This window comes from Notamacropus eugenii, chromosome 1 (genome assembly GCF_028372415.1).
Source record: "Notamacropus eugenii isolate mMacEug1 chromosome 1, mMacEug1.pri_v2, whole genome shotgun sequence".
Lineage (NCBI taxonomy): Eukaryota > Metazoa > Chordata > Mammalia > Diprotodontia > Macropodidae > Notamacropus > Notamacropus eugenii.
The window spans coordinates 171045385-171117473 of record NC_092872.1 but is presented as its reverse complement, the minus strand read 5'-3'; the positions used below and the strand labels follow the sequence as shown (position 1 = coordinate 171117473).

The window sequence follows — 72089 nt, the reverse complement described above, 5'->3', positions numbered from 1 at the left end:
TCCTAGTAGCAAGAACAGTACTCGACATCTGTTCCTAATACTTTGAGTTCCAACTTCTCTTCATCCCTCTCTCCCCACCTATTCCCTTTGGAAGGCAAGCAATTCAATATGGGACATATCTGTGTAGTTTTGCAAATGACTTTCATAATAGTTGTGTTGTGTAAGACTAACTATATTTCCCTTCATCCTATCCTGCCCCCCCATTGCTTCTATTCTCTCTTTTGATCCTGTCCCTCCCCAAGAGGGTTGACTTCAAATTGCTCCCTCCTCCCATTGCCCTCCCTTCCATTGTCCCCCCCCACCCTGTTTATCCCTTTATCCCCCACTTTCCTGTATTGTAAGATAGGTTTTCATACCAAAATGACTGTGCATTTTATTCTTTCCTTTAGTGGAATGTGATGAGAGTAAACTTCATGTTTTTCTCTCACCTCCCTTCTTTTTCCCTCCACTAAAAAGTCTTTTGCTTGCCTCTTTTATGAGAGATAATTTACCCCATTCCAGTTCTCCCTTTCTCCTCCCGATATATTTCTCTCTCACCACTTAATTTCATTTTTTTAAGATATGATCCCATCCTATTCAATTCACTCTGTGCTCTCTGTCTCTATGTGTGTGTGCGTGTGTGTGTGTGTAATCCCACCAACTACCCAGATACTGAAAAGTTTCAAGAGTTACAAATATTGTCTTTCCATGTAGGAATGTAAATAGTTCAACTTTAGTAAGTCCCTTATGACTTCTCTTTGCTGTTTACCTTTTCATGCTTCTCTTCATTCTTGTGTTTGAAAGTCAAATTTTCTTTTCAGCTCTGGTCTTTCCATCAAGAATGCTTGAAAGTCCCCAATTTCATTGAAAGACCATTTTTTTCTCCTGAAGTATTATACTCAGTTTTGCTGGGTAGGTGATTCTTGGTTTTACTCCTAATTCCTTTGACTTCTGAAATATCCTATTCCATGCCCTTTGATCCCTTAATGTAGAAGCTGCTAGATCTTGTGTTATCCTGATTGTATTTCCACAATACTTGAATTGTTTCTTTCTAGCTGCTTGCAATATTTTCTCCTTGACCAGGCAACTCTGGAATTTGGCCACAATGTTCCTAGGAGTTTCTCTTTTTGGATCTCTTTCAGGAGGTGACTGGTGGATTTCTTGAATACTTATTTTGCCCTCTGGTTCTAGAATCTCAAGGCAGTTTTCCTTGATAATTTCATGAAAGATGATGTCTAGGCTCTTTTTTTGATCATGGCTTTCAGGTAGGCCCATAATTTTTAAATTGTCTCTCCTGGATCTATTTTCCAGGTCAGTTGTTTTTCCAATAAGATATTTCACATTATCTTCCATTTTTTCATTCTTTTGGTTTTGTTTTGTGATTTCTTGGTTTCTCATAAAGTCATTAGTCTCCATCTCTTCCATTCTAATTTTGAAAGAACTATTTTCTTCAGTGAGCTTTTGAACCTCCTTTTCCATTTGGCTAATTCTGCTTTTGAAAGCATTCTTCTCTTCATTGGCTTTTTGAACCTCTTTTGCCAATTGAGTTAGCCTATTTTTTCAAGGTGTTATTTTCTTCAGCATTTTTTTGGGTCTCCTTCAGCAAGGTGTGGACCAGCTTTTCATGCTTTTCTTTCATCTCTCTCATTTCTCTTCCCAGTTTTTCCTCTACCTCTCTAACTTGATTTTCAAAATCCTTTTTGAGCTCTTCCATGGCCTGAACCCATGGTATATTTATTTTGGATGTGTGGGATACAGAAGCCTTGACTTCTGTGTCTTTCCCTGATGGTAAGCATTGTTCTTCTTCATCAGAAAGGAAGGGAGGAGATGTCTGTTCACCAAGATAGTAGCCTTCTATAGTCTTATTTTTTTTCCCTTTTCTGGGCATTTTCCCAGCCAGTGACTTGACTTCTGAGTTTTCTTTCCACCCCCACCTCACCTCCAGATCTGCCCAGCCAGTGCTTGGGGTCTGAGATTCAAATGCAGCTCCCCAGCCTCAGGGCTTTGGGTGGGGGCAGGGCTGCTATTCAGTGTGAGATTAAGTTCAGGTGCTCAGGTGAGGGCAGAGTGGCCTCACGGGGCTCAGTTCCCTCAGGAGGTTTATGGGGAGACCTTCAACAATGGATCTGGGCTCCTGCATGCTTGGGGAGCTCCTGTCCACCACCCCCCCCCCCCCACTGCTGCCTCCCGAGGGAGCCCGAGCCACGGGGACACTCCACTCCCCTGTCGGCCACCCAAAAAGACTCTCTCACCGACCCCCGCCACCTGTGGGTGGAGGGACCTGCACGGCTGCCAGAGATTCTGTCCCTGAAGCCTGCTTGGATCTGCTCCCCTCAGCGCCGGCCAAGGCTGGGCTGGGCTCCGCTCTGGGTCCAGGGCACGACGGAAATTTCGTGTCAGGTTTTCAGGGCTCTCTGGAACAGAAATCTCATCCGCTCTGTTGTTCTGTGGCTTCTGCTGCTCCAGAATTTGTTGGGAGTTCTTCTTTACAGATATTTTATGGGCTGTGGGTTCGGAGCTAGCATATGTGTGCCTTTCTACTCCGCCATCTTGGCTCCTCCCCCCACAAAGATTAAATTTTGAAAAAACAGTTCAACAATACTTTGAATTTTCTGAATTCTCAGTATTTGTTATTTCTTATAGCTCAACAACATTTTATTACATTCATATACTAGAGTTTATAGGGCCTTTTCACTACCAGTTCTTTACTATCATAAGAAGTGAATATATTGGTATGCATGGGACCTTTCCATCTCCTTTGACCTCCTTTGAGTGTACACCTAGCAATGGAATCTCTGGTTCAAAGAACATAAATTTCTTTCCTTCTTTTTCTTTTTTTTTAAGCATAATTTCAAATTGCTTTATGGAATGGTTAGACTAATTCAAAGTTCCACCATATGTATACTACCATAAGCCCTCCCATACTGATATCTCTATCTTTCACAGTCTTCACCAGTTTTCTGAGTGTGACATTCAAGATTTGTTTTCATTGCTCTTATTATTAGTGATTTGGAGAAATCTTTCACATGATTTTCAATGGCTTGAAATTCTTTTAAGAATTATTGATTCATATCCTTTGATCATATGTCCAATGGAGAATGACTTAAGTTTTGTATATCTGTGCTAATTTCCTATATATGAATATCACACTCTTATCATAGACATTCAATGAAATGTTGGCTTGACTCTAATTTTTAAGGATGATCCTTTCAGACCAAAGAGTGGTGAACTAAGTGCATACTTACTCTATTCTGATTTCAGAGCAACAAATGTCTTGTGTCTACTGAACATGGATTTCCATGTACCTTACCAATAAACACTTGCATGCCTTCCTGAACCAGTGGACTCATAGCTTGAGTCCTTATCACTCACTTATCAACATATTGTCTATACTAGGAATCCTGCTGGTATCATCCATGTCGCTAAGTTGATTCGGGGATAAATTAGTCAGGAAATTCAATTCCAACCTGGATGGACTACTGCCATCTGAAGAATATATTTAAGCAAATGTTTTAAAATATACCCAGCTGAGGTCCTCCTCTCCCTGCCTATACCTAGGTCAATAGTCCTGACCCTGAAAAACAGTCTGACAAAGCACATAGAATCTTGCCCATTTGTTACTGCTTTTTCCTACAGAAAAACTTACTCTAAAAGCAGAGTAATATTAATGCCTTAGCACAGATTCATTTATTAGCTGTCATCTGAGCCCAGGCTGAGCATTCCAGGGGTACCACAAATCCAAATTCCCATCTTCCTGCTTGCAGTAACTCCCAGTTTCCCATTTGCAATAATGGCAGAATCATAGCCCTTCAGAAATGAAGATACCTTTGAGTTCAACCCCAGATGGCTACATTAACTTTAAAAAACTTGGGAGGAGGGAAGTGGGGGAAGAACTAAAAACATACCAGGTTTTCTGGGAAGCATAGGTTTTACTTGAAATGTTAACACAGCAGGCTTTGGGAGCATATTCGCTCCCTGTTGTTGGCAACTCACTTCACACCTGGCTGAGCCACAGCTGCTGTTCATTTGTCAGCCTTCGATGGGAAGAAGTTGGTCTGAGGTCTTATTTTGACTGGGGTGTGTGGGGGTGGAAGGATCAGCTCATATGCCAAGAGTAGTTTTAAACTCCCATGTTTACGAAAAATTTCTGATTAACTTAACCAGTTTATATTTATGATACTGAATATAACTTATGCATTAACTTGACCGTTGCTTTAGGATAAGTTACAGGGCTGAACTATTTTTCTATCAAAGCCTACTGATACACAGCAGGCTTAAGGAGGATGTGACAGAGGAGGAAATAAATTATGCACTGCTTCAATACTTTAATACCTCATAAAAGTTTTAAAAAATTATTTTCTGAGGAAAGAATGTACAGAAGAATCAAGTTCTGAAATTTGAAATTCAAAGCAAGGAACATACAAAAACAAATCAAAAGTATAATTCAGTTCCATTGTGCATATGTGAGAGAGAGACTGACAGAGAGACAGAGAGACAAAGACAGAGGCACGGGGATAAGATAGAGACAGAGAGGGAGAGACAGAGACAGAGAAAGCTAAGAACTCCAATCATACTCAAAGTCTGTGAAAAGCATTTGAGAAGTATTTAATCTGGTTCTCTCCTAAATGGCTTTATAATGTGACCTTGAATGACTTCTTTTGGTTGATGTGCACTGTGATATAAATTCTGTACCTTCCTCAGCCCAGACATTTATTTAAGATCAATATTTCTTGTTTCCTTTTATGAACACACACGCACACACACACATACACACACACACACACTGAATCTCCCAGCAGAGATTCTTCTGCTAAAGGTCTCCATCTCTTTTGATTTCATCACCTCTTTTTAGGACTTTTTTCTGCTGTCACTAATTTGGTGATAAAAGCTTTGGCTATTTTCTTGTAGGTATACTATACCAGTCTAAAGCTGCCTACTATTACTTATAGAGGAGGAGAATGATTGTGAGGAAGGAAGGAAGGAAGGAAGGAAGGAAGGAAGGAAGGAAGGAAGGAAGGAAGGAAGGAAGGAAGGAAGGAAGGAAGAAAGGAAGGAAGGAAGGAAAGCAGGCTTTGGCATATCAAAGGCATTTTCTAATTAAAAATTTTGTCCTCGTTTAGCTTGCTTTGATTAACCTAAAACATATGTGATTAACCAGCTTGCTTTTTCCTTCCCTTTTGGAGTTCTTTCACAAAGTAGCCTCAGTATAATGTCAATAACCTAAGCCATTTGCCCCAGAGGAGGATGGGGAAAACTAATACACGTAGGGAGACATTGGAGATGCCCATCTACATACCAAGACATATAGGGAGGTTCACTGCCCAAGGGCTGAGATAGACAGGGGGAATCTAACTTATCATAATCTGGCATGGAGTTGAAAATAAAGACCCACTTGCCTTTGGAATAAATGCCTAGTGGTCTTTTTGTACATATGAGAGAGACTCAGGAGCTAGTGCCTTGGAAAAAGTGATGAATGTTTTCTGCAAAGGAACCAAATTATAGGACATGTAGATACAATCAGACCAGAGCTACCAGTGCAGAGGGCAATGAGCAGTGCCTATGAAGAGTAACTACTACCTGCACAGAGGTGACAGGAATTAGAGGAGACATTGAGCAAAGGGTGATAATTTAGCAACAACCAACACCTGGCCAAATCTTCTGGGGGAAAAGCAACAGTTAGCAAAAATGAGTGGGAGCAATGATAGGAAGAACATGCTGTGACTTTGATTTTTTTGTAACAACCTGTAAAACTTAGTTGGGTTTCCCCCCCAGGGCAGGGGATTTTTCTTTATGAGATCGGATTTTATTACGTTAGGTATCCACTGATGTGTAAATTTAATTGATCTATGTTTGGAGCCTTGTGTACCTGAGTGTTTAAAATGGAAAATGGTGGCTATTCATGGAGTAGTGGCACAGTTCAGATTCCATATTGGTCAGGCAATAAGCCAGAGAATTGAGAGTTTCCTAAAATATGCCCTCATCTTTTATTTTCCCAAGACAGACCCCCTAAGACATGTTTGCACACATATTCATGTGTTTATGTACTTTGGAGTCATTTACAAGGCATAATGTAGTGGAAAGAGAGAGGTCTGCCCTTTAGTTAGAACAAGTAGGTTTGAATCCTCAATACCACTAAATTTATGGCCTTAGACAAGTCTCTGAATCTTGATTTTCTTTATATACACATATATAATATATATACATATATACATATATTATATATTATATATGTGTGTGTGTGCAAAAATATTTACACTACAGAATCACAGAATTTTAGAATTGCAAGGGACTTCAGTGACCTATATTTGAATAGTAAATCTCAATTTTTCTCTGTGAAATTTCCAACCATCGCTACCAGTTCTGCCCTCTGATGCCAAGTAGAACAAACTTCAGCCCACACTCATAGGATTACTTACCTTACAGAATTGCTGTGAAGATTAAATATGATAATATGTGCAAAGTCTTGTCAGGAGCTTGGAATATTATGAGGCTGAAAGTGAAAAATGGAGACAGCCCTCCCATGAAAGATTACCTCCCCATCTCCTACCATTGCAGATATGGCTCCTATGGGCACGTGGTATTTGTAATTCCAAGGGTAATATTTAATAATAGCTAGCATTTATACAGTACTTCAAGTTTGCAAAGTGCTTCATAAATATGATCTCATTCTACCCTCGTAACAACACTGGGAGGTAGGCATGATTATTATCCCTATTTTACAAATGAGGAAAGTGAGGTAGACTTAGCTTAAGTGACTACCCAGGGTCACACAGCTATTGGGTTTCCAAGGCTGAATTTCAAGGCTCATTGTTTTTCCAATGTTCAGTCCAAAATATCACCTAGATGTAGCTAACTGTATTTAGGAGAGTCAAGAAGTAGTCTCAGGGCTTATGTGTAGCAATCATCTCAACAGTTTCCTAAGCCCCTGACAAGTTTCTTGTAGCTGAAATTTATACAGCTGTAATTATGAAATTAAGCCATGATCATGACCATGGGTTTCCCACCTCTCATTCAGAACATTTATTCTTCATTATTTTTTTGAAAATTACTGGTTCATTTTCACTGCTTACTTTGTGCTCCGTTTCCTAATGAGCTGTGTTCTGAAGTTCATGTAGAATGTGATCACCCACTCACAGACTCTCCATCTTTGTAACACCTGAAATATTATGGGCAATGCTGAGAAAATTGGCCTTTGGGCACTGAATGTTCTGTTGTTAGGCTGAACTTGTTTTCAGTAATACTATAATAAACCTCACATGTAGAAATGCTGAGGCATTATTGTTCACCTAGCACAGGAACATGAGTCTGCACAATCATTCCAAGTGGGCCCCCCTGCAGAGAGCCTTTCATCACAAGGTGAGGCCAGGTCAAGTGAACTTCAATTGATTGCCAAGGAAGTATAATCAACGGATCCACATAACCATGAGCCAGGAAGGTTTTCTGTAGTACAATATTTCACCAGTTCATTTTAAAAAGAGATATCTAACAGGGGGAGGAGAGGAACATTGGAGCCCTAATAATTGAAGTTTTCTTAACTTTCACCAAGCATCATCTGCTGTCTTACAAAGCCCCATGCTAAGTGGATCTTGAGAGTGTGTTAGAGAGATTCTTTTCAGGAGAAAAATAATCCTAGCTTTCATGGCTTAAAAATATTCAACTCTCCTAACATCATTTTATTTTCTTGCTGTTCTTTTCCTCCTCCCTCTTCTTCCATCAGCATTAACAATGTTCTTCTCAGCTGTGTATATGCATCAACATTTGCCCTCAAATACATGTACAAGGTTTTTAATTGACCCAAGCAAATTTGAAGTATATTTGAAGTTAGCTCTTATCAGCAAAATCTAGGAAAAAGTGTGATATGAAGTGACATGATATGATGTGAAGCTTATCTTTGACATGCTGAAGTGTTTCTGTGATATTTACTTTTTTGGCCCATTTTTTGAAGAAGTAAAAATAGGTGAAAATAGGCTGGTACCCAATATCTGAAAGGAAAAAGCCAAAGCTTTCAACACCAAGTTCTACCACCAAAGAAGTAAATTCCAGAAAGAGACGATAAAACCAGAAAATAAGAAGACTTTAGAATAGAAGGATCTCCAGTGGAAGACCTCAGGTTTGGGGGAGGGGGAGAGAGAAGGGAGTTATTCATTCTTGTTAAAAAAGAGGATTGAGAAGTTTTATTTTTCTTTCATTGAGTTTTCAATCAGGGAATATCTTCCAGTATGCTTCAGAGGTTAATTAGAGTCCTCAACAATTATAGGGCATTTTGTGTCATAGTTCTAGGCAGCTCTATCTACTTCCTGTACCATATGAGGGATTTCTGGTTAGAGGGTATAGCACCAACACAACATTCACAGCACCTAAGGTGGCCATGAATATCCCAACGTGATCCTGAATCACAAAATACAACAGACTCTCCACATGGAAGACAGAACCAAAACATTTATTCAGATACCAGACAGCCAAGTCCCAATACCAGAAAGTCAAATCCATCATAGTAATAAAAATCTATACACAATAACAAGGCAGAGGACAACACTATCCCCCAGTCTTCCCCCTACTAGGCTTCCCACAAACCAGTTCCATTAAACAAATCACAAATAAGCTCTTTCACTCATGCTAGCCAGCTGCCAGCATCCTTTCTAGCTCTGACTGCTCTCATGACTAACTTCCTCTCAGCTCTGCTCCAGCTCCATCTCTTCCTGTTCCACCCTTCAGCAAACTCTTCTCACCACAGGCTTCATGTGACTCAAACTCATGTGACCTAGGCTTCCTGGTGACTTAAGCAGGTCACATGGGCCTATTAATGATTGGGAAAGATCTTCCCATTTAAATTACCATTACAGAGGGACATGTGGCATAGTAGAACCAGAAGATCTGGGTTCAGGTTTTGGCACTCATTAATGGTATAAAGAGACAAGACTATAATGTGTTGCTAGGAATTGCAAGATAAAGATAGAGTCTTATCATTCTTGTGCCATTAGCCCAGCCCTTGTGATTAACATAGAACAAAATAACACAATGAGAGCGTTAGAGATGAGGAGAGTTGAAAGCAATTTTTTCACCATGTTTTCTTTTACCTTCTTTTCCATTTAAGGAAGTTAAGTTCTGATCATGCTTCCCCCCAACCCCAAGCTAGAGTATATGATTTTTTTAAAAAAAGAAGTAAAATGGATTTTTGACCAATTGTCATGTGAAACTTGAATAGAGAAAGAAAAAATAGTAGAAGAGAGAAGAGTTTGTAGGGCAGATGTGATCTTTTCCTGGGTATTTGCCAATTTCTGGTACATACTAGATGAGAAAGGGAAATAGTTCATTATCACTGACTGAAGGAGATGTCTTCCCCTGCCAAGTGAAGGCTTATTAACTACAAAAACCATTGAAGAGTAGAAAAAGTATTAGGTAGCCCTGAAGATGGTTAGATATCTGAAGAACAACTAGAATAAAGGGCAATGTCCAGTGGAACAAGTCTAGCAGAAAGTGGGGTCATAAGTAGAAAACATCAGAGTCTCTGAAGCATTGTGCAAGAGCCATAGAAACATGATCTCTGCATACGTAACCTGCTACAGAGGTGTGCAGGCCATGAACATTCTCCCCATGTTTATGTCCCATTTATGGTACCTATGTAGGTTCACTCTTCTCACTAAGTATGTATGTATTTTTTGGTAAGTAAACTCCAGGTGTGAAACAGGAAGAAGTTCTGATTTTTTTTTTTGTTTTTATCATTTTTATTTTACCAGACCATGATTTAATCAATGTGGGGAGCTCTTAAGTAGGATCTTCCTCTACCAATACAGATTATCTGAAACTTTTAGTCTTGGAGATTTGCTATGTGCCCTGAAAGGGCAAGGAACTTGCCTGTTGTCACAGTGTCCATATGTGCCAGAGGCAGGACTTGGACCTAGTTTCTCTCTTAGGTCTACTCTCTATCAACTACATCACACAGCCCCTCTATGCTCCTTTCATTATTCTGCTCTTTTATTAGTTCCCTTTGCTTTGACTGTTGTCTTCTGGCTCACTCTTAAAAGCAAATAGATTGGGTGGGGCTACTGAGAGAAGATTTGGAAAGGGTTATAACCCACAAAGTACCTTGAACCTGAACTAGGGTTCTGGGGACCTGGAGGGCTGTGATTGTATGATCACATCACTACATCTCTCTGGTCCTCTATTTTTCATCTTTCAAAGAAGGGAGCTAGACTAGATGATCTAAGGCCTGTTACAGTTCTCATATTTTCTGACTGTAGGATTTTAGGAATCTAGGAGTAGGATGTATGATTCTCTAACTCATTTTAGAAACAGTTGATGGCGCAGTTGATAGAGAATTGGGCTTAAGGTGAGGAAGACCTGAGTTCAAATTCAGCCTTAGGCACTTCCTAGCTGTGTGACTGGACAATTCACTTAGCCTCTGTTTGACTTAGTTTCTTCAAATGACAATTTAAAAGGCATCCACTTCACAAAGTTGTTGTGAGGCTCAAATGAGATAAAACTTATGAAACAAGACAAAAACAAACTCAGCAGAGTGCTAGAACACAGAGTAGGCACTACCTAAATTCCTATTCCCTTCCCCATTTTAAAATTATGTTCTTATTGATTTCTTTTCTTTTTGCATTGTCTGATTTTCCCTTGTATCCCAAACTCTGTTCACCCCAGAGCCAACCCTTATAATAAAGGTGTTTTTAAAGGAAAAAAGAAAAAGAGGGGAGGAAATCTATGTCAACACGTTGAAAAAAATCAGATATAATATGCCATGTTCCACATCCATGGAATTTAATATCCATAAAGAAGTGGGTGTTTAAACCATTTTAAAATAAAAGTGAGACTTTGGTGGAGGGACATGGGGCGTGTCGGGGAGAAAAGAGACTCTGTCCAAGTTGTAGGGATTGTGTCCCAGAAAACTCAGACATGTATGATCTAATTAACATCCTTTCCTTTCATCTTTGTCTCCTTTTACCCATTTGCACTATATAGCTTAGGTTAGGAGGGAGCTAGATGGCTCAGTGGAAAGAGCACTGGGCCTGGAGTTAGGAAAATCTGAGTTCAAATCCAGCCTCAGATACTTATCAGCTGTATGACCCTAGGCAAGTCACTTAATCTGTCTACCTTAATCTACTAAAGAAGAAAATAGCAAACCACTCCAGTATCTCTGCCAAGAAAACCCCAAATGGGGTCGGACATGCCTGAAACAACTATATAGTAGCAACTAATGGAAGAGGAAAAGAGTCATGTAACAGACAATATCAATAACAAAGTACAATTGGAAAATAGTTTTAAATATTAACAGAGTTGGCGTAGAGCTCATTGATATAACTCCTCTTTCTACCTCATGTATTTTGGGGGAAGGAGGAACAGATCTGTGATTTCATTGATATAGGGAGAGGAAACTCCCTCTCCCCACACAAATTAGCCACTGTTCTACATAGTTACCCGGGACACTGGGAAATGAAGAATTTCCCATTGTATATGGTAAAGGCAGGATTTGAACTAAGATATTCCTAGGATAAAGGCCTCTCCTTACTATCTCATGGTGCCTCTCACACATCTTAAGCCCTCCTGTATTTTTTCATGGTCCAGGTAGATCTTTCATTTGTGGAAAATTGTCCTTTATTCTACTTTGCTAAACTCCAAATAAATTAATATTTGTTATGATTTCTGACCTGTATATTTTCTCTTTTTCTGTTTATCACATCTTTTCCTCAGACTATACTGAAAGGAGGGGACTTGTTTTCTCCATACAGACATCAATTTCTTTATCTAAACCAATTTAATAATGTGTGGGGTTGGGAGACAAGAGGGCCAAATGCAAGAGAAATAATGCTTCCCTCCGTTAACATGTACATCAGGTCAACACAAACAGAAAATATTTGCTTCCTTATTTTGATCATATTTTTCATTTGACCATGTAATGAAAATGAATTTGACATTCAGATCTTTGAAATTTATGAAGTGTCAGTAGCATGCCCTCTCCCTCTCTGCATTCTAAAGTGGAGGTGAATAACCTTGAATTCGTTAGGTAAAGATAATGCTTGATGGAGTAAGTCTAATCTTGCAAGACCCTTATAAAACCAGAGTTATTGGATTTCTGAGTTAGAAGAGACCTCAAAGGTGGTCTGATCCAACGTGCAACTGATACAAGATTCCTTTCTGTGGTAGCCCTGATAGGTAACCATTGGCTTCTCCTTGAGGTCCTCCAGGTAAGGGGAGCTCACTGTCTCCTGTAGGTTTGTTTTCCACTTTCATATATCTATAATAAGTGGGAAGTTTTTCTTCTCTTCCCCTTGGGAACTTGCCTCTCTGGAACTTTAATCCAGCAATCATTTATTACATCCCTACTCCATATCAGAAACTGAGCTAGATGCTGGAGATACAAAGGCAAAAATGAAATGGGCTCTGTCCTCAAGGAACTCACATGCTATCAGGGGTAACATCAGGTATAACATAAGTATATCCAAGGTGGTGGTAGTAATAGTAGTAGTAGTGATGGTGGTGGTGATGGTGGTAGTAATAGTATGAATAGTAGTAGCAGTAGTGGTGGTAGTGCTGTTAGTAGTGGTATTAGTAGCAGTAGTAGTAGTGATAGGACAAATACTAGTATTAGTGGTGGTGGTGGTCATGGTGGTAGTAGTGAACTAATGGTGGTGGTAGTAGTAATAGTAGTAGTATTATAATGATAATGATGAGCGCATTTCTGTAGCACTTTAACTTTTGCAAAGTACTTTATAAATATTCTATCATTTGATACTTATAGCAACTCTTAGAGACAGGTGCTACAATCATCCTCATGTTACAAATGAGGAAAATGAGGCTGAGAGAGGTCAAATGACTTTTACGAGGTCATACAGCCAGTAATTATCTGAGGCCAAAAACGAATTCAGGCCTTTCCGACTCCAAGTCCAGAGGTATATATACTGTGTCATCTAACTGCAGAGGAGAAAGGGAAATTCAGGAGGAGAAGGAGGAAGAGGAGAATCAGTAAAGTCTTCATATGGAAGATGAAATTGAATATGAATCTGAAGGAAACAAGGGACTCTCATAGGTGCAAATGAGTGGGAGGAGAACTCTTTAGTAATAGGGGACAGATGATGCAAAGGTGTCTAGCTTTACCCCTTGAGGAAAAAGCAGAAGAAATTTAATTCTAACACATATATTTTTTCTTGTTCAGGCTAAACATCATCCATTCCTTCAGTCTTTCTACATAAAACACACTTTTAAATTCCTTTATCTCTGCTAACTATTCTCTGGATATCCTCCAGTTCATCAATATCTTTTACACAATTTAATGGCACAAAGTGAAAAAAAGACAAACCTAAAAACCACCATACTCCAGATGTAATCTAATCTACATGCAGGACAATAAGGCTGTCACCTGCTTCTTCTGTCCAACAGTCATTAAGGTAACCTCTGGGGGCATGATTCCCCCAGGAGGAATTCTGAAGGATATGTACTTCCTTCTCATAGTGATCTATAACGCACTATCACTGTCCCTTTTAATTCATGTTCTGTCATAGATCTGTTCCACTTTTTCCCTTGTCTGGACCCAAGCTACCACCTCCAGGGTCCCATCAGTATAGCAACCTCCACGGAAGATCATCCTTCCTCTCCAAACCTCACAGAGAATCAGACCAGTCTCTCTGGGGGACTCTTAGATGTAGAAAACAGAATGTAATATTCAGGAAATAGCTAGTCATCTAGTTTGCGAAAAATAAAAACATCAATAAAACATTTTTAAATGAACAGAAGAAGACAGCTTAGAAGGGCATTCAAAACAGAGAATTTTTGTTACTAGCTTTGAAAAATCTTATACTAATATATTTTTTAAAAGACAAACTAACAAAATGTCACAGTTTTTTTATACAATCCTCTTTCCTGTACTTTGTTGAAATGTGTTTGGTGATGGTTAGGATCACAAGGAAAAGACAAATTTTTAAAATATATAGAGTATATCAATGAAAAAAATGTGAAACAGGTCTGGAAAGCAAGATTGGAGCTAAATTTCAGAGACCTAAATGCCAGGCTAAGGGGTTTGTGTTTTATCCTAGTGGCAATAGGGAGTCATTGAAGATTTTTGATGATGGGAGTGTCATGATCAGATGAGTTCCTTAAGATTATTTTGAAAACTATGTGACTGCTTATCCATTCGGATTATGCATTCCTTATTAACTTTTCTCAATTAGAGTCACTAGGCAGGGAAAACAATAAGAAACAGAATGACCTCTGAATTACATGGTAAGATTAAAATGTAATACTAGATCTTAAAACTGCATTGAGTTTTGAAACACTCTGTACATAATTGTTTGTGAGTGTATGTGAGTACACACACACATATACATATACATATTCATATGTTGCATATGTATATATGGCAGTATGTGTCTATTATTTTACCTAATGGTGATTTTAATGTAATTTATGTGTCTATGTGCACATAGATACGTATACAAATATGTGCATGTGAATATGCATATGTGTATAAATACATAGATACAGATATATGAATTCAGGGCAATCATAAGAGTTTTGTTTCTGATTTTGCTTACTGACGATGGACTATAAGTTCCTTAATTAATTTGTTCAGTATTTACAAATGAATCAACATACTATACAAGGCACCATGGAAGATACCTATGAGACATGCTTCTCAGGGAGAGTAATAAATATTAGATTAGAGAGGGTGCAGTATAGTTAACTGGCAAGATATTGACATACATCAGTGGAGGGAATTTATGCATTGATGGAGGGGATTAATGTACAGGAATTCCTTTACGATAATGAAATCACATAAGCATAAGTCCTGATATATTTGTCTAAAGTTTTTAAAGCCTCACCAGAAGCAATTAGTCTTAGAAGTGGGTGGAATCAGCTACCCTGCTAATCAGTGCCAAAGTGAGTTGCCCAAAATTGTTTCATGGGATGGGTAGAAGACCTCCCAAACATTCTGATTCAATATCACCTGTTAACGGGTCACCATCCTTAGAGACTCCACATATTATCAGGTCAAAGTGGTCTTTGTACCTTTCTTAAGGAGGCAGCGGACAGAGCACAGACTACAGAATGAGTCTCTGGGTTAAAATCCTGCCTCTGATACTTCCTCTGTGACCTTGGGTAAGCTTAATCTCCAGGGTCTCAAGTTTCCTCATAAGCAAAATGAGACCAGATAGCCTCTGAGGTTCTTTCCAGTTCAAAATCAATGTTACTCTCTGGTGAGATTGGCTGACCACTGGGAATATCCTAGTTCCTAGAAGATAAACCCCTAATAGATAATGTAAAGGATGAGGCCAAAGAAACTCCTGACTGACTCTTTTAATCTTAAGTGACTAACTACTAGATTAGCCAGTTTAGGCAAGATATTGTGGTAAAAAATGCCATCTCCTTCAGGATCCTATGTTATAATTCAGTGCGGTCCATCACTAACCTGCTTTAATCGGTTTAGTGGTTTATAACAAAATAGCCCTCCCTAGTTGAGTTAGCTATCAAACTACTTCAGCCGACCCCAAAATGCACCTGCCCTGAGTGAGTCCTATCTGGTTACAGACAAAGGTTGCCATAATCACTTTAGCCTTCAACAATTAAAAAAATAAAAACAACTGCTAGGGACTATAGATCCAAGTTTTTAGTACTTTGACTTCAAATCTGGTACTCTTTACTATAAAGGGCTGACTCCTGTAGGTCTGTGGGAACTGATCTCTGTGGTCATGGGTCTGTATAGATGGAGACAATTGTCATGCTTAGTTTTGAATATCACTGTTGAAGTTCCATGTATTGGGTGGTTTTAGCACAGTCCTTGGCACATAGTAATGAATATTGATTATTGATTGAAAGCCAGGTCATACCATTCAGTTTTTATGATGGCCCAAATGTTTCCAGAGGTTTACGTATGCTGTACTTGAAGACCTGCTGGATTAGGAGGATAGTAATTTGTCTTGTTGATATTCTCATATACTCCTGGGACCCCTGCCAGCATGTTGAATTGGACTGGGCCATCATCCAGCATCTGTGCCAACACCAACTATTTGGCAAGTTGGGGAAGTAACAAAGCAAGGAAGAAATTGAATTTCTGGTGTGAATAATAGGCCACCAGGGAGTCTGGAGAGATCCATACAAAATTCTGGAAAATTGTGAAGGAACCCCATATCTGTGAAAAGCGTGAAGCGGTTTCACAGATTTGCAAAATAACACTGGCACTAGGAACTAAAATGTTCTGCTCCTGCAATGCCCTTCATAGACTTCCTGAAGTCTCAAGGCATCCCACCGAATACATGAGGAAGAAATTTTCAAAAAGTTCAAGCACTGCTTCACTTTAGCCTCCATCTCCATCTCACTTGATCATAAACAATTTTTCATATGGACTATTGCATACAATATCACCCTGGCTGTCTCCAAACAGACTACATAGTACAGGCTACCATGCAATATGGTCTTGTGCTATTTCTCCAACTATTCAGCATTCTCTTGTATCATGTAACTCTTTTCTTCTTGACCCTGTCTTAAAGGCCACCTTTAAGACATGAGGGCATCATCTTGATTATATGTTGCATCCCGTCATCATCTAGAAGGTAGGTGGAAGAATGGACAGTATTAGAAGTCAAAAAGATCTGAATTTCAATCCTGTCTCAGACATTTAATAACTGTGTGACGCTGGGAAAATCACTTAACCTCTTTCAGCCTCAGTTTCCTCATCTGTAAAATGGGAATATTAATATCATCTATCACAGAGTTGTTGAGGGGGAACTATCAAAGAATGCTATATGCAAAGCACTTTGTAAACCTTGAAACATGAAATCCTACCTAGTATTATCCATACTAACGAAATAACTTAAATCATTTTCAGACTATCAGCTCAAACAAACTCAAATCAAGAAAGAATTTCCGTTTAATATTTTAAACTTCACCATCATCTATGTTCTGTGGTACTGCAGCCATTGATCAGATTTTATACTTTTTAAAAAATCCTTTACCATGACCAGTCCTCTTAGATCTGTTCCACTATCGTAAGGCACACAGCAATTATACCTAAGTTTAGACATCAATACTTGAAGTTAGCATGGCTCTCTCTTCTAAAGGAAAGGTCAGTCCCTGATAGGTCAGTACCTGAACTTATGTCTGTTTGTTCAATGGGCAGGAGTATACTTCTATACTTCAGTTCTATAACTGAACATTAGTTCAGGTGCAAGTTCAAAATCAGATATATGATTTTTCTGGGACTTTGGTCGTCTATGTCTGTTGATATATCCAGTTCTATCAAATGTGTACCTGGGCCAAGAACAGTGTAGGAAGCCTGGCAAGATTATTGTGACCCTTACTAATGTTCCTCTGGACCCGAAAGAGAGATAAAAATAGACACAGACATGTCCCCATCCTATGAGTATGACACCACTTTGGGGCAGGTTACCTTATGATAATTCACTTACTCCACTGAGCCGGACCTTCTATTTCTGTTGGACTTACTTCCCTATTGCTGAAAGACATTCTCAAGGTTTATACCCCTTCTCCCCAAAATCACCCCTCTTCTGTTTTCCCAGTTTACCTTTCAGTTCCAGATCTTCAGGAAAAGATTCAACTTGCAGATCAACCTCAATTAAATGGACAAGCAGATTGTATGAACTGGTCCCACAAATAATAATATTTTGGGCTTTTACCTCTCACTTCCAAAAACCATCCTCTTATGTTGCTTCACTGTGTCATAGAAGAGGCCCTCAGTTTATCTTGTACTATTCAAGTTAATTTTACACATTTTTAAAGAACTTTATATTCTGCCCTATTAAACTTTGTCCCATTAAATTCACTTTAGTGTTCAAAGTGTCAAGATTTTTGAAGACTTGACACTGTCCTTCAGTATGTTAGCTGCCTTTCTCAGCCTTATGCCATCTGAAAATTTGATAAGGATGTCATCTATACCTTTATCAAGCAATGGATTAAAATGTTAAATAGTTAGATAGCCTGTTGAATTTGTCCCTAAGTATATATATGTGGGATAGCCCCCTGAAGCACTCTAGTAGATACCTCCCTTCTGAAATGGCATCAATTAAATCCAACTATTTCTGAATCCTTCTATTATACTCTTATCTAGCCCAATAGTTCTTGAGCTTTTTGGTCTCAGGATGCTTTACAATTTTAAAAATGATTGATGACCCTCTCCTAAAGAACTTTTGCCTATGTTCACTATTTCCATCTATTTTTATCATATTAGAAATGTAAAAGTCTTAACATTGTTATGAAAATAGTTTTGACCATGCAGACCCCCTAGAAAGGTTTTATTTAGAGAACTGCTAATCTAGCCCATAACTCTCCATGTTTTCCACAAGAATAGTATAGAGGAATATGTCAAATATTTTGATAAATCTAGGTAAATTATGTCTATAATATTCCCCTGATATATTAGTTTGCAACTCTATTAACAAAAAGGAGCTAAGCAATCTGGCAGGGCTCATTTTTGAAGAAGCTATGCTGGCACTTTGTGATCACAGGTTTTCCTAGATGTTTATTAACCATCTCTTTTATAACACATCCTGGGATTTAGCCAGAAATGGAAGGGAAGCTCTATTGCCTATAATTTACAGATTTTATCCTCTTGGCTTTTTTTGAGAACAAGTGTAGTATTTACTCTGCTAGTTATTTAGTGCTTTCCCCATATTTATGTAACATCTATGACATTCACCTGATTGACTAGTCTCATTAGCCTGTCATAAAAAAAATTAGTCTGCGTAAGTTGTTCTTTTTAAGAGCCATATTGTTTTTGTAATCACTGCTTCCCTTTCCAAATGCTCACAAATAATCCCTTTACTAGCATAAGCTAGAATTCTTTTAGGTATCAGAATTTAACTCATTGACTTTTAGCTCTCATACTCCATTTCCATTTTTTTTTTTAGTGAGGATAACATTTGACCTTTTCTAGCACTGCAGCACCAGTCCCATTCTCCAAAGCCTTCTAAAGATCACCCAGAGTGACCCAGCAATCTCCTCCCTGAGTTCTCTTGGTATACTAGATTTCAGTTCAACTGTATCAATTGACTTGAAGCATCGAGGGCAGCTAGAAGCTGTCTTCATATTTTTTCGCTTAACTCAAGTTTTTGTTCCCAGCTAACCATTTTCTTCTATCCTTTTCTGTTCAAAGATCATTCTCTTTAAAAGAGAAAAGCAGAAGCAAAATGAAAGTCAAGATGTTTAGCCTTCTCAACCTTGGTCATTATCACTATCCCATCCATCCACACAAGTAGTTCTAGCCCTTTTTGTATTCTCCTCTTGTCTGCTATTATAGCTAACATCTTAACAATAATTGTCAGCCTTAGTGTATATGGAACTGGCACTATCTGAATAGAGCTGCATTCTATATTTGTAGTCATCCTGTCAATTTTCTATTGCTTCAATATTCTATAGATATTTTTTAAAGAAAAAAAGCTGTTGATCATTTCCCTATAGAAAACACATGCTTGTCAAATGAAATATCAAAGAGGTATTCAATACAAAGTCCAAATGGGAAATGGATTCCCTGTACATAGAGGAGTCCTCTGCATTTATGTATAGTGTTGTGCTGATTATGTCAAGCCCTGCAATGCTGTAGGTTTCCCCAAATGAGATCCACATCCCTTAGGGATTGATTTAGCAACCCACATGGGATAAACAAAGATGCACAATACTTTTTTTGCAGATTGTGACATGTAGTTAATTAGGTAACCTATTAAATTTCTCCCTCAGTGCCTGGGCAGCTATTAAAGGTGGACAAAGAGCCAAGACAAGAGATGAACTGGAGGAGATTGGGCTAGATTGTTTTGAAGAAATTTTGTGTCACTTTTGATAATCCTAACTGTTCCACTAACACAAAACTAGATTTTCGTTTTTTTAACCATTAGTGTTTATCTTATTTTTCTCAATTATACATAAACAAAACTTTTGGCATGCATTTTTAAAATTTTGAGTTTCAAATTCTCTTCCTCTGTCCTTCCCCTCACCCTGCCTTCAGAAGGCAAGCAATTTGATATAGATTATGCTTGTACAGCCATGCAAAACAGTTCCAAATTAACCATGTTGCCAAAGAAAATACAGATTAAAAAAGAATAATAAAGTTTAAAAAGTATACTTCAGCCCGAATTCAGAATCCAATTCTTTCTCTGGAGGTGGGTAGTACTTTTCATCCTAAGTCCTTCAAAATAGTTTTAGATCATTGTACTGCTGAGAATAACTAAGTCAATTGATCATCATACAATATTGCTGTTACTGTGTACTATGTTCTCCTAGTTCTACTTATTCCACTTTGCATCAGTTCATGTAAGTCTTCCTAGGTTTTTCTGAAAACATCTTGCCCATCATTCCTTATAGCACAATAGTATTCCATCACAATCATATACCACAATTTGTTCAGCCATTCCCCAATTAATGAGTGTCCCTTCAACTTCAGATTAAAAGTTTTCTTAATATGAATGAGTGATTCTATATGGCTGTAAATCATAGAACATAGTAATCTCTTCAAGATAAAAATTTTCAGTGATCCAAATGGCAGTCTATAGTACATTCATAACTATAACTTATACTCCCATTGAGCAGCTAAGTACAGTAGGACTGGGATTGAATCAGGGAAATCTGAGTCCAAATCCAGTTTCAAAAGCTTAGCTGTGTGACCTTGGGCAAATCACTTAACCTCTGTCTGCTTCAGTTTTTTCAGCTGTAAAATGGAGGGAAACAATAGCGCCTACCTCCCAGGACTACTGTGAGGATCAAAGGAGATAATATTTGTAAAAGTGTTTGGCATAGTGCCTGGCACATAATAAGTACCATATAAATTCTTCTTCCCTTCCTTTCTTTCAGGAATTGTTGTACAGTCATTTATTCATGTCCAGGGCTCTTCATGATCCCATGGACCACAGCACACCAATGCTGTCCATGGAGTTTTCTTACCAAGATACTAAAGTGGCTCACCATATCTTTTCCCAACTCATTTTACAGATGAGGAAACCAAGGGAAACAAAAGTTAATTGCCCAGGGTCACACAGTTAGTAAGTGTCTGAGGCTGGATATGAACTCAGGTTTTCCTGACTCCAGGAGCTCTATTCACTGAGCCACCTAGCTGTTTCTCTTTCAGGAATAGTATATGTCCTGTGTCACCTCCTTGGTGGGATCACTACTCATCTAAATCCTCTTCTAGGCCTCTCTGCTCTCCCATTGGCAGAAGCTATTTTTTTTCTCCTCTTGGAACACAGGAGCAGTGCTTAACACACACACACACACACACACATATATATATATATATGAAAGAAATAGGAGGAAAAATATCATAAAGATTTACATGACCAGACAAGGAAATGGATTTTTTTTAATGGGAGTGAGTGCTTGCAGATAGCCTAAAAGTTATACTAGTATATACAAATATATCATATATAAATATATAAGGTATAATATATTCTGCATGACTGTATGACTATATGTATTCTATATGATTATAAATTTTGTATAACTATAAATCATGGAACATTATGATCCTGAATGATCAAAACTGCCAGTGGTCCAAATGGCAGAAACACTGAAGGTATGTTGAGGCCTTGAGGAAGGTTTTAATCATGTTGCATATCCTTTAGAAGATTTACAGAAGGAAAAAAATAAATATTGCATAGAATAAGGTGTGAGTGGATTGCAATATGTAGCAGTGGATGGAGTATCCACATGAGGGAGATCATAATTTTATCAAAAGTAAGATTGTATGCCTCTTGCCTTCAAACTTACTGTTTTGCCCTATTGCCTACTACAGAATCCATTTACAATAAGAGTCCATTTATGACTTAATCAATCATCATTTATCTATTAAATGCGTACTACGTACCAGGCACTATACTAGGTCCGTGGGATAAAAGAAGGGCTGCAGAGGGGCAGTCATAATGGCACAGCAAGAGGTCAGATGAGGTGGTTTTCCCCCTTCTCCTCATAACATTGCTTCTCAAGTCCCGTATTATATGAAGATATTGAGGCTCACTCTGACTCTCAGTAGTCAAACACAGCTTAATCAGTTCATCTCTCTGAGGTTCAGTTTTTCATCTGTGAAATGGGGATAAGGATACCTGTTTGTTATAAGGAAATTGTTTTATAAACTACAAAGTGCTAAACAAACATGGATGTTCATCATCATCATTATTACTACTATTATAAGGGCAGCTGGGTGGTGCAGTGGATAGAGTGCTGGGCCTGGAGTCAGGAAGACCTGAGTTCAAATTACTAGATATATGATCCTGAGCAAGTCACTCAACCCTATTTGCCTCAGTTTCTTCTTCTGTAAAAAATGAGCTGGAGAAGGAAATGGCAAATCACTCCAATATCTTTGCTATGAAAACCCCAGATGGAATCATCAAGACTCAGACTTGACTGAAATGACTGAGCAACAACTGAAATCTTTATTGTGCTGTTTGTATTGTTGTTAGACCCACAAGAGGAATGAGTGCTCAATCTCTGATTGTTATCACTCTGGGGTAGGGTTGAGCCATCAAGGGGTATGATAGAGGGAATAACTGGTAAAATATTAGATGTACAAAGAGAGGTTGTGGGTAATTACATCAGAGTTGGTCAATGTATGGAGGTAGTTTGAAACAAAAAAGATAAAAGGGGTGGATTAGAGGGTAGGGTGGATTTTAATAGTTATCTTTTCCAACCTTGTGTGTTTTCCTATTCCTGCTATTTCCATCTTTTACAAAATGAAGAGTGCAGCCTCCCTCCAATCTATGGCCCAGTGGGTGAAGGAGAAAGGAATTCACTCAAGGTCAGTCAAAGTCTCATCTGTTTCCATAAAAAAAAAAGAAGAATTAGTATTGTGATCAAGTATTGTGAGCGATAAGGATGGAAGCATGCTGGCTTCCCCAGACTGAAGTGTGGCAAAATAATGAAAGATCAACATTAAAGGCCTCACTGGCATAGTTCAGGGACTTGTGTTCTAATTATTCTCTTTATGCAACAACCTCGCTGCCCAGCCTGAGAAAATGCAAATGATCATCTGATTGTTTTTTATAACTCATCCAAAAAGAGAACCTTTAAAGCAGCTTTGGTGTTGTGGAAAGAGTGCTTCTCTTAAAGTCAAAGAAACTGAATTCAAATCGTGGTTCAAGTACTTCCAGTATTAGCTCTTTGACCTTGGCTGAGTCACTTTATTTCTCTGAGTCTCAGTTTCCTAATCTGTAAAAAGTAAAATAATATATTCAGTATCAGCATGACAAGGCTTTAGTGAGGATCAAATGGGATAGTACACGTAAAATGTTGGGAATGTGTAATATTATAATATTTCCATCAAAATACATCCATTTCAGCCTTCACTTATGAAACCTACCCATTTTCTGATAGGAACACCAATCCACAAAGGAACATATGGGCTCTGCTTGAATTCAGAGGGCTTCTCATCAGAGCCATTTGAAATCAATTTAAGTGGCAGTAACATTTAAAAAGGTATTATAGTGATGCAAACATAAAATTTCCTTTTAAGATGTGCCTAGAATGCAACATTGAAAGAGAAACTCTCTTCTGGGAGAGTAAGTCATGCTTATAGAGGACATTCAGTGTAAACATTGGAGACCCACCTTTGAAACCTTAGAAATTTTAATTAAAATATGTAGCTTGACAGGAAGAAAAAAAAAGCAAACATTTTAGAAAGTACTTGGGAAGCTATTAAGCTTTGAGAATTTTCTTCCATAACTTTGAAAGGCAAAGAAGGGCAACTGGAGTTGACTCCACAAAAGGTTTATTTATAATGCTTGGCTTCAATTCAAGTTAATGGATCAGAATGGCCCTAAATTGTTTTTCAAACTTCAGTAAGGTCCATGGGGCCATTCCCAGATATGTGCATTTATCTGTTAATGGGTGAATTTCACAATTTTAAGCCTAAGTCCAGAAAGCAAACCTCAAAACTCTGTCAACTCTTAACTAAACAGTGTTATTCTATCTCCCCCCTGTGGTTTTTTATGATATTGTTTTAGTTCTAATTCCCAGCAGTAAATTCAATTCAACAAATATTTACTGAGAGCCTAATATTATGTGCCTTACAGCAAAGCAAAAGAAGCTCAAGACAGTGCTTATCCTTGAGGAGCTTATGTTCTAATTGGACAGACAAGCTCCATGTGTTCAAAAAAATTGAATAGTAAGATAAGACAATGTGGCAATGAAATTTACTGGAGAAAACATTGGATTTCGAAACAGGAAATGATTACAAGCATTAATGCTGCCATTTACCAGCTGTGTGATCTTGGGCAAGTCTTTAAGCATCTTTAAACCTCAGTTTCCTTCTCCGTAAAATGAAGTTTATAACACTTCTTGTACTGAAATTTAAGAAGATGGAATGAGAGACTGAAACTTTGTAAACTGTAAAGAACTGTGTAGATATGTGAACAAAGGACTGGGATTATAGAGAAACATGGAATGGAAAGAGAATTTGATTGGGATCCTCAGTATTAGAATATGACCACAGAGGATATCCAATCCAGTAAATCATAATCAATAAATATTTATTAAGTACTTTCTATGAACCAGGAACTATGCTGTTCACTGAGAAAAAAAAAAAAATGAAACTGCTCTTCTTCTTGAGGAGTTTGTACCCTATAGAATGATACAACATGTAAGTAAATGATTCAGGTTATTTGAATCATTCAATTAATCTACCCCAGTTAAAATTCCTAAAAAATGTTCTAACCTTAATACTTATTTTTCTGATAAGAACATATCTGTTAAATCAATAAATCAAGAACATTGAACCAAGAGCATAGTTAATCAAGTCAGAAAGAAGTAGAGTGCTCCCTGCTATTGGATAAAATATTATAAAGCAAACGTATCAGGATTAGCTGGAGATACCTATCATGTGTGGTCAGTAGATCATTTAAATACCAGGCCTTTTCAGAACTGGAATATCTGGCTAGTTCAGTATTAGAAGTCATTCCTGCCAGGCCCCTAAGGAGGAATTACTTGGAGGAGAGAATACCTCTTTCTCCTCTTACCCTTCCCATTCTTTGACCAGAAAAAGAACTTGCAAACATTGAAAGGTCTGTAAGAGTTGGAGTTTTCATTAACATCTAAACAGTGTCCCTAGAACAATAGACCTTGACAACAAAGTCGGTGTCTGGAGTTAAGGACAAATTAACCACACCCACACCAAGGAAAAACAACTCAGGATTCTACAAGAGGCCAAGTAGACAGTTACACGGTACCTATGAAGAATTTCTTGGAAGTACTGAAAAGGAAAAAGAGAAAAAACTTACAGCAAAAGTACCTATTAGAGCTGTGAGTTACCCCTTTTGATTTCTCATGTGTACTAAGCATGAACTCACTTTGCCCTAGATTCTGTATGTTCTTGTGAGAGAATGTCACAGTATTTTGGTAGGACTGTATTTTTTAATCAGCTATTCATACTTTACCACCTTAGTAATTATTCCTTACTAAAAGCTAATTGTCTGGCTGACTGATATGAAGTGGTATTCATTAGGAAAGCACATTAGTGGGGGCCTATGAGAATAATTCAAAAATCTGTCCTACCCTGTAACATCTCAGGGCATATCCCTGAAGCCCTAAGAAAAAAAGGTATCCAGCTGTCATCTGAGGACCTGATGGTGCAAATGAGAGTTGAAATTGTAGCTCCCAAGCCTGTACAACATAAATATATACAAAATTTTATAAAATGAGTACAGTGTGATTTGGAGAAGGGAATTCCTGAATATTCCTGAAGAATATTTTCCTACACAATAATTGGTAATTGATTGCTCAATATCTGCTTGACTGCCTCCAAGAAACTTACTAATTCCCCAAATAGTCCATTCTACTTTCAGAAAACAATGATTGGAGTTTTTTTTATAGGAAGCCTGAAATATGCCTCTCTGTTGCTTCTATCTTTGTTTTCTAGGCTTCCCTTTAAGGGGACAGTCTTCCTACCCTTCCTACCCTTCCTACCCTTGTTCCTCCCCCAACTTCTTCCTTACCAATAAAGCTGTTCCTACATGGTCTACAGGCCTCTTGTTTTCTTCTTTTGACTTGAAAAAGTCCGAGTTCAAGATATGGTTATACAACTTTCTTTACTGTATGACTTTGGGTAATCCACTTCTCTCAATCTTCTCACTTGTATGACACCTGTATGTCAGTAATTTCCTTTCAAATTAATGGATTCAGGGGGTGGAGGAGCCAAGATGGCAAAGAAGAAGCATTCATCTACTTGAGTTTTCCCCCCAAAGTTCTTAAAATACCTGTAAAAAAGGATTCTAAACAAATTCTAGAGCAACAGAAGATACAAAATATCTGAGTGAAACAGATTTCCAGGCCAAGAGAACTTGGAAAGCTGACAGAAAGGGTCTATTGCACCATGCTCAGTGTGGAGTGCAGCTCAGTATGGGCCATGTAGGCACAGTCAGGACTGGAGCAGACCCCAGGGCTTTGAATCACTCTCAGCTGTTCTGGTTTCCAAATTTCTCAACCCACAAATGCCAAAGACAATTTCAAAGGTCAGTGGGAAACCTCTTTCACTTGGGTAAGAGAGGAACTTGGTCTGGACCAGCCTCAGCCCCAGTCCAGCCCCAAGGTGGCTGCAGCCATTGCCCAGGTGGTGGCTGCTTCTGGAGCTCTTGACCTATGAACAGTAGGGGAATCATGTGGCTGATCTGTTGCAGATCAGCCTAGGTGGTCATCCTGGAGCAAGGAAGAGTGTGGAATGGCAGAGCTGGTGGCATCTGTGGAGAGGGAATCCTACTTGCAGTTCAGGGCCGTATTTGGTCTGTGGTTGCTCACAGACTGCAAACAGGAGAGGAGTAAATACCTCTCCTTTAATCATACCACTTTGGAGGAACTAAGAATTTACAGGTCCTTAGAAATGTTTCTGAAAATAGATGCACGAAACCCCTGAAACCTGGGGAAGTACACCCTCCACTTAACAAAGAGCTCAAAAGTCAAGTAATTGGCTGAGAAAATGAGCAGGGGGAGCAGGATAAGACTATAGAAGATTACTTTCTGGGTGAAAAGATATTTTCTTACCATGAGGAAGATCAAAGCATAAAACCACAGGAAGATCAAAGCATACAACTGGAAGAAGACAGCAAGGTCGAGACTCCTACATGCAAAGCCACCAAGAAAAATATGAAATGTTCTCAGGCCACAGAAGAGCTCAAAAAGGATTATGAAAATCAAATAAGAGAAGTAGAGTAAATTGGGAAGAAAAATGGGAGCAATGCAAGAAAATCATGAAAAGCGAGTGAACAGCTTGCTAAAGGAGACCCAAAAAACTGCTGAAGAAAATAGCACTGTTAAAAATAGACTAACTCAAAGGGCAAAAGAAAACAAAATTGGCCAAATGGAAAAGAAGGTCCAAAATATCATTGAAGAAAATCACTCCTTTTTTATTATATAATTTATTTGTTTTTCAGTTTTCAACATTCCCTTCCACAAGAATTTGAATTCCAAATTTTCTCCCCATCTCTCCCCACCCCCCACCTGAGAATAGCATGCACTCCATCCACATGTTCTCCCTTCTATTACCCCCACTTCTTACATTCCCCTCCCCTCTATTTTCCTGTAGGACAAAATAGATTTCTATACCCCATTGCCTGGGCATCTTATTTCCCAGTTGCAGGCAAAAACAATTTTCAACATTCATTTTTAAAGTTTTGAGTTCCACATTCTCTCCCTTCCTCCCTTCTCCCACCCACCCTCACTGAGAAAGCAAGCAATTCAATTTATGTCATACATGTGTAGCCATACAAAACACTTCTGGAACAGTTATGTTGTGAAAGACTAACTGCATTTCCCTCTGTCCTGTCCTGCCCTCCATTTATTCCATTCTCTCCCTTGACTTGACCCCCACAATAGTATTTGCTTCTGATTATCCCTTTCCCAAATTTGCTGTCCCTTCTATTATCTTCCCTCTCTGATCCGCTTCTCCCCACCATCCTGCAGGGTAAGATAGATTTCCATACACAGTTGAGTGTGTGTTATTCCCTCCTTAAGACAAATTCTATGACTGTAAGGCTCACTTATTCCTTTCTGTCTCCCCCTTCTTCCCCTACATTATAAAAGCTCTTTCTTGCCTCTTTTATGTAGGTTTGTTACATTCCACTTATCCCTTTCTCTTACTCCTACTACATTCTACAGAAAAGTAAATTTTATTTTTTAGGTATCTTCCCGTCATATTCAACTCACCCTGTGCCCTCTGTTTATGTATATATATATATATATATATATATATATATATATATATATATATATATATATATATATATATATATATATATATATATACATGTATATATGTATATATATACACACATATATGTATATATACACACGTATATATGTACATATGTACATGTATATATGCATGCATATGTATACATATATACATATATGTATATACACACACATATATACATATATATACACATGCATACACACACATATATCCATACCTACACATATACATGCACATGCATAATATGCACATAGATACACACCTCCATATATATATATATATATATATATATATATATATATATATATATATATATATACATATATATATACATATACTTGTGTGTGTGTGTGTGTGTGTGTGTGTGTGTGTGTGTGTGTGTGTATGAACTCTAACTACCCTAATACTGAAAAAGGTTTCACGAGTTACAGATATCATCTTTCCATGTAGGAATGTAAACAGTTCAACTTTAATGAGTCCTTTATGACTTCTCTTTCCTGTTTACCTTTTCATGTTTCTCTTGATTCTTGTATTTGAAAGTCAAAATTTCTGTTCAGCTCTGGTCTTTTCAAAGTCCTCCCATTGAAATTCCACTTTTGCCCCTAAAGTATTGTACTCAGTTTTGCTAGGTAGGTGATTATTGGTTTTAATCCTACCTCCTTTGACCTCTGGAATATCATATTCCAAGTCTTTTCATCCCTTAGTATAGAAACTGCTAAATCCTGTGTTATCCTGATAGTATTTCCACAATACTTGAATTGTTTCTTTCTGGCTGCTTGTAATATTTTCAACTTGGCCTAGGAACTCTGGAACTTGGGTATAATAGTCCTAAGAGTTTTTCTTTTGGGGTCTCTTTCAAGAGGTGATAACTGGATTCTTTCCATTTCTATTTTACCTTCTGGTTCTAGAATATCAGGGCAATTTTCCTTGATAATTTCTTGGAAGATGATGTCTACACTTTTTTTTATCATGGTTTTCATATAGACCAATAATTTTTGAATTATCTTCCCTGGATCTATTTTCCAGGTGAGTTGTTTTTCCAATGAGATATTTCACATTGTCTTCTATCTTTTCACTCTTTTGGTTTTGTTTTATAATGTCTTGATTTCTTTTAAAGTTATTAGCTTCCATCTGTTCCATTCTAATTTTTAAAGAACTATTTTCTTCAGTGAGATTTTGAACCTTCTTTTCCATTTGGCCAATTCTGCTTTTTAAAGCATTCTTCTCCTCATTGGGTTTTTGGATCTCTTTTGCCATTTGGATTAGTCTATTTTTAAAGGTGTTATTTTCTTCAACATTTTTGGGTCTCCTTTAGCAAGCTGTTGACTCACTTTTCATGATTTCCTTGCATCACTCTCATTTCTCTTCTCAATTTTTCCTTCACCTCTTTTACTTGATTTTCAAAATCCTTTTTGAGCTCTTCTATGACCTGAGACCATTCCATATTATTTTATGGAGGTTTTGGACATAGGAGCCTTGACCTTAATTTCTTTCTCCAATTGTATGCTTTGGTCTTCCTCTGATTGTATGCTTTGATCTTCCTTTTCACCTTTTCACCTAGAAAGTAACCTTCTACAGTCTAATTTTTCCCCTTTTTTGGTCATTTTCCCAATAAATTTATTGATTTTTGAGTCCTTTGTCAAGTGAAGGTTATACTACCTTAGGATTTAGAGATTTTGTGCAGCTGTTTTCAGAGATATCTTTAGGGACCTGTAAGTTTTCAATTCCTCCAAAGTGGCATAGTAAAATGGGCCTGTGCTCTAGTAGGTGAGCAACCACAAGCACTGTTTTCTGCCCTTGAATTGCATGTAAGATTCTCTCTCCATAGCTGCCACTAACTCCATCACAGCAGCTCCTCCTCACCCCAGGAACACTAATCACGACTGAGACACAAATCAGCTGCTCAGTTCCCCCATGGTCTGTATGCCGAGAACTCCAGAAGTGACTGCTGCTCCGTCAGTGACTGCAGCCACCCTGGGGCTGGGGCTGGACCATGTTCCCCTTTCACCCAGGTGAAAGAGCTTCCTCACTGACTTTTGAAGCTATCTTTGGTGTTTGTGGGTTGAGAAATCTGGAAATTGCAGCTACTGCCAGTTATTCAGTGCACTGAAGTCTGCTCCAGTCCTGTCTTTGTTGGGCTGCACTCTGCTCTGAGCCCAGTGCAATAGATCCTTCCTGTTGGTCTTCCAGGTAGTTTGGGGCTGGAAATCTGTTTCACTCTGTCATTTTGTGGTTTCTGCTGTTCTAGAATTTGTTTAGAACCATTTTTGCAGGTATTTTAAGGGCTTTGGTGGATGAGTTCAAGCAGTTGAATGCTTCTATTCCACGATCTTGGCTCCCCATTTCAAAAATAACTCCTTAAAAATTAGAATAGAGCAAATGGAAGCTAATGGCTTTATGGGAAATCAAGAAATTATAAAACAAAATGAAGAGAATGAAAAGATAGAAGATAATATGAAATATCTCATTGGAAAAACAACTCACCTGGAAAATAAATCCAGGAGAGAAAATTTAAAAATTATTGGTCTACATTCTCAAAAAAAGAACCTAAACATCATCTTCCAAGAAATTATCAAGGAAAATTGCCCTGATATTCTAGAGCCAGAGGGTAAAATAGAAATGGAAAGAATCCAGTGATCAACTCATGAAAGAAACCTCAAAAAGAAAACTCTTAGGAATATTGTAGCCAAATTCCAGAGTTCCTAGGCCAACTTGAAAATATTACAAGCAGCCAGAAAGAAACAATTCAAGTATTGTGGAAACACAATCAGGATAACACAGGATTTAGCAACTTCTACACTAAGGGAAGAAAGGAATTGAAATATGATATTCCAAAGATCAGAGGTACTAGGATTGAAACCAAAAATCACCTACTCACTAAAACTAAATATAATACTTCAGGGAAGGTAATAAAATTTTAATGAAATAAAGGAATTCCAAGTATTCTTGTTGAAGAGACCAGAGGTGAATAGAAATTTTGATTTTCTTTTTTATTAATTGAATTATTTTGTTTGTTTTCAGTATTCAACAATCACTTCCATATATCTTAGATTTTTTCCCACTCCCTCCCTATCAATACCCCTTCCCTCCCCACTTTCTCCCTGAGACAGTGTACAATCTTATATAGGTTCTACACATACATTCCTATGAAATGCATGTCTCATAGAAGAATTAAAATGAATGGGAGAAACCATAAAACAAACCAAAACATAATACAAAAGAAAATGATCTGTTTCTATCTGTGATCCTATCACATAGAAAATGGGTATAACATTGTTTTTACTATCAATCTAATATTTTTATGAGGAAAGCACTTTCAATACTTCTAGGTGCTATATAAGTGGGATCTATGATTATTTCCCATTTCAGGACCCAGAGAACCATTTGAAATAGTTTCATCATTAAATTCAGGGATGTTCTTACAAAAAGGGAGATTTAGGGGCAAATTTCCCAGGTAGAGGGGAGATTTTGAATGCAGTAAAAAGAGCTAGAGATTGATGGTCCAGATTGGAGGTGGGTAGAGAAAACAGGGGGTGAGTCTTAGTACTTGGTTAATGGAGGATTTGTTGGCTGAGAGGCAGTATGGTCTTGGGGACAAGGCACTGGACTTGGAGTTAGGATGACTTGAGTTCATGTGACACCTCAGACACATTTAAAAATAGTTCAATGATCTTGGGCAAGTCGTTCAACCTCTTTATTCCTCAGTTTTTATTGATCTGTAAAAGAATGGGGTTATAGCTACAAATCTATGTTCTTAATTGGCAAGGAATTTACCCATTAAAAGGTAGAGAGATACAGATAAAGAACTGATGGACTCAATGAAGATTGAAGCATATTTTCTTCATTTACTTTATTCTTTTTTGTGTTTTTTTCTGTTTTGATCTATTTTTCCTTTCACAATTATGATTAATATGGAAATGTGTTATACATGATAGCACCATCTATAACCTATATCAACTTACCTACTATTTTAGGAAGAGGGAAGGGAGAAAAATTTGGAACTCAAAATCTTGTAAAAATGAATGCTAAAAATTATTTTGACATGTAATTGGGGAAAAATAAATACTATTTTTTAAAAAGTAGGAAAAATAGTATCAGTGGTAGCCTTCTTTCATCTCCATGGTAATTGCACACACCACCAAGCAGAATTATACAGCTTCCTAGGTTCTTTCATGGTCTCCTGCCTCAGGCCTTCAATTTTTCACAGTTGACCCTACTCAAAATGATTCTCTATACATATAATGGCTCAGACAGGGTAATGAAGTGCAGGGAGGACTATTTAGCTGTCAGAGGCAGAGTCCCTCTATTGAACACCATTGGCATTTCCAACCAACTCTACTCAACTGGTCCCAGGTCACTGGAGTCATGTGGTTTTTACCTCTGACTTACAGACATTAGAATCTCAATGACAAAAATAGCATGGGGAAGAGTTTGACAGCCACAATTTTTCTGCCATGGATTTTGTGAGACTTCTAGGTTACTCTTTTCAACCTTTTGTGGACTCCAAAAGCTGAACATTATTCAGACAATTTCTCTAACCTTGTAACTCCTTAGAAGAGCAACTCTGCCTGTAACTCAGCTTTTAACTGTTTTATGCAGTAGCAGGGGCTCCAGAAGAGTTTTGTTCATTAAAGACTAAGATAAGGTGATTGGTAATAAAGACATCCCTGCATAAGTATTCTCCTTGTACTTAAAAGTGAGGTTTCTTAAAGTTGTTTTCTTAATTTTCTCAATTTATTTTTAAGCTCCAGGGCCACTTCATAAAATCTTTTTAAACTTAATTATAATTATAGCCTACCCCTCAGGGAGAATATTTAGTAAAAATCCACAATACTAAAATGAATGGAGGGTTAAGATTTTTAACTGCCTACTACCTGTTTATTTCTTTGCATATATCCTGTTTCCTGAGGTAAGTCTATCCAGGTTGAGATAAAATAAGCTTACAAATTATAAATAACTACAAATGTTCAGGAATAAAAGCTGAAAAAATGAATCCAGTGGGAAATAAAGTGCATGTTCAGAATCCATGGTCAAAAAATCCAAATTTGTTAACATTTTGATCAATGAAGAAAGGGTGGTTAAGCTCTGTTTTTACACTTCTAGCTGAAAGACTTAACAGTAAACCCTCTCTGCCCTTCCAAAATCTAAGAGACAGACAGAGAAACAGAGACAGAGAGGAACAAAGAGAGGAAGAATTAGAAAGAGACTGAGAGCAAATATGTCTTACTGATCAGAGACAGAAACAAAAAATTGTTAGATCTAGAAGAGATATTAGAAGTTATTTACCCCAACCTCTTTCTTTATAAATAGCCTTCCTGAGAAGAAAACAACCCTGGAGACCCTGCCTACAATGATCTGAAACCTAGAAGATATCAAGAAAAGCTGAATGTGTGAGAATTTTAAAAGACCTGAACTGATCATGAGAGAGAGGCCTAAGGAAAATATATCTAGCTAAGTGTGTTCTTTGGCTCCAGTCACTGGATAGGACTAAAGGACCTAGGGGAGGACTAGAATAATTTCCTTCCTATCTCACTAGTATGAAACAAAATTAAAACAGTGGTAGATAAAAGAACTGGAGGATGAGAGGTATAGATAGATTCACCCTAAAAGAGAATCCAGGCATGATCCATCCTGCCAGCAGAGCCTGAGAGAGCCAATGTCCCCATGCTAGAGAGACAGAAACTGACAGAAGAACCCTGAGTTCATAAAGCACTTCCAGACATAGAAAATGAATCATTCAGGATGTTTTTATTTCATTAATATACCCTTACAAGCTCCCCATTGTAAGAGCTGGAAGAAGGAACTGAGATCTTTGGAGTTTGGCTTGCCTACTCAAAATGGAGTTGAGACTGCCTAGCAAGATATTGCTATGTTGGGTACAGTGATGTATTTGGCTAGGTTTTTTTCAACCAGGAAAGTAGTAAAGTCTTATTATGCAGGTGTCACACTTAGCCTCAAAGAAAACAGTCCAGAATGGCAAGAGCCCCATGGCACACAATCAAGAGGCAGTTAGGTAGAATTTGCATTAAAAGATAGTGTACCCTTCTGTCAGGAAGGTGTCAAATATGGTAAGAGTTCTTTATCAGATGGTAAAGGTAGCACAGTCATTCATAGAGTGTTTTCCTGAAGGTTTCTCCCTTCCTGAAAAAAACATCTTCAAAAGTTATTCCATCCCTGCTCCTGTGGCCTCTGTGGTCAGCACAGTGTAGTTACTTGGACCTCTGCCACATTTTTCTGCTCTTACATTTCAGCCTACCCATTAGTTTCTTCCTCCAGTTGAATCTCATGGGGCAATGGAAGTTGACAAGATGGCACTAAGAACAAGAACTATTTGACTAGTTTTTTTTAAAAAAAAAATTTGAATTACAGTTAAAAAGCAGTAAAGAGTTTTGTCTTTGTAAGAACCTCATTTGAAACATAAGAGAGACGACAAGTAGGGAGAAGGATAGAAACTAAGCCACAATCTCAATGTGTGTATCTACACTAAACTCTTACATAAAAATTGCTAATCCTGAAAGGTTTCAAACTAATGGAAAAATTACAATCAGTTTTCTAAGTGTTAGAATCCATTTCTATGATGTTTGACACCAATAATCTGGACCTAATTTAAGAAAGTGGAGAAAATGCTAATACAGATTAAGTTTTAGTATGCCCTGAATCCTTTTTTTTAAGAAAGCAGATTGTTAAATATTTACCACTATACCTCTGCATTCATTAAAGCAGGAGGAGCTAAGCTGACTGTGGGGAATTAAGCAACAGAGTGTACTCATCTCTACCCTCACTCTTCTTTTGCTTATACTCCTAGCAGGCTCTGCTTCTGGAGAGTAATTGCCCCAATTACCTCTTAATATGGTATTATGGGAGAAAAAAAAATATTCAGGAATTCTCCCAAACCAGACATTCTACTCTTTCTTCTATATTATTTAAAACTTCAAATAGAAAAACCTAAATGTGGAGATCGAACAAAAATGACAAAAGCCATCACTTGTTATCATAATTACTATTTCCACAAGGTTCTAGGAAATAGGACATACATTATTATCTTCAACAATGTCCTTTTTAAAAAGTAATATTTACTTTTTCCTAATTACATATGAAAATAATTTTTAACATTTTTAAAAACTTTGAGCTTCTAAATTCTTTTCCTCTCTTTCTTCTTCCCTTCCCAATTCCCCAATACAATAAGCAATTTGACATAGGTTATTCATGTGCAATCATGTAAAGTGTATTACCATATCAGTCATGTTGTGAAAGAAAAAACAGACAAAAAAACACACAGAGAAAGGAAAATAGTATTATTCTTCAATCTATATTCAGACTCATAAGTTCTTTCTCTGGAAATGGATAGAATTTTTCATCATGAGTCCTTTGGCATTGTCTTTGATCATTATATTACTGAAAATAGCTAAGTTATTCACAATTGATCATCACACAATGTACATAATTTTCTCCAGATTCTTCTCACTTCACTTTTCATCAGTTCATGTAACTTTTCCCAGATTTTTCTGAAATGATTCTGCTAGTCATTTCTTTTAGCAAAATAGTATTCCATTATATTATTATACTACAACTTGTTCAGCCATTCCCCAACTGATAAGTATCCCTTCAATTTCCAGTTCTTAGCCACCACAAAAAGAGCTGCTATAAATAGTTTTGTCCATGTAGATCCTTTTCCCATTTCTATGATCTTTTTGGGATACAGTCCTAAAAGTGGTATTGCTGGATCAAAGTGTATGCATAGTTTTATAGGCCTTTGGGCATAGCTCCAAATTGTTCTCCAGAATGGTTGAATCAGTTCACTCCTCCAACAGTGCAATAGTGCTCCAATTTTTCCACATTCCCTCCAAAATTTATCATTTTCCTTTTCTGTCATATTAACCAATCTGATAAATGTGAGGTGGTGCTTCAGAGTTGTTTTAATATGCATTTCTCTAATCAAGAGTGATCTAAAGCATATTTTCATATGACTATAGATAGCTTTGATTTCTTCATCTGAAAAATGCCAGTTCATATCCTTTGACCATTTGTTAATTGGGCAATGGCTTTTATTCTCATAAATTTGACTCAGTTCTCTGTATCTTTAAGAAAGGAAATTTTTATCAGAGACATGTGAAATATTTTTTTTTTGGCCTTGTTTTCTGCTTTCCTTCTAATCTTGGTTGCATTATTTCTGCAAAAAAAAACTTTTTAATATAATCAAAATTACCCACTTGACACTTCATAATGCTCTCTATCTTATTTGGTCAAAAATTCTTCCTTTATCCATAGATCTGACAGGAAAACTATTCCAAGTTTCCCTCATTTGTTTATGGTATCACCTTTTATGTCCAAATCATGTACTCATTTTGACCTTCTCTTTGTACACAGTATAAGATGTTGGTCTACACCCAATTTTTCTGCCATGTTTTTTTCATTTTTCCCAGCGGTTTTTGTCAAATAGTGAGTTCTTATCCCAAAAACTTGAGTCTTTGGGTTTATCAAATTCTAAACTACTATAGTTATTTGTTGTGTATTGTGTACCTGACCTATTCAGTCAATCTAGCACTCTATTTGTTAGCCAACACCAGATTGTTTTGAAGATTACCATTTTAAAATACAATCTGAGATCTGGTATGACAAATTACCTTGATATTTTTGACTTTTTGTTCTTTCAGATGAATTTTGGTCCCTTTTTTAGCCTTATAAAATAATTTTTGAGTGTTTGATTAGAATGGCAGCTAATAAATAAATTAAAGTAGAATTGTTATTTTTATTCTATTAGCTTAATCTATCCATAAGCAATTGATATTTTTTCCAGTTCTTTAGATCAGACTTTATTCAGTACCTTTCTATTACACAGTGTTTTCAAAACCCTCACTGACTTTGTGCATTTGCAATCAAACTTCATTTTTTTTAATGCTTACCATTTCTCATGTATTTCTGAAGATCAATGCTTTCTAATTGGATTATGGCAAAAAATTAGACTTACCTCACAGCTTTATAAAGTTCAGCTAAATTAATAAGCAGCAGATTTAACTTTTTCAGTTTTCTAAAGCTTTTTTGAAGGTGTGTTGATAATTGATGCTCTTGATGGTAGTTGATGGTTAGCTACTTCATGATTTCAAGCATTTGTAATATTGTTGCTGTGAATACTCCATTCACAAGGTACTATAGTTTAGTAGGTAGTCTTTGAGAATTGATAAGACAAAAAAAATCCATTTTACTTGGTTAAGCTAGGATTCAAATAGCAAATATGTAGTCCACTATCGAAGTCTCTCCAATTTTATAGGCTTTGAGTGGTGGAAACAATATCTATTAGGGTTCCTGCCATGCAGACTTAGCCAGTTTTTTTCCCTTAAAAGGAAAGAAAATTGTTTCTTTTTTCACTGCTTTTTATGATTTATTGGCAAAATTTTCCCCATCAGTATGCTTTCTCGTGACATTCCACATTTTCAAATCAGCACCACAAACTTCTGTCTGTCTCAAGGTTTCAAGTGAGGAGCCAAGGGACTCATCAGCTCAAAACTGTTAGGAATAGAATAAAAAAAAACCCCAGAATTGAAAGAGGCCTCATTAGTCATTTAGTACAACCCTTACATGAACAAGAATCAGTAGTCTAACATACTTAACTAGGCAGTCATCCAATATTTTCTTTTAAAAATTTTTTTATCTTTATTTTTCAATATTAACTTCTATAGGATTTTGAGTTCTAAATTTCCCCCCATACCCCCTCTCCAAGTTGGTCTGCAATATAATATAGACTATACAGGTACAATTGGCAACAATGACAAAAGAAGAAAATTACAAATATTATAATGGCTTTTGGAAAACAGGTACACTAAAACACTGTTCATAGATCTATGAATTAGTATAACCATTCTTGGAAATAATTGAGAATCACTAACTTGTGTATACTTTTTGAATCAACAGTAGCGCTACTAGTTTTATGACCTACAGAAATAAGAAAATATGGAGAGGACTCATGCACAAAAATATTTATAACAGCTCTTTCCATAGTAATACCAAACTGGAAATTAAGGAGGTGCTTAACTATTAGTAAGTGACTAAAGAAATTATGATATTTGAGTGTAATAAAATGGTGTTATACCTTAAGAAATAATGAAATAAAAGGACCTATATGTGCAAAAATATTTATAGCAGCTCTTTTCTGGTGGCAAAGAATTGGAAATTGAGGGGATACTGATCATTTGGGGAATAGCTGAACAAGTGGTGTTATTATAACGGGACACTATTGTATTCCATTGATATAATGGGAACAGAATTGTGCTATAAGAACAGATGACCAAGATGCTCTCAGAAAAACGTGGAAAGATAGACATGATCTTTCATCATGAACCAGGAGAATGTTGTATACAGTAATGGCGATACTGTAAAATGATCAACTGTGAATAACTTAGTTATTCTCAGGAATCCAAAAGAACTCTAAAGGATTTATGATGAAAAATGCTATTCATCCCAAGAGAAAGAACTGATGGAATCTGCATACAAATCAAAGTATGCTTTTTAAACTTTATTTTTCTTGGGGTTTTATTTTTTGGTCTATGTTTACTTGTACAACATGACTAATAAGGAATTATGTTTTACGTGATTACACATGAATAACCTATACCAAATTGATTGCCTTCTCAGTGATGGGGTTTGGGGAAGAAAGAAGAGAATTTAGAACTCAAAATTTTAAAAACAAATGTTGAAAAATGTTTTACATGTAATTGAGGAAAATAATATACTAAATAAAAGAGAAACTTTAAAAAAGATATAAGGAAGTCGACAGTTTCAGAAAAAACTAAGAAGATCTCTATGAACTGATATAAAATAAAATGAGGAGAACTAGGAAAACAATTTATACAATGATCGCATTATAAAATAAAATAACTTTGAAAATCTTTAAATTATTGATCAATGCAATTACAACCATGAGTCCAGAGGACTTCAGAAGAAACATACTTCTTTCCAAAGAAGTAATAAACTTAAAACCAAAATGAAGCACTTTTTTTCAAAATGGTCAATGTTGGGATTTGTTTTGCTGTTCTAAAAGTATTTGTTATGAAGGTTTAATTTCTCTTTGTTGATTGTTTGGTGGTGGGGAGAGTATAGTGGAAGGAAAAGATAATATTTGTGCAAATAAATGAATAAAAAAAGGGAGAGAGAGAAGAAAAAAGGGGGAAGAGAAAGAGGAGAGAGAGGGTGGGGGGGGGAGAGAGAGAGAGAGAGAGAGAGAGAGAGAGAGAGAGAGAGAGAGTGAGAGAGAGAGAGAGAGAGAGAAAGAGCCAGCCAGCCTTAGAGTCAGGAAGATCTAGATTGAAGTCCAGCCTCTCATACATTACATACTGGTTGTGTGACCCTAGTCAAGTTGCTTAAACTCTCAATGCTTCCACCTGGCTCTAAGGATTTAAGTTCCAGAGTAGTGTCAATCAGCACTATTGGAGAGAGTTTCTTCACTGGATATTCTCTATAACAATGAAATTATAGAACTAAACCAAAAGAAACAAAAAAAGTAGATGCCTAACATATTCCAGATGTTCAGGTCATAAGGCATGAAGGAAAAATGCAAACCCCCTCCAGGGAGTTTATGTTATAAACCAAAGAAGCATCTAGCCACCTACCTATATCTCTATCTAATTGTGGAGACTTCTTTGTGATAAAGTAGGGAGATGGAACAGATGAAGCAGCCCTCCTATGAATCACAATTTATGACCACTATAAGTTGCTCTGGAGAGAGAAAATAAAAGTTGTTGAGCTATCTGTCATGCAGTCTTAACATGACAGTATATGAAAATCAGACTATTTGGGGGAGAGGTGCAGTAAGGTTGGCCTGTCTGGTGTTTATTTACTGCTATTTTGCTTGTTGAGGGTTTATGAAATATGTATCACAGGAGCAAAAATAACCCTCACTGGGATTAAAATTCCATTAAATTCATTACATTTTAAATCTCAAGTAAGTGAGTGCCTCTTTTCATAGATGTTTCCCCATCATCTCACCTCCTTATTTCTGTGGAAATGCTAATCTACAGAGAACTCACTTCAAGCCTTCTTCGCAGAAATGACTGTTAGATTGGGATTTGAAAGAGCTAGTGCTGGGCAGGGGGTCAAGAAGGGGAAAGGGAAGGAGATAAGTATTCATACATTCCCTACTATATGTATGGCACTACTCTAATCATTTTTTACAAATATTAACTCATCTGATCCTCACAGAAACTCTGGGAAGGAGATGCTATTACCATCCCATTTTATAGCTGAAGAAACTCAGGCAGTCAGTGGTTAAGTTAACTTGCCTAAGATCATACAGCTAGTAAGATTTGAACTCATCTTCCTGACCCTGGACTCTACTACATCACCAGCTGCCTAGGAAAGAAAGCTCTCTCAAACTGAAGACTTCAGGGGAAATGGAAGACCAGCTTCTTGGAGCATACATAAATCTCTGCAGTTATGTGTACCTCTAGGAAGTATAGAATTTGAGTGAATCTTAAAGGAACAGAGGTGATTTTCCTCTTGTCCTAGAGAAATTTCAATGGAGCTGGAATATGTTCTAGGACTTAGCAATGACTGAAGACTCTCTGCTCATGCTGGGCAGCTCAATAAAGAAGGGGTGATACATAGAAGGAATGGCTGGCATTGAGCTACCAGCATGAGTCCCACTACAGCTTCTTCTGTCTAACAGTCAGTGGGGCAATTGAAGCCCAGGGGAAAGAAATATCTGAAGCAGAATGATTTTTACACAACTATTCTTTCTGGGAGAACTCGTAACAGATGTTGAAATGTCTTGTCATTCATCTTCACCCTACCTCTCTCCACCACCTCCCTACTCCAGGAGGACAGATGTTAAATACAAAGTTTTCCTATTCTTTAATGTGTCTTTGCATTTCCATTTAATTAGTATTGAATACCAGCACAGATAAAATGATTGATCATAATGACTTTTAATTTATATACTTCACTATTTGTGAGTATGAAGTTCCAAAAGATACAGGGACAGAAGCTAGTCACAGTACACAGAGGACAAAGATAGAAAGAGAACAGACATTCTCAGCTGTACTTGTCAGTCATCCTGACTGAGGATGCTGGAGCTAAATCTTCAAGAATAATATTGATAAACTTCTCAAAGTAGAATCAAGAAAGCATGAATCAAAGGTGGAGCTCAAAGTTTTAAAAACAAACATTAAAAATTGTTCTTACATGCAACTGGGAAATAAGACACACAGGTAATGAGGTGTAGAAATCTATCTTGCCCTACAGGAACATAGAAGGGAACGCAATAAGAGAAGGGCGTGGTGGTGATACAAGGGAGGACAGATTGCAGGAAGGGGTATTCAGACTGCACTTTGGGGTAGAGGAGAGGTGAGGAGAAAATTTGGAACTCAAAACTTTGTGTAAGTGAATGTTGAAAAACTAAAAATAAATCAATAGGAATAATGATAATTTAAAAAACATATTACATTTTTTATAATCCTAAAAAAAAAAGCAGGAATTCAGTTCCTTGCATCCAAACTCTAAGCTCAAATAGTGATGTTCCTAATCTATACATGCAATAAAAAAAAATGACAAAAGAAGAGAGAAGAAAGAAAAAAGTGCTATCATAGAATCTCAGGGTTAGATTGGGCCTTAGAGATTGTCCAGTCCATCCTGTACAAAAATCCCTTCTCATTCAGCAATAGTCCATCAGAACAACCCAGACTAGGCCCAGTCTACATCTCTTCTCATCTAGACTGTTGTAAAGTTCTTAATTTATTTCCCTGTTCTGTCCTGTCTCTTTTCTATCCTATATATGCTGCACAAGTAATCTTCCTAATTTATATATCTTTCTCTCACTCCACTACTCAACAACTTTCAATTGGATCCTTAATTTCAAATAAAATAAATTTTAAGTTCTTGGCTCTGGCCTTTTAAGGTCGCCATAATCTTGTTCAAACTTGCCTTTCTATTATTATTTCTTCTCACTTATCTTTAAATATTCTTCGTTCCAGGAACATTCTATGGTTCATCTTACATGCTTCCATATCTGGCCTTTGGACAGTAGAGTAGAAGTATGGGATATCAGGAAATAAACTGCCGCTTCTTATGCCCAGCTTTAGGCTAGGTCGAAAGTCTCTCATGTGCTTTCATCTTTCAATGTCTTTCTGGGTTTTTCTTTATATTCATAGACTATGATTAGTCTTCAGTGGGAACTTGGAGGTCAAACCCTTATCATTTTGCTGATATGAAAATTGAACTCAAAGGCATTAAGCAGCTTGTTCAAAGTCACAAGGCTTTTCATGGTAGAGCTGGTACTTTAACTCAGGACTCTCAGTCTGGTCTTTCTTCATTCTACCAAACTATTCCTGTACCTTGCTACATTTTGGACTTCTTTTCTAATTGTTTCTGACTACCAAACACTTTCTTTGTGGACTTGCAGTTCTTTTTCCTTAAACCCTTAGTTTAGGGAAGTGCTAATTTTATCAATCAATGAATGTGTTTACTAAGGCTTTATGTGCCTTGAAATTGAACTAACTACTCTTTTAAAGTATCTAAATAATTTACCTGCACAGACATTTCAAAGCAATAAAGCAGTCCATAAATCCAAAAACCAATATTCTAATGTTGGCTCTGTCACCAAGTGGCTATGTGATTTGGGAGAAAGTCATATCACTTCTCTGGGCCTGAGTTTCTTCATATGTAAAGTGAAAAAGTTCATCTAGGTAATCTCTAAAGTTATTTTTTTCTTTAGCCCTAGATGCCTCTATCATGGAATTAAAAAATCTTATAGTTTGACATGTCATGTACATTTTTGAGGTTCTTCAGAATTCATCTGGTCCAATCTGTACCTGGACAAGGATCTCCTTAGATCACTCCTTAGATCACTTCTGGGGATCTAATGTTCTGGGGATGCTAAATGTTAGGTATACAAATACAAGCAAAAAGAAAATCCATTCCTTCCAGGAGTTTATATACTACTAAGCAGACAACTCAAAAAAGAGGGAGATGAAAAGTAGGGGTGAGAGGAGATCCAGAGGCAGAAGGAACAAGAGAAAGGTACCTATATGGGACATTATTCAGATATTACACCCAACTTTTTGTCATTGGCAATTTTGACAAGCATGCAATCGATAGAGAGGCAGCATGACATCATGGATGGAGAAATTGCCTCTGAGTCAGGCAGACATGGGTTTGAGCCCTGCCTCTCACATATACTATCTGTGTGACTTTGGGCATGTCATTGAACCTCTTTGAGACTCAGCTAAGAAAATATCAGGATGTTTGATGAGATGCCCTTTATTGTCTCCTCCAGATCTAAATCTATGTTCTATGTATTCATCCAAATCCCTAATAAAAATGTCAAATAATATAGTGCCAAGGACAGATATCTACAATATTCAAATAAACACCTTCTTTCACAACTGACATCAAATCACTAATGACTACTCTTTGAGTCTGAACATTGAACTATTCTCATTTCACTTAACTGTTCTAGGAACTAGTGTATATCTCTCCTTGTACACAAAGAAAGCATAAGAGACTTTTTCAACAATTTTGCTGAAATCTAGGTAAAATATGTCTATAAGCATCCTACTAAAGTCTGGTAACTGTCAAAATCAAAAGCAAGTTATTCCAGTATGAGCAGTTTGTCATGAAGTCATGGTGTATCTTGGAGTCATCACTTCCCTTTCTGTATGTTCAGAGACTATACTTGATTATGCAAAGTGTAAATCAATTTGAATGCTCTTTTTAAAAAGGACTCTATTAACTTTCAATAGGCTCACATTTCATTACCTCTGAGCTCTACAAATAGGGGTAAAATCTTATGAGACTCAACTATTTGAAGAATTACAGATAATGCCTAATAGATCATAGAAAAGCACTTTCAGGGATATGCTGGTATTATTAACAACCAGCTCTCTGCAGGACATACTTTCACTTTCAATCTGTATCATTAACATTTTTTCCATCTCTTTCTGAAGTCTATACAATCAACACAGCCATAAATCAATTCCTGATTTGTAACATTTGCTGATTTCAAGATTTTAATACTCACCCTGACAATTTAATACTTATCTTTCCTGAATATACCCCTGCTTTCAACCCATAAAGTTTCTGTGGTAATGAATTCTTCCTAAGGAAGATTTGGTCAGTACCTGGAGACCTAAGAAAAGAGTAGTCAGTGCCTAGGGACCTTTTAAGGAAGGGATGTTCAGTGCCCTGGATACCAGGGCTACTTAAGGATGAAAGATTTAGCTCCAGCAGGACCCTTGTAGGTCAATTAGTCCAACTGTCACATTTTAAAATAATAACTCACATGTCCATAGTGCTTTATGGCTTACAAAATACTTTCCTCACAACAGACCTGCATTGTAGATGGTACAAGTATTAGTTCCATTTTACAGATTATAAAACTGAGCATCAGAGAAGTGAAGTGGTTTGTCCAAAGACACATAGCTAGTAAATGAAGACAAAACTTCAACTCCAGTCTTCCAACCTGAAGTCCTGTGTTCCTTCCCCAGAACTATATTACCTCTTGGAAACAGGCTCCAAAATACTATTTGAATTTTTTTCTTCATTAATGGTGGGAAACACAAATGAACTGGAATCTGGTAATTTTGCTCTAGTCATAAGAGAACAATCCCTACTCTACCTACCTCATATCACTGATACACATATAATGTCCTCTGATGAACCTAAGCTGAGACATTTTAGGAAGCTGCATGGACTATTTCTGGACCCTTTAAAGGATTTGAAATATCTGTATCTGTTTGAGGTGATGAAGTGGATAGAACCTTGACCTGGAGTCAGGAGAACTTGAGTTCAAATCTAGTTTCAAACACCTACCAGCTGTGTGATCCTGAGCAAGTCACTTAACTTCTGTTTGCCTCAGTTTCTCCAAATATATAATGAGGACACTAACAGCAAAGTTATTGTGAGGATCAAACAAGACAATATCTGTAAAAGGCTTAGTAGAGCACATAGTAAGTACCATATAAATACTCATTCCTTTTCCTTCTTTCCTAAAATAAATACCCAGTAGCCTAAAAGAAGCAAAGTAGCTCCCAAAATTGCAAATTCATTCAATCTGGGAAACATTTATTAAGCATCACAAAGCCCAGTGCTAGGTTATGGGAGAGAGAGGCAGTGGAGGTGAGATACATGGACTTTACCATCTAGTAGGAAGATGTAATGTATACACTAATAATTATGGTATAGAATAATTTAGGACAAAAATATACAAGAAGTGTAAACAAAATGCCATGTGAAGTCTGCAGAGAGGAGAAGAAAATGTCTAATGCAGAACAAAGAAAACAAGACCAAAAGAACAGTTTACGCAATGATCACAATAATGTGAAAGAAAATCATAATAAAAGAAAGACACCAAAATTCAGATGAATGCAAGGACTACACATAACTGATGATGAAATATATAGTCCACCTTTTGACAGAGTGGTAGGGGACTACAGGTGAGGAATGAGGTCTCCATTGTTAGACATGGCCAATAGGTGGCTTTGTTTTGCTAAACTTCATAGCTTTTGTTTGTTGCAAAGCAGAAATCTGAGGAGAGCATAGTTGGGAAGGATCAACTGTGTGTTTTTATGTAGCTATAAAGCATTTATTTTTTTAAAAGAAAAATAGCTTAAGAGAATGAAACTCATTATATGTGAAAGTTGTTACTAATCTCTGAATACAAAACTCTTTATAAATTCAAGATAGAATCCTACAATCATTTTTGTTCTCTCTAGCAAAAAAAAAAAAATACCTGGGGCCAAAATCTCTTTCATTTGTTATAAAATTTTGGAAAAGTTTCTGCAGACCTAAGATTTATGGTCATCGTTATTGTTAGCCCTACACTGACAGAGTGCCTTCCCTGCAAGAAACTCATGTATTACAAGGCTAAATGAGAATTTGACCTCTGGATCCCTGAGTAATAAACACTCCTGCTGATATGATCAATGCTGCTGGTGCAAAAGAATTTTTTTTAATGACAATATAATGAGGCTGTGTAGTCCTATGGAGTCTTTAAGTTTGAGATAGCAAAAGGAGGTCCTACTGGCTAGCAAAATGCTCTAGAAAGGATAAAGCGTAGTGCTTACCAATGAGGAAAAACAGTCACATAATACGAGTTTAGATTTCTAAAAGAGTTTGTAAATGGGTAGCTAGGTGGCTCAGTGAATAGAGTACTGGTCCTGGAGTGAAGAGGGCCTGAGTTCAGATCTGGCCTTTGAATAGCTGTGTGACCTTGGGTAAGTCACTTTGCCCTGATTGCCTTGCAAAAAGTAAATAAAAGAGTGTATTGCAAACAGAAGCAAAGACTAAAAATGTTTTGTTGTTGACCCTGGGCAAGTCACTTAACCCTGTTTGCCTCATTTTCCTCATCTGCAAAATGAGCTGGAGAAGGAATTGCAAATTACTTCATGTCTTTGTCAAGAAAATGCGAAACAAAGCCACAGAGTCAGATACAACCAAGCAAAATAAGAACATTCATTGAGCACTTCCTCTGTGCTTAATTCTGGTAATACAAATACAAGCAGAGATAAAGAGCCCCTGCTTTCAAGGAGATTACACTTAAATGAAGGAAGACAAGATATAAAAGGAAGTTGAAAATTAGAGGGTGGAGGGAGGAAGTAACAGTACAGGGGCATGGAGGAGAAAGTCAGGAGTGGAGCCTGGAAAGGAAGGAAGAAAATAGTCTTTGACCAGATGATTTCTAAGTTTCTCTCCAGGTCTAATCTTTGCAAGTTTTGTTTTAATTTTGATAGCTAATATTTATATAGTGCTGTAATGTTTGCAAAGCACTGAACATATCTCATTTAAACCTCACAATCACCCTGTGAGGTAGGTGCTGTTATCGTCATTTTACAGTTGAGAAAACTAAGGCATACAGAAGACAAGTGACTTGAGCAAGGTCACAAAGTTAGTAGGCTCTGAGACAGAATTTGAACTCATGTCATTCTGACTCCAAGTCCAACATTCTTATTTATTCCCTATTCCAATTAGCTGTGTGACCCTGGGCAAGTCATTTAACCCTGTTTGCCTCAGTTCCTCATTTGTAAAATGAGCTAGAGAAGCGAATGGCAAATCACTCTAGTATTTTTGCCAAGAAAACTCAAATGGGGTCACGGAGAGTCAAATATGACTGAAAACAACTGAAAATTACTTTGGAGAGCCAAGAAGCAAATGGCAAGGCAGATAATTCAAAATTCCCAAGATCCTCATTTTACCCCTTCGCTCTTCATTTATTCTTTTTTTCCTTTTAAATTAATGTATTTGTTTTCAATTTTCTACAATCACTGCCATATATCTTAGATTTTTTTCTCTTCCCTGCCTCTCCTTCCCACCTCCCTCCCCACTCCTTCCCCAAGGCAGAAAGTAATCTGATATAGGTTCTACATATACGTTCTTATTAAATACATTTTCCTTAGTCATGTTGCATAGAAACAAAACAAAACATAACACAGGAGAAAATGATTTGCTTCATTCTGCAATCCAATTCCATAGTTTTTTCTCTGGATGTGGAAGGCATTTTGCTTCAAGAGTTCATTGGGGATTTTTTAGATCCTTGCATTTCTGTGAAGGTCTAAGTCCATCAAAAAAATTCCTTGCACACTGTGATTGTTGCTATATACAAAGTTCTCCTGGTGCTGCTCCTTTCACTCAGCATCAGTTCACATAAGTCCTTCCAGGCTTCTCTGAAGTCTTCCTATTCACCATTTCTTATATCACACCAGTATTCCATGACATTCATATACCACAACTTGTTCAGTCATTCCCCAATTGATGGCATCCTCTTGATTTCCAGTCTTTGGTCACCACAAAGAGAGATGCTATAAATATTTTTGTACATGTGGGACCCTTTCCCATTTTTATGATCTTTTTGGGATACAGTCCTAGAAGCAATATTACTGGGTCAAAGAGTATGCACATTTTTGTAGCCCTTTGGGAATAGATGCAAATTGCTCTCCAGAATGGTTGGATCAGCTCACAGCTCCACTAACAATGAATTAGGGTTCCAACTCTCCCACATCCTCTCCAACATTTATCATCTTCCTGTTTTGTCATATTAACCAATCTGATAGGTGTGGTGTGTTACCTCAGAGTTGTTTTGATTTGCATCTCTCTAATCAATAGTGATTTTAAGCATTTTTTCATACAACTATAGATAGCTTTAATTTCTTCCTCTGAAAACTGTCTATTCATATCCTTTGACCATCTATCAGTTGGGGAACCACTTGTATTCTTACACATTTGACTCAGTTCTCTATATATTTTAGAAATGAGGCCTTTATCATAGACACTAGTTGCAAAAATTCTTTCCCAGTTTTCTGCTTCCCTCCTAATCTTGGTTGCATTGGGTTTGGTTGTGCAAAAACTTTTCAATTTAATGTAATCATAATTATCCATTTTGCAAATCATAATGCTCCCTACCTCTTGTTTGGTCAAAAATTTCTCCATTCTCCATAAATCTGACAAATACACTATTCCTTGCTCCCCTAATTTGTTTATGGAATCAGTCTTTACACCTAGATCATGTATCCATTTGGACTTGATTCTTGTATACACTGTCAGGCATTGGTCTATGCCTATGGTCCCATTGTTATACAGTATTCATAGGAATTTTTGTCAAACAGTGAGTTCTTAACCCAGAAGCTGGGATCCTTGTAGCAATCCAGTAGATTGTTATATTCATTGACTACTGTGTCTTGAGTATATAACCCATTCCACTGATCTACTCCTCTATTTCTTAGCCAGTACCAAGGGGTTTTGATGATTGCTACTTTATGATACAATTTGAGATCTGCTAGGATTAGGCCACCTTCCCTAGCATTTCTTCTCATTAGTTCCCTTGATATTCTGGACCTTTTGTTCTTTCAAGTGGATTTTGATATTATCTTTTCTAGCTCTAGAAAATAATTATCTGATAGTTTGATTGGTATGGTACTGAATAAGTAAATTAATTTAGGTAGAACTATCATTTTTATTCTATTAGCTCAGCTTACCCATGAACAACTGATGTGTTTTCACTTACTTAGATCTGATTTATTTGTGCAAAAAGTGTTTTGTAATTGTGTTCATATATTCCCTGGGTTAGTTTTGACAGGTAGGTAGACTCCCAGATATTTTATAGTCTCTACAGTAACTTTAAATGGAATTTCTCTTTCTATTTCTTCCTGTTGACCTTTGTTAGTAATTTAGAGAAGTGCAGATGATTTATCTGGATTTATTTTGTATCCTGAAAGTTTGCCTAACTTGCTTATTATTTCAAGTAGTCTTTTACTTGATTCTCTGGGATTCTCTAAGTATATCATTATATTACCTGCAAAGAGTGATAACTTAGTTTCTTCTGTGTCTGTTCTAATTCCTTCAATTTCTTTTCCTTCTCTTATTGCTAAAGCTAACATTTCTAGTATCACATTGAATAACAGTGATGATAATGAACATCCTTGTTTCTTAATGTATCTAGCTTTCCCCATTGTATGTAATGCTTGCTGATGGTTTTAGGTAGATATGGCTTATTATTTTACGGAGCTTTCTAACGAAGTTCTGTTTATTGCTATGCTCTCCAGTGTTTTCCATAGGAGTGGGTGTTGTATTTTGTCCAAAGATTTTTCTGCATCTACTAAGATAGTCATGTGGTTTCTGTTAGTTTTATTGTTGATATGATCAATAATGCTGATAGACTTACTAATATTGAACCAGTCCTGCATTCCTGATATAAATCCTTCCTGATCATAATGAATTATGCTCATGACAGGTTATTGTATTCTTTATGCTAACATCTTATTTAAAATTTTAGCATCTATATTCATTAGAGAAATTGGTCTACGATTTTCTTTCTCTCTTTTGGCTCTTCTTGGTTTAGGTATCAATATTTGTAACATAAAAAGAATGTTGTAGGACCGCTTCTTTGCCATTTTCCCAAATAGTCTATATAGTATTGGAATTAACTGTTCCTTTAATGTTTGATAGAATTCACTTGTAAATCCATCTGACCTTGGAGATTTTTTCCTAGGGGGTTCATTGATAGCTTGTTCAATTTCTTTTTCTGAGATGGGGTTATTTAAGTATTCAACTTCCTCTTCTATTAATCTGAGCAATTTATATTTTTTAAAATATAATCTCACTTAGATTGTCAAATTTATGGGCATACAGTTGGGCAAAATCATTTTTAATTATTGTTTTAATTTCCTCCTCATTGGTGGTGAGTTCACCCTTTTCATTTTTAATATTTGTAATTTGGTTTTCTTTTTTTAATCAAACTGGCCAAAGGTTTATCCAGTTTATTGGTTTTTTTCATAAAGTGAATACTCAGTTTGATTTATTAGTTCAAGTATTCATAATTTCAATTTTATTGATCTCTCCTTTGGTTTTCAATATTTCTAATTTGGTATTTTCTAGAGGATTTTCAATTTGTTCTTTTTCTAGCTTTTTCAGCTGCATGCCCAATTTATTGATCTCCTCTTTCTCTATTTTATTCATGTAGGCATTAAAAGATATCAGACTTCCCCTAAGAACTGCCTTTGCAGTATCCCATAAGATTTAGCAGATTGTCTCATTATTGTCATTCTCTTAAATGAAGTTGTTGATTGTTTCTATGATATATTGTTTAAACCACTCACTCTTTATGATTAGATTATTTAGTTTCCAATTAATTTTTGGTTCATTTTTCCATAACCTTTGATTACATATAATTTTTATTGCATTATGATCTGAGAAGGATGCATTGACTATTTTTGCCTTTCTGCACTAGATTATGAGGTTTTTATGCCCTAGTACATGGTCAATTTTTGTATATGTGCCACGTAACACTGAGAAAAAAGTATATTCCTTTCTATCCCCATTCAATTTTCTCCAGAGACCTATCATATCTACCCTGTTCAAAGTTTTATTCACATCTTTCACTTCTTTCTTGTTTTATTTTGAAGTTAGACTTATCAAGTTCAGAGAGGGAGAGGCTGAGGTCCCCCACTAGTATAGTTTTGCTGTCCATTTCTTCCTATAACTCCCTTAAGTTCTCCTCTAAGAATTTGGATGCTATACCACTTGGAGCATCTATGTTTAGTAATGATATTGCTTCATTGTCCATGGTGCCTTTTAGCAGGATATAGCTTCCTTCCTTATCTCTTTTAATTAGACCTATTTCTGTTTTTGCCTTGTCTGAGATTAGGATTGCTACCACTGCTTTTTTTAAATAAGCTGAAGCACAATATATTCTGCTTCAACCTTTTACCTTTACTCTGTATGTATCCCCCCATTTCAAATGTGCTTCTTGTAAACAACATATGGTTGGATTATGGTTTTTAATCCATTCTGCTATCAGTCTCTGTTTTATGGGATAATTCATCCCATTCACATTCACAGTTATGGTTACTATCTGTGTCTTTCCCTCCATACTCTTTCCTCCCATTTATGCTTTTAGTTCTCCCTTCCCCTCCACAATAGAATTTTAATTTTTTGACCACCACCTCCCTCAGTCTTTCTTCCTTTCTTTCAACCCCCTCCCTTTTACTCCCCTTTTCCCTTACTACTTTTTCCCTTCCTTTGAGCCTCCCCTCCCTTTTCTGTCCTCTTTCCCTTCCTATCGTCTGTAGAGCTAGTTAGATTTCTATACTTAACTGAGTTTATTGTTCTCTCCTTGAAGAAGATCAGATGAGAGTAAATTTAAAACAATGCTCATTTCCCTCCCCTCTTTCCCTCTACTATATTTTTATGCCTCTTCCTGTGATGTAATTTACCTTTTTCTGCCTCCTGCTTTTCACTTCTCCCATTACAATCCCTTTGCACCCTTAAATCACATTTTTATCATCACATCATTTACTTTATACCCACTCCCTCTATCCATGTACATCCCATTTATATATCATAATAAATATATCATTCTCAAAATTCACAAGTATCATCTTCCCTTACAGGGATGTAAGCAGTTTGTCCATATTGAATAATAAGGTTTTTTTCCCCTGTTTACCTTTTTATGCCTCTCTTGAGACTTGTGTTTGAAGATCCAACTTTATATTGAGTTCTGGCTTTTTCATCAGCAAGGTCTGGAAATCCTTTATTTCATTGAATGTCCACCTCCTTGCTTGAAATATTATGCTGAACTTCCTTGGGTAATTGATTCTTAGTTGTAGTCCCAACTCCTTTGCCTTATGGAATATCATATTCCAATTCCTTTGATCTTTTAATGTAGAAGATGCAAGGTCCTGTGTGATCCTGACTGTAGCTCCTTGATATTTCAATGGTTTCTTTCTGGCTGTCAGCTGTATTTTCTCCTTCACTTGATAGTTCTGGAACTTGGAATGACATTCCTTGGTGTTTTTAGTTTGGGATCCCTTTCAGGTGGTAAATGGTGGATTCTTTTGATGACTATTTTGCCCTCTGGATCTAGGATTTCTGGACGATTTCCTTGATGATTTCTTGGAAGATATTGTCCAGGCTCTTTTTTCATCATCGCTTTCTGGTAGACCAATAATTTTTAGATTTTTCTCTCCTGGATCTATTTTCCAGGTCAGTTGTTTTTACAGTTATATATTTTACATTTTCTTCTATCTTTTCATTCTTTAAATTCTGTTTGACTGATTCTTGATGACTCATAGAGTCATTACCTTCTACTTTCCCAATTCTAATTTTTATCAAATTGTTTTCTTCAGTTAACTTTTGCATCCCCTTTTCCATCTGTCCAATTGTTCTTTTCAAAGAGTTATTTTCTCCAGTTAGTTTTGGTACTTCTTATTGCATTTGTCCAATTTGCCCAGTTAGGTTTTGTGCTTCCTTTTCCATTAGTCCAATTTTCCTTTTAAATTCTTCCATGATTTCTTTTTTTCATATTTTTAAATTCATTGGCCAGTTTTTCTACTACTTCCCTAATATGGCTTTTAACATCCTTCTTGAGCTCTTTCAAGAGTGCTTTTTGGGCTTGAGACTAGTTCATATTCCCTTCTGAAGTTTCAGATGGAAGTCCAGTCTCAATGTTGCCCTCTTTGGTATTCGTATTTTTGTCCTTGTCCCCATAGAAGGATTCCATGGTCTTATCTTTTCTGATTTGCTTCTTGTTCATGATGATTGCCCTTTTCCTGGCCTTTAAAGTGGATCTCTGCTTCTGGGGCAGAGGGGGTCTCTGTCCCACCATTCTGGTGCTTAGAACTTGAGGTTTTGTGTATTGTGGCCTCTGGTTCTTTCAGCTAGAGACTAGAATGTGGTAGCTTGCCTGGTGCTGAGCTTGCTGATGTGCCAAAGCAGAGGCCAGGTAAAGTCTTTTTGAGTTTCCCTGAAGTTACTCTGGAACTGTGTTCAGGGTAGGGTAAGGGTAGTCTGGCCCACAAGAGGTCTTCTCTCCTCAGCACAGGCGGGCCCAGTGGTTGGTGAACTAGTCTTTGCACTAGTGTCTTCCCTATTCCCCTGGCTGTGCTGAGGCACACATGGGGTCCTGGTGCTGACGATTATGGGCTCCACTCCCCTGGGGCTCAGGATTTCCTCTCATTTGCTGCAGTGGGGCTATCTGGGACAGCTCTGGTCCTGCATTGGTCCCCTTCAGCCACAGCAAGAGAGGTCCCCTTTTGTGATTTTCCTAGATAAACAAAGACTGTTTGCCATGTCCACTGCTTCCACTGTTTCAGGACTTTTCCTGTGAAAATATTCTATGAGTTTTTTTGAGGTCAACAAGGAGAGGGGTAGAGCATTTATTGATCACTCAGCCATCTTGGCTCTTTGAAGTTCAAGTAGGTGACTTACTGGCATTTAATGTGCAGGCTGATAGTCTCAGGAGTGGCTGCTGCAGCTACCTGGACTTTTGCAGTTCTTTCTCATTCAGTTCCATTGGACTCCTGTCCTTGGCTGATATGTTTGAGATTCCCCAGGCTGCCCGGGGCTCCCTGTTCAACTTTGCTATGGCAGGAATCACACTGGTTCAGCCTATACACTGTGCACTGTGCCCTCCTCCAGCCCTGTGCAACAGATCTTTCCCATCAACCTTCCAACTATCCTGAGTTGGAAATCTGCCACCCTCTGTCTCCTATTGGATTCTACCACTCTAAAATTTGTTCATATTCTCTTTTTAGAGGTATCTGAAGGAGTTTGTCTTAGAGCTTAGATGAGTAACTGCTCTCACTCTGCTATCTTGACTCCACCCCTTCAGAGTCTCTCTTCATTCATTCTTGATGCATATTCAACACAATCTGCCTCACTGCCTCTTAGAAATCTTATGAGGGCAGAGCCAAGATGGTGAAGTAGAAAGATGCACATATACTAGCTGTTACCCCACAGCCCATAAAATACCTGTAAAGAAAGACTCTCAACAAATTCTAGAGCAGCAGAAGCCACAGAACAATGGAGTGGAGGAGATTTCCAGCCCAGGGTGACCTGAAAGGCCAATGGGAAAGGTCTGTAACACCAGAAGTGGAGTGGAGCCCAGCCCAGCCTTGGCATGGCATGGAACCAGGAGGAAGACACAAGCAAGCCTTGGGGACAGTATCCCCAGTGGCAGTAGTGGCAGTTTGCAGATTCCTCAGCCCACAGGCACCAAAGGTCCATGAGAGGGTTTTTTCAGCTGGCTGAGAAGGGAGCAGGGTCTTCCCATAGCTCGGGCCTCAGGTGGCTGGCACTGGCAGAGGCTGCATTGAGCAGTAGCAGCTCCCACAGCAGCTCCCACAGCAGCCCGCATCCATTGTTGGACTGTCAAACCCCTAGGGACCTTGAGCAGCTGATTTTTACCTCAGCCCTGTGTGAAGGTCCTGCCCCCACCTAATGCTCCTAGAGAAATTGAGAAGCTTATCTGAATCTCAGCCCCCAGTGCTGGTTTGGTGGAACTGGAGGTCAGGTGTTTGTGGAGAGGAAACTCAAAGATTCTGGGCACAAAAGTTTCTAGTTGCTCCCAGACCAGTGTACAGGTTTGATTGTGCCACCTTGGAGGAAGTGAGATCTTACAGATCCCCAAAGTATACCCTACTCTTGACAAAGGACCCAAAAGTCAAGTAACTGGTTGGGAAAATGCCCAAAAAAGGAAAAAATATAAGACTATATAAGGTTACTTTCTTGGTGAGCAGATATCTTCTCCCATCCTTTCAGATGAGGAAGAACAATGCTTACCATCAGGGAAAGACATAAACGTCAAACCTTCTGTATCCCAGATATGGAAAATAAATATTCAGTGGTCACAGGCCATGGAAGAGCTCAAAAAGGATTTTGAAAATCAGGTAAGAGAGGTGGAGGAAAAATTGGGAAGAGAAATGAGAGAGATGCAAGAAAATCATGAAAAGCAAGCCAACAACTTGCTAAAGGAGACCCCAAAAAATACTGAAGAAAATAACACCTTTAAAAATAGGCTAACTCAATTGACAAAAGAGGTTCAAAAAGCCAATAAGGAGAAGAATGCTTTCAAAAGCAGAATTAGCCAAATGGAAAAGGAGGTTCAAAAGCTCACTGAAGAAAATAGTTCTTTCAAAATTAGAATGAAACAGATGGAGGCTAATGACTTTACAAGAAACCAAGAAATCACAAAACAAAACCAAAAGAAGGAAAAATGGAAGATAATGTGAAATATCTCATTGGAAAAACAACTGACCTGGAAAATAGATCCAGGACAGACATTTGAAAAATTAAAAAAATTTAAAAATTAACTTGAAAGCCATGACCAAAAAAAAAAAAGCCTAGACATCATCTTTCATGAAATTATCAAGGAAAACTGCCCTGATGTTCTAGAACCAGAGGGCAAAATAAATATTGAAAGAATCCACCAATCACCTCCTGAAAGAGATCCAAAAGGAAAAACTCCTAGGAATATTGTAGTCAGACTCCAGAGTTCCTAGGTCAAGGAAAAAATATTGCAAGTAGACAGAAAGAAACAATTCAAGTATTGTGGAAATACAATCAAGATAACACAAGTTCTAGCAGCTGCTACATTAAGAGATAGAAGGGTGTGGAATATGATATTCCAGAAGTCAAAGGAACTTGGACTAAAACCAAGAATCACCTACCCAGCAAAACTGAGTATAATACTTCAGGGGAAAAATTGGTCTTTCAGTGAAATAGAGGACTTTCAAGCATTCTTGATGAAAAGACCAGAGCTGAAAAGAAAATTTGACTTTCAAACACAAGAATTAGGAGAAGCATGAAAAGGTGAAGGAGCGTGTGTTCATCCTTTGTTGCCGAAGAAGACCATGACATCAGAGAAATGACATGACTTGCACTTGACTTTGTTGTGAGTGAGGGAGGGCTGTGCAGGTCACCGCTCACTTCTCCTCCAGAGTCATCTGAATCCAGTGACCAGATATTCATCAGGATGACTGGAGATGACCCAAGATGAGAAAATTGGGGTTAAGTGACTTGCCCAAGGTCACACAGCTAGTGAGTGTCAAGTGCAGGTGAGATTTGAACTCAGGTCTTCTTAACTCTTGCACTGGTGCTCTATCCACTGCACCACCTAGCTGTCCTTAGGTGAATGAGTATCCTGAGGTGGGAGTGCCCTGGTGGCTAGTGAGACTGGTAGATCCATCCTAGCCATCCAAGGTCTCGCTGACAACTAGAATTTCAGAGTCATTGGCATCAATGAGTCCTGTTTTAAGCTGGCACAATCATAATGTGAACTGCTTGGCCCAGCCCAACATCAGTCTGGAAGGAGCTAGGCTGGCTGAGCAAGAGAATGACTTATTAATTAGCTATGCCAGAAAAAAGACTCATAGGGCTAGGCAACACACACACACACACACACACACACACACACACACAAATATTAACCACTTTAAGTTTGAATTCAAGCTTCTCAGGGATCAAATAAATGCCCAGGTGAGAGGGTGGTGCCTTGTTTGTGGTGGAGTGGATGTGTTTTTGTACTTCCATATTGTTATAACTTCGTAGTAAATACCCTTTTGTAAAAGCTAAAAAAAATTCTCCTTGGGAAAAAAAGAAATCTTATGGAAGGGAAGAATGACTAACTAATCAACCTTTCAGTTGCATTCCAGTTCTAAGTTGGTGAGGTACTATCTTTTTATTTATGTAGATATTTTGTTTGCAAAATGGGACAAGAAAAAATTGGAAATTTGCATAAGAAGCACAGAGAAATATGGTTGTTATTGTTTGTCCTTCATTCTCAAAGAGGATCATGACATCAGGGAAGTGATGCCATGACTTGCAAGTGAATTGGAATTAAGAGAAAAGCACCTTGAGAAAAAACACAGACCATTCTGAGGACTCCTCAGAGACAGTGGGACTAATGGTAAAGATGGCTGATGGGAACTGCTTCCCAGCAGCAAAGTAAAATATGAATGTGATTAAGCCTTTGGAGTTAATTGCTGAGAAAATATGAATCAGAGAATTGTTTGTGGAAAGGGGAGAAATCATATCAAGTAATATTGACTAAAATCTGGATTTATGATTTCTTAACCTAGATAGAAGTGGGTCACTATACATGTGGAGTAGGAGAGTCAGTGAGAAGGCAGGGAATTGAGAAATCAATGAGAGAAGCTGCTTACAGAATCTGAGACAGCAGAACATAGAACACAAAATACAGAAGCTGCTAAAGCTGAGACTCACGGAATACAGGTGATTAGAGATAGATAAGCTCTATAGTTGATGAGGGGAAATGATCTGATTGGAGGAAAGCTCTGAGGTTCAAGCTGATTGGAGAAAGTTGAATCTTCCACCTTTTTAAGAGTTGGCTACAGTAAGCTGCCTTGTTCCTTAGGGCTATTTACAGATTGAGAGAAGGGGATTTCCTTAGCTGTTTACCTATATTGCTCTTTCCTGTCTTCTGTGGCTCTAGAGGAAGAAAGCCTTCAAAGCCCAGCTAACAGATATAAATAGCTTTGCAGATCCTAGGCTTAAGGGAACTACTTTTGGATGATAAGAGTACACTGTCCTTTCAGCACTTAGCCAAGGTCATAGACCCAGGAAGTTCCAGGCTTAGAGTTGCCATTTGCTAAGAGAGTATAATGCTGCTTCAGCAGTCTGAGTGCAGAGAAGTGGCTTCCAGCCAGCTGGAGATTCTTTCACTTTTTTGTGTTATAACAAACCAACCAAAGAAAACTCATGTTAATTGAGGTAGTCAATGATGTCATCTTGGCTGTTGCATTGAAATGAAAAGCACTCAGGTAGGATGATGGGGCCAGGAAAGGAGAGGAGAGCCTTGAAAGAGAGGTCAACACCACCCCCTCTGCTACAAGTCTACATTTGATGACCACTACATTCATTTAAATACGTGGTAATATCTTCACATAAGAAAGTTTTATTTAAAAGTTTTATGATAAGGTATCAAAGGCAGTATAAGGTACTAGACAGAACATCAAAACAAGCATCAGAAGACCTTGGCCAACAATTTCCATCCCATTCAACCACCTATTCAGGATATCTGGCTATGCCCTGCCATGGATGCCCAACTTCTCCCCTGAGCCAGAATGTTCCACAGAGGGTCTCTAGAACCCCTGCCTCAGAGATGTCAATCCACTCACTTGTCCCTGCTCTGGGGATCACAAAATTGAAATTTGATTTGTAATTCCATTTTGCTAAGACATAAGCTAGAATTAATATTTCCATTTGCTGCAAGTTCTGCTCAGGTAACCTCAAGTCACTTGAATCTTCATTTTTATCATGTAACTAGTGCCTCCACCCTTGTATAGGTATACATCATGTCTTTGCATGTTGCTTTATTGTGCTTTGCAGATACTGTGTTTTTTACAAATTGAAGGTTTGTGGAAACACTGCATCAAGCAAATCTGTTGGCTCCATTTTTCCAACAGCATGTGCTTAAATAGCTTCTCTATTACATTTGGGTAATTCTCACAATATTTCCAACCTTTTCATTATTAGTATATGCTATGAAAATCTGTGATCAGTTATCTTTCATGTTACAGTTGTAACTGTTTTGGGGCCCACAAAACACATTCATATAAAACAGCAATCAATTGATAAATGTTAGGTGTGTGCCATTCCCTGTCTCTCTCCCTCTCCTCAAGCCTCCCTGTTCTCTGCAACACAACAATATTGAAATTAATAACCCTACAATGGCCTCTAAGTGTTCATATGAAAGGAAGAGTCAATCAATGTGGCAAATTTCATTATTGTCTTATTTTAAGAAACTGCCACAATCATCCTTCAACAACCACCACCTTGATCAGTCAGCAGCCATCAACACTGAGGCAAGACACTCCACCAACAAAGAAATTATTACTTGATGAAAACTCAGATGATGGTTAGCATTTTTTTTTGCAATAAAGCATTTTTTAAATTAAGGTGTATACGTTGTCTTTTTACATATAATACCAACACACACTTAATAGACTACAATATAGTGAAAATATAGCTTTTATTTGCACTGGGAAACCAAAAAGTTCTTGTAACTTGTTTTATTGTGATATTCATTTTATTGGGGTTATCAGAAATGAAGCAGCAATATCTCCAAGGTATGCCTGTATAGAAACTTGTATCTCCACCTTCATAACTTCACCCACACCCCGGAGAAACTTGCTGAAAGGTCAATTTCATCAATATTAAACTGTTGTAGTAACTCCAAGGCTTACATACTAATCACCTAACAACTGATCTCATCTCCAAATGATGTAATAGGGAGGAGCTGAAATGACACTTATCTCACCTCCTCATTGAAATATTTACCAATCAGAATTGTCTTATGACCTGAATCCACTCATCCAAAGGAATGGTCCAAGCCAGCCAGCCCCAAACCACCCAGATTAACCTCATCCCCCTCATTCCTAAAATATGTTCTCCTTGAGGGTGTTCAAATGTGAATAATTAATCAACTGGCAAAACAAATTACTTTATTACATTAGTAGAAATGAAATTTCTGAGGATTACCTAGGGGGTGAAATTTTTCAAAAAACAAAGAACTTCTGACATATGACTAGACAGGACAAAAATATACTCTAGGAGAAGGAAACTGAATTCAAATGCCTAGTTTATTTTTTAATAGAAACTTACTGACTTTTAATTGGGAGTTGAGGAGCACTTCCCCCTCCAACTCAGAGAAATTGAAAGAAGGAAATCAGTTAGAAGTAGAATAAGGTAACTGAAGCAATTCAAGACATTTGTTTTCACCCAACCCAAATGACATAAAGTTATGTAAAGAACCAAGCCAACTGAAAGAGCCAGACACATGTTAGCTATCATCATCATTAGGCAATTAAGATGTTGGTGGACCAAATTAAGGAAAACAATAAATATTTAGTTACAAAAAGTAAAGGAAAGCTATGAAATATGGGAAGCATCATGAGGTGGTAGAGTCAGTATTGGACTCAAAGGCAGAAGATCTGAGTTCAAGTCCTAATCCTTGCTATTGTGAGAAAAGCTAGGTGACATTCCACATCACTTATCTGCTCTGCTTAGTTGAAGCTCATCACCAGGAAACATCATCCTGGAAACTGCTTCCACTTTGGTGCTCACACCTCATCAGTACCCTCACTCACTGTACAAATCACATAGCTTTTCTGAGTCTTAAGGTTAATGAACTGCTCACTCTCTCTCACAGAGTAGAATAATTGAGATAATGCAGGTGCAAGCGCCTTGTAAACTGTAAAGTACCATACAGACATAAGTTATCTTCATAGTGTTTATTATTTTATTTCAATGGGGAAAAAGGTAGGGAAGCATTATCATCACAAGCCACAATGGTCTTGGGGTGGGGGAAACTCCTTGGCCTGGAGTTTAGGGTCAAAGACATAGATCTGGGAAGAATATTACAGACCATTCTGTCATATTATATTTGAGGAAGCTAAAGCCCAAGGAAGTTGAGTGACTTTTGAAAGGTCACACAGGAAGCTTATAAGACACCAGATGTGGGATCCAAACACAGATCCTCTGACTCTAGAGTTTACATACTTTTAATCATATTTAATCTTCCTGTTTGTTTCACAAGAAGCTATTACATGGTTTGTGACTGTATTAGCTATGTGAACTGTGATTTTCTTAGCTGTCTCATCCACAAAAGCTTTTACTTACTATTGGTTATTTTTCTTGGAAATAATTTCATAACAGAGAAGGATGAAAATTTGTTTCCAGCTCTAACGGGTTTTCCATTTTCCCAAACATTCCTCACACAAGCACTCAGAGAGATCTGTTTTGCAGTATAATTTTATATAGATCTGTTATCATAAAGAACAAAGGCCAAATAAACTGAGATTCTTTATTAAAGGTTGGAGCTCTGTGGCCCCTTGCCAAAGCACTCTTTGGCTTTACTGTTATTTGTTAGCTTCCTATTCATTAGTTTAAGATACACATTCAGTCCTCTCTTGGACTTTGTGTTTGCCTTGTGACAAAAAGGAGAAAGGAAAGTGTACTAGACATCTTTTTTTTTTAAGATCAAACTTCCATCCTTTAAGAAAAACATAGGAATGAAAGGAAATTAGTGCAAAGCTGTAGTGCCCCTAGGACAATGACCACTGGCAAAGCTGATTTACAGATTAGGGCCTGTAATGTTTCTTATCTTATAACTCTAGAGGTATGATGGCTTCAAATAGCCTGGCGTCTTCAAAAAGCACCAGAGAGAAGATATTTTCTTAGCTGTACCCAGAGTGAAACACTGCAGAATAATAACCTGTAATTCTAAGAAAGAAAGAAGGAAGGAAGGAAGGAAGGAAGGAAGGAAGGAAGGAAGGAAGGAAGGAAGGAAGGAAGGAAGGAAGGAAGGAAGGAAGGAAGGAAGGAAAATACTTTGGGAGGAGAGAAGGAATAAGAGGAAAAGGGAGGAAGAGAAGGAGGGAGAAAAGGAAGAAGAGGAGAGGCAGGAAGAGAAGGAGGAAGAAAAAAGAAGGATGGAAGGAGAAAAGGAAGGAGGGAGGAAGGGAGGGAAATGGTTTAAAAGAAAGGGAGGGTGTGATGGAAGGAGAAAGAGGGAAGAAGGGAGGAAGGAAGAGAATAAGGGAGAAAGAGGAAGGGAGGAGGGGAGAAAGAAAGGGAGGGAGGAAGGAAGGAAAAAAAAGAAGGAAGGGAGAGGGAAGGAAGGAGGGAAGAGAATAGAAAAAAGTTGTTGTTGTTGTTTTTTACAGCAAAGAAAACTGAAGTATAGAATAATGGAAGAAAACTGAATAGTGCCAGGTTTAAGTCATTGCCATTGTCTGGTTCCCAATCAAAGTTACCCTGGTTCATTCACTTCTTACTTGGCTCTATTTTTTTTCATGCCTCATAGAGCATGTCAAGTCAAATCTATGAGACAGCATGAAGCAAAATTACTGGAAACTTTAAAAAATAGCACTGTATTATAATTTATAGTGGCTTTGCCTCCACACTCTCACCTGACTTCTGCATAACCTATTCCCTAAGTAGAAGGTATCAATTGGACTTCCTTATTTGAATAGAACTCAAGAGGTGATATATGCCCAAGAGTTATGAGCTGACACCCCGACTGGTTGGTCTCTTTTCTGTGAAGAAGCTTTTCAGAAGCACCACTTGACTGATGCTGACCACAAACAGTAAGACTGTCTCCCCTACAGACCAGTAGGAAACACGCTCATTCAAGTCATCAGCTCGGTTCCGGTCCTGAGCTTCCCTGAGTCGATAATGTGTCTGAGAATCAATCACTGTTTTCAAGGCTTCATGAATGGTCACACAAGCAGACTCCATCTGGGAAAGGGGGAAAAGTCAAATATATTTCAAAGGCCAAGAACTGTTATCAATCACAGATTATCTGCTCTGGGGTAAAGGGTGTAAACTAACATCATGATCCCCAAACCTCTTCTTCCATAAAACTTTTCACAGAGCCATAAGTAGTAAAATGATAGGAGCTTAGTATGACCTAGTTTGAACCAGTTTAAACTAATCAAAATTGTCCATAACCATGGTGAATTCATTAAAACTGAGCAGAACTGGGTTAAATTGTTTGGCAATCAGTTGAACCAGTAGGAATTGCTTTCAACTATTCAGAACTGGTCAAAAAGTGATTTAGGAATAAGTAGCTATAGATTCAGAGTAACTGCATCTCTACTTTTTTTAATAACAAAGAAAATTCTAAAATTATTTTATATTTAGCAAAGTGATAAATTTCTTCAGTTACAAAATTACAAATCTTAATAAATCTTCCAAAGGAAGGCACTTTCCAGCAGTAACTGACCCAGGTATCAATAGTATATCAGAATGAATCGTTTTCAAAAGCACAAAACCCAGGGGTGGAGCCAAGATGGCAGAGTAGAAGGACAGACCTGCTGTAGCCCTCCCCACAAAGTCCATAAAATACCCATAAAAATGATTCTAAACAAGTTCTAGAGCAGCAAAAGCAAAAAAAAAAAAACAAAACAAAACACTGAAAGAGATTTCCAGCCCAAGGCAGCCTGGAAGGCCCATAGAAAAGGTCTATTGTACTGGGCTCAGAGCACAGCACAGCCCACAGAGCACAGCACAGCCTTGGCCAGAGTGACGCAGCATGGACAGGACCAGAGCAGGCTTCAGGGTGCCACCAGCAGCAGCTGTGGTTCCCAGATTCCTCAACCCACAAACACCAGAGACAACTTCAAAGGTCAGTGAGAAAGTTCCTTCACCTGGGTGAGAAGGGAGCAGAGTCCTGTCCGAGCCCCGGCCCCAGGAGGCTGCAGCATTCATTTTTGGAGCCCTCAACCTAAAGACTCTGGGGGAATTGAGCAGCTGATCTGAATCTCAGCCCTGAGTGGCAGCCTGAGACTGAGGAGGAGCACTGGCTGGCTCAGTGGAGCTGGAGGTGGTTGTAGAGAGGGAACCCTACTCCCAGAGCCTGTGGAGAAAAGCTTGTGGTTGCTTCCAGACCAGAGCACAGGCCAGGAGAGGAGCAAATGCCTCTCCCTTGATTGTGCCACCTTGGAGGAACTGAGAAATTACAGGTCCCTAGAGTATACCCTCCACCTGAGAAAGGACTCAAAAGTCAAGTAACTGACTGGGAAAATGCCCAAAAGGGAAAAAACAATAAGACTATAGAAAATTACTTTCTCAGTGAACAGGTATTTTCCTCCATCCTTTCAGAAGAGGAAGAACACAGCATACATTAGAGGAAGATATCAAAGTCAAGGCTTCTTCATCCAAAACCTCCAAAACAAATTTGCAGTGGTCTCAGGCCATGGAAGAACTTAAAAGAGATTTTGAAAATCAAGTAAGAGAGGTGGAGGAGAAATTGGGAAGAGAAATGAGAGTGATGCAAGAAAATCATGACAAGTGAGTGAACAACTTGCTAAAGGAGATTCCCAAAAATGCTGAAGTTTTGGCAAAAGAGGTCCAAAAAGCCAATGAGGAGAAAAAAGCTTTCAAAAGCAGAATTAGCCAAATAGAAAAGGAAATTCAAAAGCTTACTAAAGAAAATAGATCTTTAAAAATGAGAATGGATGAGATGGAAGCCAACGACTTCATGTCAAACCAAGAAATTACAAAACAAAATCAAAAGAATGAAAAAATTGAAGACAATGTGAAATATCTCATTGGAAAAACAACTGACTTGAAAAACAGATCCAGGAGAAACAATTTAAAAATGTGAGGACTACCTGAAAGCCATGATGAATAAAAGAGCCTAGATATCATCTTTCATGAAATTATCAAGGAAAACTACCCTAATATTCTAGAATCAGAGGGTAAAATAAACATTGAAAGAATCTACCAATCACCTCCTGAAAGAAATCCAAAAAAGAAAAACTCCTAGGAATACTGTAGCCAAACTCCAGAGTTCCTAGGTCAAGGAAAAAATATTGCAAGCAGCCAGAAAGAAACAATTCAAGTATTGTGGAAATACAATCAGGATCACACAAGATGTAGCAGATTCTACATTAAGGGATCGAAGGGGTTGGAATATGATATTCCAGAAGTGAAAGGAAGTAGGACTAAAACCACAAGAATCACCTACTCAATAAAAATGAGTATAATACTTCAGGGGAAAAAATGGTCATTCAATGAAACAGAGGACTTTCAAGCATTCTTGATGAAAAGACCAGAGCTGAATAGAAAATCTGACATTCAAACACAAGAATCAAGAGAAGCCTGGAAAGGTAAACAGGAAAGAGAAATTATAATGAACTTACTAAAGTTGAACTGTTTACATTCCTACATGCAAACATAATACTTGTAACTCTTGAGACTTTTCTCAGTATTTGAGTAGTTAAAGGGACTATATACATATAGACAAGAGGGCACAGGGTAAGTGGAATAGGAAGGGATGATATCAAAAAAACTAAATTAAGGGGCAAGAGAGGAATATAGTGGGAGGAGAAAGGAAGAAATGGTATGGGGCAAATTATCTCTCATAAAAGTGGCAAGAAAAAGCTTTTTCAATAGAGGGGAAAAAGGAGGAGGTGAAAGGGAAAAAGTTAAGCTTATTCTCATCACATTTGGCTTAAGGAGAGAGTAACATGCACGTTCAATCTGGCATGAAAATCTATCTTACACTACAGGAAAGTAGAAGAGAAGGGGAGAAGCGGGGTATGGGGGATGATAGAAGGGAGGAAAAATGGGAGGAGGGAGTAATTAGAAGTAAACACTTTTGGGAAGGGACAAGAACAAAAGAGAGAACAGAACAAATGGGAAACAGTATAGGATGGAGGGAAATATAGTTAGTCTTTCACAACATGACTATTATGGAAGTCTTTTGCATAACTACATATATATATATATATATATATATATATATATATATATATATTTATATATATATATATATTTATATATATATATATATATATATATATATATATATATATAGCCTATATTAAATTACTTGCCTTCACAGTGGCAAGGGGAGGGAGAAAGGAAGAGAAGTTGAAACTCAAAGATTTAGGAATGAATGTTGAGAATTGTTTTTGCATGCAACTGGGAAATAAGAAATCCATCTTACCCTACAAAAAAAGAAAGAAGATGGGGATAAAGGAAAGGAGGGTGTGATAAAAGAGAGGACAGAGTGGGGGAAGGGGTAATCAGAATGCATGGTGTCTTGGGTGGGGGGAGGGGAGAGATGGGGAGAAAATTTGGAACTCAAAATCTTATGGAAATGAATATCAAAAATGAAAATTAATTAATTATAAAAAAGAAAAGTACAAAACCCATTCCTTTAATTTTTTCCAGCTTTTTCACCCATAAAACAAAGGGATTAAAACAGATGATGCTTTTAACTCTAAATTTCTACAACTCTATGAATTTCCTAAAAGTAGTCATCAGATCTAATCCCTAAATGTTAACAAGAAAGGTTTCTGAAAATCCCTAGGATAAGATGAGGAATAGCCAGACCCTATCAAGTGAACAAGGAAAATTTCAGAGCCAATGTTTAGCAGGGCAATAGATAACAGGGTCACTTTTGTGACCCACAAAAGTCAAGGTGAAAGACAATGTGACCCAGAGACCAAGAAGGCCTGGCTCTGATTCTTGTCCAAGCAAGAGATCCTGTCTGACCAGTGACCCAAGTATTGTCACATTCAGATATGCTGAAAGTCAAATAAACTTACATGCACTTACTTACCTGTGTCAGTGCAGTGACTCTGTTTCCCATCTCTGGGAGAATGGGGGGTTCATCTCCAATTATAAGGTCAAAGAAGACAATTTTATGGGAAAAGGTGGAAAACTCATTACTGAAGCAAAGCTTGTAGATTCCTTTCATCTCTGTTTGGTGAAAGAAACTGTCATACTGCTTCTTGGTTTCTTTGTAAATTGTCTTTCCATGGGGGTCTTCAACAAAGCAGTCTACATCATAGTGTCCACCAGTAATGACCTGTTGACCACAAATGGCCCCAGAGAGTTTGTAGTTACGCCACAGAACATCAGAATTCACTTTGCTGCAGAACCATACATAGACAAAAGCAACCCCAAATATGTTCTGTCGGTGACCTTCAACGGAATGATGCCCCAGGATAATGGATCAGAAACAGACTAGGAATATTAATAGAATGAGAAGTTTGAGATCTTGTTTCAAAGGAACTACTCATGGTTGAAATGAGTAATGGTTTTTCCTTTTTTTTTTTTACTTTGTTCTATGTTCTATGGGGCACTCAGGGGGAGATTATAAGGTCTCAGGTAATAAAACAGAGATTTAAATAGCAACATGAACCAACCCCCTCAGAGAAGCAGTTTAAGCATTAAATAGATTTCCCCCAGGGCTTGTCTTTCTCAGCAAGAGAAAGTAAGGCCAGTTAATGCTTTCAAATATTTGAAAAGCATTAAGAAAATAAATAATTGAACAAATAAATTAATACCACAGTTGAATAAAAACCATTCTTGTTTTCACAGAACATAGGGTCTTAGAAATCTTAGATATCTTAGATATCATCCACTCCAGCTTCTTACACTGTAAGAATCCTTTCTACACCATTGGATTTAGAGTGAATGCTGAACTTGGGATCAAAAGACCTAGACCTGAGTGTTGGCTCTGTAGATTATCTGTAGGTATCTTCTAATCTGTAGGTATTTAATGTCTTTGGGTCTCTGGGTCTTTATTCATCAAATGAGAAGATTGGATCCAGGGGTGGCAAACCTGTGTCCTATGAGCTTCTATGAAGCTCAAAATTTTAAGACTTACATAAGTGATAGTTATTATTGTCCTAAACATGTTAACCAGGTATTTTACATGTTCCTGTTATTAATGCATAAAAATGACACTTAAAGAATTCATTCTTAAGTCTGCTTTAATATACAGGCAAAAAAGAACACATGAAAAATTAGTATGACCTTGTTTACCAATCTTTACTCCCAGAGCTTTTCCCACAATACATTTGATGTCCTGGTTTTATTTTTAAGCTATCTACACTTAGCCAGTGTTGAAAAGTATCAGGCTCTTAGACCATAAACTTCCATCACTCAACAAATGATTTCACAGTAAAATACAAAGTTTGATCCTCCCTACTGCATTTCAATCCTTTGAGTGATCTATACAGAGCAAAGAGGCAGTCAAGGTCTCCCTCGTGTGGCCCTTAGTATCACTGCAACTCAGAAGCTGTACAATGCAAGTCCCCCCATGGGTGGGGCATATATCTTAAGAGATCATTTAATGCATTCTCTACATTTCACAAATAGAGAAATTGAGAGCCAGGGCTGATGAAACGACTTGCTTAAATAAGATTACAACCTATTCAGTGGTCAGGTTATTTTCACTTTTAACAGGCTGTTAGGTGCTTGCTAAGTTTCACTCACTATTGTTGCAATGAAAGTTTTGCAAGGCAACGGTGGAGCGCCTACTTAGCAAGGATTAGAACAGAGGACTTCAGAATGACTAGAACTGTCTAAACAGATATGAGACTAACCAAATGACTCAGCTTTCAAGAAAAGATGAACTAGAAAGGATGGGGCAGAGCATTCCAAGCATGAGAGGCAACCAGTGCAAAGTGCGGAAGCCAGACAGATAGTAGCATATTGGCAACAGCAAGCCAGCTGGTGCAGTTGGATCAGTATGCAGACAGTAAAAATATGGAAGACTAGAAAGGTAAGAAGAAGCCAGGTTGTGAAGGGCTGTAAATGTCTAACAAAGGAGTATGCATTTTATCCTGGGTGTCATTGTGACCCGCTGGAGTTTACTGAGTTATCAGGGGCAGGGAGCATGGGGATCTTGGCACAGCTAGTCCTGTACTTTAAGAAAATTATTTTGGCAGCTGAGTGGGGGAGCCATTGGTCTGAGAAAGATCCTGAGAAAGGGAGACTAATCAGTTAGAAAACCACTGTACTAGTCTAGGCAAGGGATAATAAAGTCCTGTACAAGGGTGGTTAAAAAGGGGATGTATGTTAGGGAAGGTAGTGAGGAGTTGAGGATGATGCAAAGGTTGAAAGCCTGGGTCACTGGAAGAATGGTGATACTCTAGCCAATATTGTGAGAAAGGAAAGGAAAGGAGTGGGCATTTTGGGGGGGTAGGGGGGACTGAATGACGTTGGGCAAGTCACTTGATGTTTATGGGCCTCAGTTTCCTCCTCTGTAAAATGCAGGAGTTTGAACAAATAAGCTCCAAAGTCCTTTCTAGCTCTAAATTCTGTGGACCAATTTGTCCCTAGGATGCTGCTGCAAAAGGAGAGTTAGTCAAAAGCCTGGACGACTTAGGCAAGTACTTTAACCGCTAAAGAGGTTCCCTGGCCTATCAGGAGACCAGATACTAAAGGAGGGCAGCAAGGTGGCAAGCTTGAGCTTCAAGTGGCATCCCATCTTAGTTAAGTCAGGGCCGGCCTCCTCACTCCCCTCCATACACAATCCTTCTCTGCAATCTGAGAAAGATGCCAGCAGAGATGGGGAGAGTCCAGTCGCAAAGCAAAGCAGAGGAGAACACCTTACTTGATAACCCAGGGTGAATTTCACCCCCTGCTCCACTTCCTCGTGGAAACACTGCTTGGCGCTGTCCGGCAGCTCGAAAGTCAGCTGGGTGCATGGCAGCACCTGGGCCCGCAGCAGCAGCAGCAGCAGCAGTTGCAGCAGCCGCCGCCGCAACAGCCCCAGAGCGCCAGCGGGAGCCCGGGACCTCATGTTTCTGGGCTTGGCTAAGACCCCCAGGCCAGACTCAGGGCTGGCCGGCCCGTGCAAGCTGGGGAGCCGAGGAGGACGAGAAAGACGGAGAAGGGGCGCCCACCTCCCCGCCCTCTCCGTGCAGCAGCACCCGGGGTAGCGCTCAGCTGCCTGGCCTGACGTGGCACTAGCGCTTGGAACCTGGCTCTTCCGGGTGGCTCCAGGCTCCTTTCTTGGGGCGGGACTGAGCTCTTGGAGGAGGCGGGGACTGGTCTGACTGTGGAGCCAGCCAGAGTTTCCTTCCCTTCCTTCTCCCCCAGTCAGTTTGAAGACATGGCCAGCAGGGGAAGGCACCTTCTTGTCCTTCTAGGGTCACTGTTAGGTGACTGACTGTAGCTCAAGGGAAAAGACATCTGTTCCATCTCCTTCCTTTTACAGATGAAAACTGAGATTCAGGGAAGTTGAGGAATTTGCCCTGGTTCACAGGTGTCCGATTTTTCCTGGGAGGGGAGGGGAGGAGATGAGGGATGGAGGAAGGAATCTGGATGGAAAGAGAGGGACCACTGGTTGCAAACATCCCTTCCCTTGTCTAGTAGTAACGCAGTAGATAGATAAAGCGCTGGACCTGCAGTCAGAAAGTGCCTGAATTCAAGCTTGTCCTTACAAACTAGATGCAAGACTCTGCCTGCGTCTTTCCTCATCTATAAGGGGATGATGATGATGGTGATGGTGATGAAGATGATGATGATGATGGTGATGGTGATGAAGATGATGATGATGATGGTGATGGTGATGAAGATGATGGTGATGGTGATGAAGAAGATGGTGATGATGGTGGTGGTGGTGGTTATGATGGTGATGGTGATGGTGATGATGATGATGATAGCACCTACCACCCAGAGTTGTTGTGAGGATTAACTGGGATAATAGTTTTAAAGTCCTTTGCAAATTTTAAAGTGCTCTATAAATACTAGTTATTTTTGTCCCTTCTTTGGCCCTGGGCTTTCTCTCCCTGAATCCTAGAATTATTTCTTCACCTTCTGGCAACCAGGGATTTGGTTTCAGGGTTTGGAATTTTGGTTTCAGCAATTTGGGCTGAAAAAGTGCAATGCCTTCAGCAAATGTAATCCACCAAATGCCAGAACCAGCCTATGTCTGGTCAGCCCTAATTAGCTTTAACAGAAATTATCCAGTCCCAAGGTTATAATAATAGTTTCAGTCCATTAAAGTTGCAAGTAAGTTTTTGAAGAATCCCTAGATGGATTCAGTCATTCAGCTACAATTTGCCATAATGAGCCAGGCCCTGTACTAAGCCCTAGGGATTCAAAGAAAGGCAAAAATGCTTTCTGTAGGAGGTGGCTCCTAAAGAAAGCAAATCTTGATCCTCTCCAAGGCCTCAAAGGTCTCTTCAAATTTCTTTGTATAGATTTAATTTTATTGGTACCTAGTTTTACCCAATAAAATGTAAGTTCCTTCAAGGTAAGGTCATTTTTTTTGTCTTTGTGCCCCCAGTGCTTAGCATAGGGCCTGGTACATAGTAGGCATTTAATAAATTTTTGTGGGTTTAAATTGAATTGAACTAAATTCAAATCAAAGGTCTTTTAACTCATTCAGCATTTGCATCCTCCTAATTCATTTTTGCGACTCCTTATATATGTATATACATATAATGTATAAATATTATAAATACATATTTATAACTACATATATTTACATCATATATATAGTGTCCTCGTAATTGACTTTTACAACATACTCATAAATGCGAAAGTAAACATAAACACAAATATTTATGTGAGGGTTTGATGCAGTGACGCTGAGATGTGCCTTTTAGTGCATTATTATCCATTTCACTACATGATGAAACTTCTACCCAGCTTAGGAACCACCCACCTCCACCATGTTGTCTCATTCCCCAGATAGAAGTGCTTCTCCTTCAGAACTCCTGCCATGCTTATTTGGAATTTATAATGAATGGTTTATGATATTTTAGAGTTATACGAGTGCTTGCTTTATCTCCTTCTCCTAAATTATAATCTCCTTCAGGATCGAGGCCAAGATGTACTCATCTTTGAAGCCTCCACAATATCGTACTATAGATTGTCGAGTTGAATGGAATTGAATAACCCAAAGCAGACATTAATCTTTACTATTCCTTACTCTACTTTCAACCACTAGACACAGTCTACTTACTCCTGGGGGAGACCTGAAAACGGAAGTCCTGCCTTTGGGAAGTGAGCAAGCAAGAATTTTTTCAGGGTCTACCATGTGCCAGGGGTGCAAGGACAAAAAAAAAGGAGTTCCTAAAAGAGCTTCCATTCATTTAGGGGAAGCAACATGGAAAGAAAAGTGAGTAGAGAGGAAAGAAACCTGGCTTGAAATCAGAGGACTCTTAAACTGGGGAATGTGAATTTAAAAAAAATATTTTGATAACTCAATTTGAATATCATTCATTTCCTTTATAATCCTTGTGTATTTTATTGTATGCATTTAAAAACATTTCATAGGCTTCAGGTCCAGACTGTCAAATGACTTCATAACACAACAAAGGTTAAGAACCCTAGCACTAGACTCAGAGAGTCAATGTACAATAATACTGCCCCTGATGTTTACTCCTGGGAGCAAGGTTTGGAC

General features: G+C 38.0%; 1 protein-coding gene and 1 long non-coding RNA gene across 3 annotated transcripts; both read right to left on the bottom strand.

Annotated features, from left to right (window-relative positions):
- Positions 1-8398: 8398 nt before the first annotated feature.
- On the bottom strand, positions 8399-27340 carry LOC140510326 (uncharacterized). The gene is made up of 2 exons (XR_011969197.1): positions 22602-27340; positions 8399-21993 (listed from the first exon to the last, which is right to left on the bottom strand). It is a non-coding gene; the product is annotated as an uncharacterized lncRNA (long non-coding RNA).
- Positions 27341-36554: 9214 nt separating this feature from the next.
- Positions 36555-69685, bottom strand: TMED3 (transmembrane p24 trafficking protein 3). Of its 2 annotated transcripts, none has more exons than XM_072618863.1 (3): positions 69288-69684; positions 66501-66749; positions 36555-37654 (listed from the first exon to the last, which is right to left on the bottom strand). In XM_072618863.1, the coding sequence occupies exons 1-3, from the start codon at positions 69474-69476 to the stop codon at positions 37649-37651; spliced, it is 444 nt and encodes a 147-aa protein (XP_072474964.1). In that variant the 5' UTR covers positions 69477-69684; the 3' UTR covers positions 36555-37648. The 2 variants fall into 2 exon arrangements, with proteins under 2 accessions (XP_072474964.1, XP_072474971.1); XM_072618870.1 differs by lacking the exon at positions 36555-37654 and adding an exon at positions 60643-62665 and having other exon boundaries at positions 69288-69685.
- Between the last annotated feature and the right edge of the window lie 2404 nt (positions 69686-72089).

Excerpts from the sequence above, each read along its gene's own strand:
- TMED3 (XM_072618870.1), bottom strand. The coding sequence starts at position 69,476 with ATGAGGTCCCGGGCTCCCGCTGGCGCTCTGGGGCTGTTGCGGCGGCGG. Across the intron at positions 66,750-69,287 it reads AATTCACCCTGGGTTATCAA|GTCATTACTGGTGGACACTA; the intron begins GTAAGGTGTTCT and ends TGTGGTCAACAG. Across the intron at positions 62,666-66,500 it reads GAGTCACTGCACTGACACAG|ATGGAGTCTGCTTGTGTGAC; the intron begins GTAAGTAAGTGC and ends CCCCTTTCCCAG.